The sequence below is a fragment of the Tamandua tetradactyla genome, chromosome 4 (genome assembly GCF_023851605.1).
Source record: "Tamandua tetradactyla isolate mTamTet1 chromosome 4, mTamTet1.pri, whole genome shotgun sequence".
NCBI lineage: Eukaryota > Metazoa > Chordata > Mammalia > Pilosa > Myrmecophagidae > Tamandua > Tamandua tetradactyla.
In genome coordinates this window covers 92,450,773-92,522,861 of record NC_135330.1, presented here as the reverse complement: position 1 = coordinate 92,522,861, position 72,089 = coordinate 92,450,773, and the positions used below count along the sequence as shown (strand labels likewise).

The 72,089-nt window shown below is 35.6% G+C and overlaps 2 protein-coding genes and 1 pseudogene across 2 annotated transcripts in view; all 3 read left to right on the top strand.

The window, feature by feature from the left end:
* Nucleotides 1-3,847, top strand: part of LOC143680394 (olfactory receptor 7A17-like) — a 6,959-nt gene extending 3,112 nt beyond the window's left edge. The window contains exon 2 of the mRNA XM_077156838.1: nt 3,766-3,847. Within this exon, the coding sequence (XP_077012953.1) occupies nt 3,766-3,847 (82 nt within the window). The remainder of the gene's footprint in view (nt 1-3,765) is intronic.
* A 31,170-nt stretch (nt 3,848-35,017) lies between these two features.
* LOC143680393 (olfactory receptor 9G1-like) lies at nt 35,018-35,991 on the top strand (annotated as a pseudogene).
* Nucleotides 35,992-58,799: 22,808 nt separating this feature from the next.
* Nucleotides 58,800-59,675, top strand: LOC143679175 (olfactory receptor 5M11-like). Its single transcript, XM_077155808.1, has one exon. The coding sequence runs from the start codon at nt 58,800-58,802 to the stop codon at nt 59,673-59,675; it is 876 nt and encodes a 291-aa protein (XP_077011923.1).
* The last annotated feature ends 12,414 nt before the right edge of the window (nt 59,676-72,089 follow it).

The window sequence follows — 72,089 nt, the reverse complement described above, 5'->3', positions numbered from 1 at the left end:
ATAACAATTATGATTCAATCTGAGTTGAAGGGATAGATTTATTCTCACAGAAAATTAAATTTTATTCTTGAAGAATCTATATATGAAAACAAAAAATTAAGCAAATTCTGTGCTATTGGTGAAAAAAGTACAGTGTTCAGTTTTTTTGAAGGAAAATGTTGAAGAGTCTATTAAAATTTAGATATCTGCAAAATAAATTTTCAGGAATCATGGTGAGAGATAAATACCATGTTACAGGGCGAACTATTATTTTCCAGTAGAAAGAGAGGATTTGATTCTTGTCCTCAAATTTTCAATGTTATGTTATATAGAAGGAGGAAGAGACTCATTTTGGGTCAATAAGCTCTGTTCAATAGAATTCAATTGGATACATCCAAAATTTTTTTTTGCTGAGACCTTTTCATGCAATATTTAAGGCATACAACAGAGATGCATGCTTTCTGTTGGAAGATTAATTGTCAACAGTAGTAGAAGTTATAATAAGCACTATCCGAAATGGGGAACATGATTTAAATTCATACACTGTAGAAACCTTTAGCAGAGTCCTCACCACTAAGAATGCACCATAAAAAACCTAGCCAGTGTCAAAGGGCATATATATAATATAAAGGAAGAATGAATCCTTCCACGCTTGTCAAGAGCTGAGTTTCAAAGAGAAGCAAATAACAGAGTTTCAATGTTGGATGAGAAGGTCTTGGACAACATGTCCTAGTGGTCTTCCACCAGTGTCAACATTCTCATTTTCCCTCTATTTCAGTCCACCCTCCTCAGAAGTATTCAACACAACCATGTAGCTCTGAGATAAATCATGCAAACTCAGATTATTGATCTGTTTCATTTCTTTAAGTTTTGATAAGTGGGTTTTGCTTTTCTCTGCTACCTTGGGTGGAAACAGAGTCAGTGGAACAAAAGAATCACTTGAATTAAGCAGAGAAGTTCTCTTGTGCTGTAGGAATGAAATATGATGGCAAGGAATGCTTTCTTTGCAATAACTGCAGGAATTAGGGAAAATCTACAAACATAAATTTGTTTTATTGTCTAATATCTTTTTCTGGATTCCTCCTTGGTTTCTATGGCAGCCAATTTTCTTTGAGTTCCACTTCAAGGAAATTTTAAAATTTCATAAATGTATATTTCAACCATTGATGTTCAATTTGATGTTTTTATTTTATTAGAAGTTGTGGTTTAAGGAAAACTCATGAGTAAAATACAGATTGATATACACCACCCCATAATCAACACATACATGGTGGTGCAGTGTTTGTTGGAATGGATGATAATACTTTTTTTATAACTCTACTTCTTTGCTAACAGTAGTTAACACTTTTAACAATTGATGAAAATTTAACAAAGTAATTCTTTAATGATTGTCCATAGTTTACATATGGGTATTTCCCATCATATTCCCAATCACCATTATTATTATTTCTCATGCATGTGTTTATTTTAATTTTCATCTGCTGATACCCTGGATAGAGGAGGTGTCAGTCTCAAGGATTTACAATCAAATGTCACATGATGAAAGCTCTACAGCTATGCAATCATTATCAAATATCAAGGCTATTGGATTACTACAGTTTCACATATTTCATTCTGGCTATTCAAACGTACTAGAAAATAAAAAGGTTGTGACATATCTACGAGTCAGTAGTCACAATCATTTGTAAAATTCTAATTCCCAGTTACAATTCTCCTTCACATTTGATCACTCTCTCAATCTTCAGGAAAATCTTGGCAATGACCATTTTATCTTCATGCAGGAAATAGATGTTGACCTTACCAGATGAGGAAAGAAACTGGTTGATGTCCTTTGAGAAACTGTAACCTCTGTGTTTCAGGGATTATCTGGGATAGCAAGAATTTGGAGCCCTATAGTTTCTGAAAAAAATAAACTTAATATGAAGGACTTTTATGAATTCTTACTTCAAGTCCAGGGTTTCCTTTAGGATTTTAAGGAATATTTTTGGTGGTGGCTTGGCATACTGTGGAGATATTTAATATCTGACTGATGTCTGCATAAGAGTAACAGCCAACAGAAAAACTCGACTCTATTTGATGCCTCTTGACCCCTGAAATTGAATTTTGCTTATTTCTTTTCCTCATTTTGGTCAACAAGGTATTTCCAATCCCATGATGACAGGGCCAGTCTCATCCCTGGAAGTCATATCCTATGTTTCCAGGGAGACACACCCATGGGAATCATACCCCAAATGGTGGAGAGGAAAATGAGTTTTTTACAGAGTTTGGCTTAAAGAGAGGCCACATCAGAGTAACAAAAGAGATTTTCTGAGAGTGACTCTTAGGCATAATTATAAGTAGGCCTAACATCACCATTGTGGAAATAGCTTTCATAAGGACATGCTTTAAGATTGAGATAATATTAGGAATTCCCAAGATGGGGAAGATAAATTCTTCAATGTTTTTCCCCATTCCCTCAAGGGGATTTGCAAAGTCTTTTTTATTTTGTGTCCAAAATACTGTGGAATTTATTAGGGTATTATGTTAATCTGTTCAGAAAAACAAGATCTCACTCTCTATTCAGGAATTAAAAGAAACAGCTGTCTCCATGAGTTGGATCAAGATTAAAACACGGCATTTCTAGGGTACATAATCCTTTCAAACCAGGACAAACACCAAAGAATATTTGTCCTTTCATTGTTGGCTTATTTCACTCAACATTATGTCCTCAAGTTTCACTCACCTTGCTGCATGCCTTACAGCTTCATTCCTTCTTGAAGCTCCTCAACATTCTATCATATATATGCACCACAGTTTTGCCTTGTATTCCTTATCAATGTACCCATAGGCCACATCCATCAATTGCAAATCAAAAATATTGTTGCCATGGATGCCAGTGTGAAAATAGTAGGGTCTATTCATGACCCTGCTTTCAGTTCTTCCACCTGTATACCTAATACTGGGATCACAGGATCATATAGGAACCCTATACTTAGCCTCCTATGGAACCAGTCTACTGCCCTCCAGAGGGGCTGCAGCATTCAACTTCCCTCCCAATAGTATCTCTCCACATTTTCTCTAGCATTTGTATCATTCAGTTTGTCTATTTTAAATGTAATTTTACTGTCATATATTCACATATCATATAATCATCCATGGCATAATTTCAGTGTTCATGATATCATCATATAGCTGTGCATTGATCATCACAACCTATTTTCACACATTTTTTTACTCCATAAACAGTAAAAATAAGAATAAAAATAAAAGTAAAATGAACATCCAAAACATCCTTCACCGTTTCCCCACTTATTATTTTTTTTGTCTTTATGATCTTACTCATCTGCCCGTACACTGGATAAAGGCAGTGTCAGTAATAAGGTTTTCAAAATCACTCCTCACATTCTAAAAACCGTATATTATACAATCATCTTCAAGACAAGACTACATTTTGTTTCAGGTATTTCCCTCTAGTTATTCCAATACTCCCTGAAAAATGACACAGATATCTATTTAATCCATAAGAATAACCTGTAGAATGACCTCTTGACTGTGCTTGAAATCACTCAGACACTAAATCTGTATTTTGCTTCATTTGTCTTCCCCCTTTGGGTCAGGAAATCTTTCTTAATCCTATGATGCTAGCATCAGCCTCATCTCCAGGAGTCAGATTCCATGTTACTAGGGAATTTTACAGCCCTGGGTTCATGTCCCATCTAGGGGAAGGCCGTCAGTTTGCCTGTGGAGAAAGCTTAAAGAGAGAAGCTTCATCTGAGCAACAACAGAAGCTCCCTCGTTGTGACTCTCAGGCATGGTTATAAGCAGGTTTAGCTTCTTCACAGGAATATGTTTCACAAGGGCAAACTCTAAGTTTAAGGTCTTGGCCTAATAAATTGGTACTACCCAATGCTTGTGACAATTTCAAATCTTCCTTATGTGGAGAAGTTTACAATCCAAATGAGTGCATTTCCATTTCTTTTGGCAAGAAAGAAAAGAAAAAATAAGTAAACTACAACAAGGATCCCATATCCCTCCCTTATATGCTCCTCTGTTGTCATTTAGCTTGGGTATATTGCTTTTTCTTAGAATTATTTAAAGAATACCAGAATGTTGTGAATACTTCCTAGTCTGCATTAATTGTATTTTCTCCATATGACACCTTTTTTCAACACCTTGCAATGGTGAAATTCATTTATGTACAAACTCTCTAGGTATTGCTACATTACACATTCCAGATTTCATCCTCTATTTTTACTTCTGGTGTCATTTAAGACCCTAGACTTCCACTTTCCACCATACTCACATTCAGCTTTGTTCATTATACTTACAATATTGTGCAACCATCACATAGTATTGTAGTATCCATTTCTGGATTTTGACTATCAATTCTGTTGAATATCATGCACTCCTTCAGCATCAAGTGTCCAAATTCGACCCTTTTTCTATCTCTTGATAACCTGCATTCCTCAACTTTAATCTCAGAGTTTGCTCATTGCAGTTAGTTCATGTTAATGAGGCAATACAGGATTTATCCTTTTGTTTCTGGCTTATTTTGCACAACAAAACATTCTCAAGATTCATCCACGTTGTTGCATGCTTCATGACATTATTCTGTCTTTCAGCTGCCTAGTATCCATCATATGAATATAGTACAGTTTGTTTAGCCTCTTGTCCATTGGTAGATATTTGGGTTCTTTCCATCTGTAAGTAATTGTGAGTATGCCACTATAAATATTGCTGTGCAAATGTTCATTCGTGTCCCTACTTGTAGTTCCTCTGAATATATTCCTAGTAATGGGATTTCTGAATCATATGATGATTTTATACTTAACTTCGTGAAGAACTAACAAACTGTTTTTTCAAAATTATTAATTCTTCCCTTTATTCATGCATCATCTTCTTGATTTCCTTGAGTTCTATGCCCATGCTTTCCCTTAGTTCACTGAACCTATATAGAAGAGTTCACTTGATTTCTTTGATTAGTTCTTCGAATGTCAACCCTTCTTTGAGGTTGTATATATTTTTTCCCTTCAATGGGTCGTGTCTTCTTGTTTCTTTATCTTTACTTCTCTATTGGATTTTGGCCATTTGAATATTTTGATAGGAACTCTAATAATCAGACTCTCCCTCAGATGAAAATAGTTTTGCATTTAAAATCTCATTTGTCCAACATTAGTATAGCATCTCAAGTATCTAGTGGGCCCCTGAGCCTATCTTGTGCTTATTGGCCCAGTTCCAAAATGCATAACTGGAATAGACATGTTCAGTGATCCTCATGCTGGTTTCCCTGAGGCTTCACAATGGCTGGGACCAAGTCTACTCTCTATTGTACCTGGTGGCACAGTGCCTGGCACATATTAGTTATGCAGTAAACATCTGCTGATTGAAACACAGGGATATATTCAGGAAACACCAGTAAAATTTGAAATGGGGAGTGGGCAGGGACAAGGGTAGGGAGGTAGATAGGAGTCACATAGCAGAGCATCTAGCCTTGCTGTGTCCCCAATGAGTCAGGAGTTTGCTCAGTAACCATGGATGGGACATAATCTGATTTGTGTTTTAGAAGGACACTGGTGCTGGAGACCTTGAAGCCACTGAGTAATGCATGCTGAGGGCATGGATCAGTCTCCACCTTCCTGCCACTGTGTGAGAACCCATGATGCAATGCCACCTTAAACTTATCTTTGTGGTGCTCCCCAACCTGACCTGCAGGGTCACCTGTGGCAACTTAGGGAAAGCTGGGAGTGGCACCCATAGACTCCTGAGCCACACGCTGTGGCAGGTCTGCTCCGGTGCTGGCACTCCTGTCCACTATCAAACTGCACTCACTCTAGGAGATACAGCTCAGGCTAGGACACAAAGTTTGGTGGCAGACTTGCCCTTGAGTTCCTGATGGGGAAGAAAATCCTTGCCAGATTACAGGTACAAAGAGTTGAGGTCAGGGCGGGCCGCGGTGGCTCAGCGGGCAAGAGTGCTTGCCTGCCGTGCCGGAGGACCCCGGTTCGATTCCCGGCCCCAGCCCATGTAACAAACAAACAAACAAACAAAATATAATAAAACAAGAAAATGTTTAAAAAAAAAAAAAAAAGAGTTGAGGTCAAAGGAAGTTTTAAGAAGGGTGGTGGCTGTTTCTGCAGAAATTCATGTCCATCCTGCAGGCAAATCAACAAAATGCACCCTTCTTGCTAAAGCTTTTTACAAACCATTAAATACCTCAAGGGAACTCCCAGGAAACATACTGGAGTGCTGATACTGCTTTTCTTTCAGCAAAGACTGAGTGGGCCAGCTGGAGATGGGCCATGCTGGATTCTCCTTCATCATCACTCTGAAAGGAGGTGTGGAGGTGTCTGGACTCCTGGAGTCTCTTCTCTCCTCTGGCTGATGCCATGTCCCACCAGGTCCCTCGGCCCCATACAGACACCATGGAGATAAGCAGATAGTGGTATGATATACTTAAGATTCTGAAAGAGATAAAATTTCAACTAAGAACTCCATATGCAGCAAAAGTATGTTTCAAAAATGAGGGCAACTGAGTGTGAGTACACAAATGGACATTTGTACATTAGTGTCTATGGCAGAAGTGTTCACAATACACAATGGATGGAGGTGGCCTCAGGTTACAACAGAGGAATGGAAGGGGGAACCATGGTGTATACATGCAATGGACTATTGGGCTGCAGCAAGAAGAAATGAAGTTGTGAGGCATGCAAATAGGTGAAAGAATCTTAAGGTTGTATGTTGAATGGAATATCAGAAACAAAGACATGTATGTATTTAGATGTATTCCTTTAGATGTGCAGTTCAGTTATTGACCTTTTCCCTTCTGTGTTTGTATTATAGGCCTCCATAACTATTAATTTTCCTTGGAGCATTGATTTCACCACAGCCTATAAGTTCTGGTATATTGTATTTTCCTTTTAATTTGTCTCAAAATAGTTCTTGATTTCTGCTCAAAAATTAATTTTTGACCCTTTGATTGTTTGAGACTGTGCTGTTTAATATCCATGTATTTGTGTATTTTTTAGTTTTGCTTGGTTATTGATGTCTACCCTCAGTCCATTGTGGTCAGAGAAGATGGCGTTCTAGTTTGATAGCTGCTGGAATGCAACATACGAGACACAGACTGGCTTTTAATCAAAGGGGATTTATTTCATTAGTTCTTCAGAGGAAAGGCAGTTAACTTTCATCTGAGGTTCTTTCTTATGAGGGAAGTCTCAGAGAATCTCTGCTGGCCTTCTCTCAAGGCCTCTGGGTTCCAACAACTTTCCCTGGGATTATTTCTTTCTGCATCTCCAAAGGCCTGGGCTGAGCTGCAAGTGCTGAGATGAGGTATGCTGAGCTGCTTGGACTGTGCTACATTGATCTTTCTCATTTAAGCACCAGCCAATTAAGTCAAACATCATTCATTGCAGCAGGCACACCTCCTAGCCAACTGAAGATGTAATCAGCAACAGATAAGGTTCACATCCCATTGGCTCATGACCACAGCAACAGAACTAGTATCTTCACCTGGCCAAGTTGACAACTGAATCTAACTACCAAAGATGGTTTACATAATTTCAATCTCTGTCTTATTCCAGGCACCCAGTTCCAAAAGCTCTGATCACCTCAGCTCTACTCCATCGTCTGGTTACACCATTTTGCTCTTGCTTTTTCCACAAGTCTTGCTCTGTGGCTCCACTCAACCTGCTTCACTGTCCCAGGTAAATTCCAGATTGAGGGACCCAGAAACAAACCCTTCTATGGACCCAGTTGCAGCCACTACACAAAGCTACCCAATACTTTTGTTTTGTGCCCCAATAATTAGATCCCACAAAAAGTTGCAAAACAGTGGTGACATTGGGCATGCTTTTGTTGTTTCCCATCTTAAAGAGAAAGCTTTAAAGAGAAAGCTTTTAGTCTTTCACCAGTTGGTATAAGGTAACCTGTATGTTTTTCATATATGCCTTTCCACATTGAGAAGATTTATTTCTATTCCTACTTTATGAAGTGTTTTTATCAAGAAAGGATCCTGTAGAAATACCTTTTCTAAAGTAGTGGAAATTATCATGTCATTTTTCCTTTCATTTGGTTAATGTAATGTTTTGCATTTATTGATTTTCTTATGCTGAGCCACACTTGCATACTTGGTATAAAATCCACTTGATCAGGTTGTATAATTCTTTCAATGTGCAGTTGGATTCAATTTGCAAGTATCTTGCTGAAGATTTTTATATCTATATTCAATTGGTCTGTAATTTCCTTTTCTGGTAGTATTTTTACCAGGCTTTGGTATTAGGGTGACATTGGTTTCAAAGAATGAGTTGGTAATGTTCCTTCCTCTTCAATTTTTTGGAAGAATTTCGTCAGGATTGATGTTATTTCTTCTTGGAATGATTGGCAGAATTCATCCATGAAGCCATCTGGTCCTGGGTTTTTTTTTGGGAAGAATTTGATGACTGATTCCATCTCTTCATTTGTGATTTTTTTCATTGAAGTCTTCTGTTTATTCAAGAGTCAGTGTAGGCACTTTATGTGGTTCTAGGAGATTTCTCACTTCATCTATGTTGTCTAATATCTTGGCATACAGTTGTTCACAGTATCATCTCATTATTCTTTTTATTTCTGCATGGCCAGAAGTAATGTCACCCCTCTAATTTCTTATTTTGCTTATTTACATTTTCTCTGTTTATTTTTCAGTCTAGCTAAGGTTTTGACAATTTTATTGATCTCATCAAAGAACAGAGTTTGGTTTCATTAATTCTATTGTTTGTATTCTCAATTTCATTTATTTCTACTCTAACCTTTGTTATTTCTTTCACTCTGCTTACTTTGGGGTTAGTTTGCTGTTCTAGATAGTATACACTTAGGTCTTTGATTTTACCTCCTTCCTTTTTAATATAGCCATTTAGAGCTATAAATTTCCCTGTTAGCACTGATTCATGGCATCCCATAGAGGTGTATGTTGTGTTCTTGTTTTCATTTGTTTTGAGTATTTGCTGATATCTCCTGCAATTTCTTCATTGACCAATGGGTTGTTTAAGAATGTGTTATTTAACCTCCATATACTTGTGAATTTTCCCAGTCTCCCCCTGTTGTTTATTTTCAACTTCATTCTATTATGGTCTGAGAAACTGTTTTGTATAACTTCAATCTCTTTAAATTTATTGAGAATAGTTTTGTGACCAAACTTGTGAATCATCCTGTAGAATGATCTATGAGCAATTAAGAAGAATGTACATCTTCCTTTGTTGGAGGGCAATGTTCTGTCTATGTGTATTATAACTTGCTCATTTATCATAATTTTCAAGTTCTCAGTTTCCTGGTTGATATTTTGTCAAGATATACCATGTATTGGAGAAAGCCCTTATTATATTCTCCATGTATTAGTGTAATGACATCTATTTATCTCTTCAGCTTTGTTAGTCTTTTCCTCATGTATTTTGGGGCATGCTGGTTAGATGCATACATATTGATTGCTATTTCTTCTTAGTGGATTGTACCTTTTGTTACTATAAAGTGTCCTTCCTTGTCTCTTATAATATTTGTGCCTTTAAATCTATTTTGTCCAATATGAGTATAGCTACCTCCTCACTTTTTGGTTACTGTATGTGTGGAATATATTTCTCCAATCTCCCATTTTAAACTTTTTTCTGTCCTTGAGTCTAAGGTGGCTCTTGTAGGTGGCATATTCATGGATCAGACTTTTTTATCCATTCTACCAGTCTGTGTCCTTTGATAGGGGATTTAATCCATTCACATTCAAGGTTATTACAGTAAAGGTGGTACTCATTTCAACTATTTTATCCTTTGGGTTTTACATCAAGTCTTATTTTTGTCTCTTTCTACTATTTTAATTACATGTGCTGATATTATGGATTTCTACACTTCCCTCCAAGTCTCTCTCTTCTCCATTTTTCTTTCAGCATGTAGACCTCCATTTAGTAGAATTTATTAGTAGCATTTCTTATAGGAAGGTCTCTTGTTGATGAACTGTCTCCACTGGAAATATATAAAAATTTTGAATATTTCAACTCACCTTCATGTTTGAAAAACAGCTGGCCAAATTTAGAATTCTTAGCTTGGAGTTTTTCTCTTTCAGTACCTTTAATATATCATACTATTGCCTTCCTGCCTGTATGGTTTCTGATGAAAAATTGGTACTTAACCTTGTTGCAGTTCCTTTGTTATCTTGTTGCTTTCAGGATCATCCCCTTATCTTAGACCCAAAGATAAGCAAAGGTTGAAAGTGAAAAGTTGGGAGAAGATATACCAGGCAAATAACAACCAGAAAAGAGCAGGAGTAGCTATACTAATATCCAACAAATTAGACTTCAAATATGAAACAGTTAAAAGAAACAAAGAAGGACAATGTGTCCTAATAAAAGGAACAATTCAGAATGAAGACATAACAATCATAAATATTTATTCACTGAGCCAGTATGCTCCAAAATACATGAGGCAATCATTGCAAACACTGAAAAGGGAAATAGACATATCTACCATAATAGTTGGAGACTTCAATTCCCCACTCTCATCAATGGACAGAACATCTAGACACAGGATCAATAAAGAAACAGAGAATTTGAATATTACAATAAATGAGCTAGATTTAACAGACATTTATAGGACATTACACCCCACAACAGCAGGATACACCTTTTTCTCAAGTGCTCATGGATCATTCTCAAAGATAGAACATATGCTGTGTCACAAAGGAAGTCTCAACAAATTTATAAACATTGAAATTATACAAAATACTTTCTCAGATCACAAAGGAATGAGGTTGGAAATCAATAATAGGCAGAGCACCAGAAAATTCACAAATATGTGGAGGTTCAACAACACAGCGTTACAAAACAGTGGGTCAAGGAAGAAAATGCAAGAGAAATCAGTAAATATCTCGAGGAAAAGGAAAATGAAAACACAACACATCAAAACTTAAGGGATGCAACAAAGGCAGTGCAAAGAGGGAATTTTATTGCCCTAAATAGGCAAGAAAGGGCAAAAATTGAGGTATTATCTGTCCACTTTGAAGAACTATAGCAAGAACAGTTAATTAACACCAAGTAAGAAAAAGGAAAGAAATAACAAAGATTAGAGCAGAAATAAATGAAATTAAGAACATGAAACAATTGATAAAATCAAGAAAACCATAAGCTGGTTATACAAGAAAATAAGATTGATGGGCTCTTAGCAAGAATGACAAAAAGAAGAGAGAGGATTCAAATAAATAAGATCAGAAATAGAAGAGGAGACATAACCACTGACCCTACAGAAATAAAGGAAGTAATGACAGGATACTATGAACAACTTTACACTAATAAATACAACAATGTAGATGAAATGGACAATTTCCTAGAAAGGCATGAAAACCAACTTTGACTCGAGAAGAAATAGATGAACTCAACAAACCAATCACAAGTAAAGAAATTGAATCAGTCATTAAAAAGCTTCCCAAAAAGAAAAGTCCAGGACCAGATGGTTTCACATGTGTATTCTACCAAACATTCCAGAAAGAATTAGTACCGATCTTGCTCAAACTCTTCAAAAAAATTGAAGAGGGGGGAAAGCTACCTAATTCATTCTATGAAGCCAAACTCACCCTCATACCAAAACCAGACAAAGATTTTACAAAAAAAGAAAACTACAGACCAATCTCTCTAATGAATATAGATGCAAAAATCCTCAACAAAATTCTAACAAATCGAATCCAGCAACACATTAAAAGAATTATACATCATGACCAAGTAGGAGTCATCATAGGTATGCAAGGATGGTTCAACATAAGAAAATCAATTAATGTAATACACCATATCAACAAAACAAAACAGAAAAATCACATGATCATCACAATTGATGCAGAGAAGGCATTTGACAAAACTCAACATCTTTTCCTGTTGGAAACACTTCAAAAGATAGGAATAGAAGGGAACTTCCTTAAAATTATAAAGGGAATATATGAAAAACCCACAGCTAATATCATACTCTATGGGGAAAAACTGAAAACTTCCCCCTTAAGATCAGGAACAAGGCAAGGATGTCCATTCTCACCAATGTTATTCAACATTGTGGGGGAAGTTCTAGCCAGGGCAATTAGACAAGAAAAAGAAATAGAAGGCATCCAAATTGGAAAGGAAGAAGTAAAACTATCACTGTTTGTAGATGATATGATACTATATGTCAAAAACCCTGAAAAATCCATAGTAAAACTACTAGAGCTGATAAACGAGTACAGCAAAGTGGCAGGTTACAAGATCAACATTCAAAAATCTATAGTGTTTCTATACACTAGTAATGAACAATCTGAGGGGGAATCAAGAAACAAATTCCATTTACAATTGCAACTAAAAGAATAAAGTATTTAGGAATAAATTTAACTAAAGATACAAAATATCTATGCAAAGAAAACTAAAAGAAGCTGTTAAAAGAAATCACAGAAAACCTAAATAGATGGAAGGGCATACCGTGTTCATGGATTGGAAGACTAAATATAGTTAAGATGTCAATTCTACCTAAATTGATTTACAGATTCAGCACAATACCTATCAAAATCACAACAACTTACTTTTCAGAAATAGAAAAACCAATAAGCAAATTTATCTGGAAGGGCAGGGTATCCCGAATTGCTAAAAGTATCTTGAGAATAAAACAACGAAGCTGGAGGTCTCATGCTGCCTGACTTTAATACATATTATGAAGACATAGTGGTCAAAACATCATGGTACTGGCATAAAGATAGATATATTGACCAATGGAATCGAATAGAATGTTCAGATATAGACCCTCTCTTCTATAGGCATTTGATCTTTGAGAAGGCAGTCAAGCCAACTCAACTGGGACAGAACAGTATCTTCAATAAATGGTGACTAGAGAACTGGATATCCATATGCAAAATAATGAAGAGCACCTGTATCTCACACCCTATACAAAAGTTAACTCAAAATGGATCAAAGTTCTAAACATTAGGTCTAAGACCATAAAACAGTTAGAGGAAAATGTAGAGAAATATGTTATAAATATTATAATTGAGACCTCCAGCTTCGTTTTTTTTCCTCAAGATACTTTTAGCAATTCGGGGCACCCTGCCCTTCCAAATAAATTTGCTTATTGGTTTTTCTATTTCTGAAAAGTAAGTTTTTGGGATTTTGATTGGTATTGCGTTGAATCTGTAAATCAATTTAGGTAGAATTGACATCTTAACTATATTTAGTCTTCCAATCCATGAACATGGTATGCCCTTCCATCTATTTAGATCTTCTGTGATTTCTTTTAACAGTTTCTTGTAGTTTTCTTTTATAAGTCTTTTGTCTCTTTAGTTAAATTTATTCCTAAGTATTTTATTCTTTTAGTTGCAATTGTAAATGGAATTCGTTTCTTGATTTCCCCCTCAACTTGTTCATTGCTAGTGTATAGAAACACTACAGATTTTTGAATTTTGATCTTGTAACCTGCTACTTTGCTGTACTCGTTTATTAGCTCTAGTAGTTTTGCTGTGAATTTTTCAGGATTTTTGACGTATAGTATCATATCATCTGCAAAAAGTGATAGTTTTGCTTCTTCCTTTCCAATTTTGATGCCTTGTATTTCTTTTTCTTGTCTAATTGCTCTTGCTAGAACTTCCAACACACGATGTTGAATAACAATGATGATAGTGGACATCCTTGTCTTGTTCAATCTAACTTCTAACTTCAGTTTTAGATAAGAGGTACTAATCATTTATAAATTATGTTTCCCTATTTCCCTCTTACAAATCTTGCAGTAGGACAAGCTAATCATAAGATGGAAGAGAGACTTAAGAAATACATGCTCCTGTGTGACCACAGCAATGGAAAACCCTTTCTCTCTTCTCTCTTAGGATCCTTTAACTTTATCTCTCAGCTGATCTATGCAAAGGTCTATTGGTTAGGCAACTAAATTTTCCCAAAACACAAAAGTGTCTTCACACTAACTATGCCTCATGTGTGACCACTGAGTGCTTGCAAAAATCAAGGAAACCTAGAGAACTGGTTCCATGCTCAAGCATCTTATAGCCAAAGCAGGAAAGAAAAGACAGGAACAAAAATAAATAATTAACCACCATAAAATCACATCTACATGGAACACAATAAAGTCCTAAGTATTATAATTTGATCATCTTGGATTGAAATCCTAACTGTACTGAAATTCTGAGTTTAGCTTGGGCAAGATATTTGACTGCACTTGAAAATCTTTAGTCTACATGGGAAGTCTAAAACACACTTCAAAGTTATTTGACAATTAAATAATGTTCTAGAAAGATATTTTCTAAGGAGCAGGTTCCCAATATGTAATAACCATCATCATATTTTTTTTAATTTACTTTTCTGTTGTTTGAGCCACATTCTCTTAAATGAGCCAAAACATGTTTAATCACCTTTGCAGACCTTTTCAATGCTATGAACCCCTGAGATGCTTAAAGAATCCAGTACACGGGGAAGAAGAATCAGTTATAATTTTCCAGGATCCACAGAGTACACCTTCATAGGTGGAGACAGTAAATTTGCAGGTAAATGTGCTCACACTGGGTGGAGTGAAATGGAATGTTTCTATGCTCATATCAGTGTTGGTTGCAAATGTAAGATCACAGGAATCATCCAACAGATGTTTTGGACATTTTTGGAAACACTTTTCTGACCTTATAGTTATGAGATACTCATTTGTAAATAAAATCTAAATCCTCTACATTTTGTTATATTGGTTATGAATTAAGAGCTATGTTCAAAAACAGAGGGAATCATGGAGTCCAGTAGCATCCTAATATCATATTACAAAGAGGTAGTTTAGTGGTTAAATAAGAAGGCTCTGGAAAAAAACATAAGTTACAGTGTAAAATTGATACTTATTAAACTTTAACTTGGCCATCTATAAATCACTTCTATTAAACTGTGAACCTACTTATAATGAGTATTGTAGGGAATAAATTAAATGATGTATGGGAAACACTAAGCCAGAACGTGACTCAAAGTGATGGAAACATTGCTTTGATATTTTTAAATGTTTTTATTGCATAAATATAATATATATACAAAGCAAAGAAAGAAAAAGCAATAATTTTCAGAGAACTCTTCACCAAGTAGTTTCAGGAAAGATCCCAGAGTTTTTCATGGACTGCCATAGTATCCTTTCAGAATTTTCATTCTAACTGCTCCAGAATATAGGAGGCTAGAAGGAATAAATTTTTTGTCATTACAACTGACCTTTTTTTCCTTTTTTGTGCTAAATAACATTTATACGAAAAATCAATAAATTTCAAAGCAAAGCCAAACAATTAGTTGTAGAACATATTTCAGAGTTTGGTATGGGTTACAATTCCACTCTTTTAGGTTTTTACTTCTAGCCTCTCTAAGATACTAGAAACTGAAAGAGCTATCAGTGTAATGATTCATCAATCACATTTGTTTGTTACACCATACCTTCTCATGTTTGGTCTTGATATCCCACTCTTTAAAGGTATTTGAACTATGGCTTTTTGAACTTATTCTTATCAGATTTTTATAATGATGAAATTTGGGGATCATTAAGAAAATCAAAGAATATTAGAATGAGGCAAGATCAAGACTGAGTTTGAATCCAGAATTTCACAGTCACACACAGTCACTTTTAAAATCTGTATGGTTATATAGTTCTCTTCAAGAATCAAAGCTACCGGAACACATTTCAGAAGTTTCAGATACTTTCATCTAGCCACTTCAATACCCCATAAACTAAAAATGAATATCTATATGATGCAAAAGAATAACTTCCAGAATATCCTGTTGCCTCCATTTGAAATCTTCCCACCATTGAGATTTTATTTTGTCTCATTTCTCTCAGAGAGTTCACTTGCACAGTTGGCTTAGAGAAAAAGACCACATCTGAGCAACAAAAGAGATTTTCTGAGGGTGACTCTTAGGCATAATTATAAGTAGGCTTAGCTTGTCCTTTGCAGGAAGAAGATTCATAACTTATTAAGATTGGGTGCTTAATCTGTTGAATTGGTTGTCTCTATTGCTTGTAAGAATATCAGGAATTCCCCAGATGGGGAAGTTTAATATTTCCATTTTTTTCTCCTCCGGCCCCCAAGAGGATTTTGCAAATGCATCTTAATTCTCGGTTGAAATTACTCTGGGATATATTAGGGCATCACACCTACCTTTTAAAACAGCAAGAACTCAAACCCTATGCAAGATACCATATAATTAATGTGTTCCTTTAATCCTCCAGAGGTCACAGTTTGAAAATGTGGGCCATATCATCCTTTACCAAGTTTTATGGTTCACATCATTCCTATCCAGATCAGCTTCATTCATATCTCTAGACAAGGTCTGATCACTTCTTCAGCTTTTAAATTGTTCCTGAAGGGGTAATGGTGACTTTTGGAGCTCAGTGCTCAAAATCTGAGTATCAGGTGTCACATAAATATCTGATTTTCAGAGAACAACCAGTTTGTATACCAAGAGGTCATTATCACAGAATTTAGAAATATCACTTACAACTCCTAAATATATGTGAGTGTTGTAAGTATTTATAATCTAGGAGCCTTTACAACAGTACCAAACCTATAATCCATTCTCTCAAATTCAATTCTCTGAAATTATATCTTATAGTTGGTCCATATCAGGCCTGATAGTATTTTCATTTTGTTTCTGACGTATTCAAACTACTGCCCTAAAAGTTCATGCACTAATTTGTATGCTTCACAACTTCATTCATTCTTGCAGTCACTCAGTATTTCATTGTATGTAAACACCACAGTTCCCCTTCCATTTCTCAGTCATTGTACTCTTAGGCCACCACCATCCATTGAGAATCATTAACACTGCTGCCATAAACAGCAGTGTGCAAATGTCCATTCCTGTCCCCACTCTCAGTTCAAACAGGAATATACCTCACAATGGTGTTCCCACACAATATGATAACCCTATGCCTAGCCTTTTGTGAAGACACTGCACTGCACTCTGGAGGGGCTGCACCTCTCAGCTTCACCACCAACAGTGAATAGGTACATCTCTTTCTCCACATCATTTTCTCTAGCACTTGCTTGTTCAGGTTCATTTTTTTTGCATGGGCAGGCACCAGGACTCAAACTCAGGACCCTCTCTCTGTTCATTTTCAAACAATTTTATTCACACATCATACAATTCAACCTAAGGAAATACAAGTGTCTTTGCCACCATAATGTCAAGGAAGACAGTTCCTTTTCTTCTGCATAGAACCAACACCCCACCCCCATGCCCCCTGCCTGTTGACATTTAATTTTGGCAGAATGCTTTTGTCACATTCAGTGGAAGCATATTACAATGTTACTGCTGACTATAGACCCTAGCTTGCATTGATTATACATATTCCTGTATACCATCCACTTTCAAACCCTTCCAATGTTGACATTGATTTGTTCTCTCTCAGAAAAACAGTTTTATATTTGTGCATTGTATTGCCATTATTGTTTCCTCTAGATGGTCCTAAGTTATACCATCTCAGTCTTTATCCTCCACCTTTCCTCCTGGTTTCATTTCTGCCCCCAGCCCTTTTCCCTCAGCCATACTCACATTCAACTTCATTCAATATACTTATATTACTGTGCTATGATCAAGTAGTATTTTGCTATCCATTTCTAAAATGTTGTAGTCAGTTCTGTTTCACCATCTCTAGTCTTTTAGCATCAAATGCCTAATCTCAACCCTCTTTCTATGTCCTCATAATCTGTATAAAACTCTCAAGGTTCAGTCATTAATATTAGTTCATTTTAATGAGACTATACAGTATTTGTCCTTTGTTTCTGGCTAATTTCACTCATATCATCAAGATTCATTCACATCATAAATGTTTCATGACTTTATTCTGTTTTATTGCTATTATAGTGTTCCATTGTATGTGTGTATCCACAGGTTCTTTACTCACTCTTCTTTTGATGGTCATTTGGGCTGTTTCAATCTCTTGGCAATCATAAATAATGCTGCTATAAACATCTGTCTGCAAATGTCCACTTGTTTTCTTACCTTCAGTTCCTCTGAATATATACCTAGTATTAGGATTATGGGATCATATGACAATTCTATACTTAGCTTCCTGAGAAACCATCAAACTGCCTTTCAGAGCAGTTGTAACATTCTACATTCCCACAACAGAGGATAAAGGCACTTCTCCACATTCTCTCCAGCACTTATTGTTTTCTATTTTTTTGTTAATAGCCATTCTCTTGGGTATGGGATGATGTCTCATTGTAGTTTTGATTTGCATTTCTCTAATAGCCAGTGAAGGTGAGTGTCTTTTCATGTGCTTCTTAGTAATCTGTTTCTCTTCTTCTGAAAAGTGTTTGTTCATGTCATTTGCCCATTTTTAAAATGTGTTGTTTGTATTTTTATTCTTGAATTGAAGAATCTCTTTACATATTCTGGATAGTAAACAATTATCTGATATGTGATTTCCAGATATAGTCTCCCATTGCATAGGCTTCCTTTTTACCTTCCTGACAAAGTTCCTTGAATGCATTTCAAGGAAGTTTAATTTTGAGAAGTTTTCATTGATCTATTTCTGTTTTCAGTACTCCTGCTTTGAGTGTAAAGTCTTAGAAATCATCTTCTATTACAACATTTATAAGATATTTCCCTATAGTTTATTTGAACAGTTTTAGCACTTTATCTCTAATGTTTAAATCTTTGATCCATTTTGAGTTCATTTTTCTATAAAGTATGAGTCATGGATCCTTATTCATTCCTTTACACATGAATATTCAGTTCTCTAAGCACTATTTATTGGAGAAGCTGTTCTGTCCCAGGTGGGATGGCTTGACCACTTTATCAATTTATGATCTGTGGATCAACTGATCTATGAATGAGGAGGTCTATTTCTGAAAACTCAGTTTGATTCTGTTGGGCAATATATCTATCATGATGCCTGCACCATGATGTTTTGACCACTGTAGTTTTTTCTTTCTTTCTTTCTTTTTTATTACCACTGTAGTTTTGAATATACTTTAAAGTCAGGTAAAGTGAGACCTCCCACTTCACTTTTCTTTCTCAATACATTTTTAGCTGTTCTGGGCATCCTGCCCTTCCAAATAAATTTGGTTATTAGTTTTTCTATTTCTGCAAAGTAAGTTATTGTGATTATAATTGGTATTGCACTGAATCTACAAATAATTCAGGTAGAATTGACATCTTAACTATATTTAGTCTTCCAGTCCATGAACATGGGTTGCCCTTCCATTCGTTTAGGTCTTTTGTGATTTCTTTTAGCATTTTCTTGCAGTTTTCTGTGTATAGGTCTTTTCTATTCTTGAAAGTTAAATTTATTCCTAAATATTTTATTCTTTTGATTGCTACTGTAAATGGATTTTTTTTCTTGTTTTCCTCCTCAGATTGTTCATCACTTGTGTATGGAAGCTTTACTGTTTTTGGAGTGCTGATCTTGTAAACTGCCACTTTACTGTACTCACTTATCAGCTGTAGCATGTTTGCTGTAGTTTTTTCAGGATTTTCAACATATAGTATCAGTCACTGCAAACAGTAAAGTTTTACTTCTTCCTTTCTGATTTTTTTTCCTTGTCTAATTGCTTTGGTTTGAACTTCCAGCACTATGTCAAATAACAATGGTGACAATGAACATTCTTGTCTTGTTCCTGATCTTAGAGGGAAAGTTTTCAGTCTTTCCCCATTGAGAATGATGTCAGCTGTGTGTTTCTCATATATTCCCTTTATCATGTTCACATTCTTTGAAGTATTTCCATCATGAAAGGATGCTGAATTTTGTCAAATGCCTTACCTGCCTCAATTCAGATGATCATGTGTTTTTTTCATATTTAACTGGCTGATATGGTGTATTATGTTATTTTTTGTGTGTTGAGCCAGACTTGCATAATAAGAATAAATAACACTTGGTCATGGGACGTAATTTTTTAAATATGTTGCTGGATTCAATTTGCAAGTATTTTTTGAGGATTTTTGCAGCTATATTCATTAAAGTGTTTGGTCTGTAATTTTATTTCTTGTAGTACTTTTCTCTGGATTTGGTATTATGGTGATGTTTTCTTCATATAATCTGTTAGGTAGCTTTCCTTCCTCTTCAATTTTATTTGGATAGCATATTGTCTAATTCAATTTCTATAACCTGTTTGCTTGAACATGATAATTATGTAATCTATAATAGGACATGAGATCTTGTTGGTTTATACAGGCTAGTGTGTTGCCTTGCTATAACCCAGAGTAATTTGGGCCAAGAATAGCAAAATATTTGTAAAGTCCCCTTGTAGGAATGGGTGAAAAAGAGGAAATATTAACTGTATCCCACTGAGGAATCCCTGATATTCTTGCAAGTATTCGAGACAACCAATTCAATAAGCTTAGCTCTCAACCTTGCTGTTTTCCCCTATGAAACTTACTTTTTAAAAGAAGAAGCTATGTCTACTTATAATTATGCTTAAGAGTCATCCCCAGAGAACCTCTTTTGTTGCTCAGATGTGGCCTCTCTCTTTCTCAGACAAGTTTGTAGGTGAACTCACTGCCTCTTCTTTATGTGGGCCATGACTTCCAAGTGTGTAAATCTTACTGGCAGCATGGCACCTGACTTCTAAGGATCAGTGAGGACCCAACATCATTGGAATGAGAAAACATTCTTGACCAAATGGCAGAAGAGAGATAAAATAAAGTCACAGTTGCTGAGAGATTTCAAACAGAGTTGAGAAGCTATACTGGCGATTATTTTTATACATTTATAGACATCTCTTTTCCATTTATGATGTATTGAAGGGGCAAGAGGGAAGCACCCAAAACTATTGATCTGTGTTCCAGTAACCTTCATTCTTAATGAATACTGTATAACTAGGTAACATTTATAAGTGACTGTGAGGTTGGTAGAACTTGAAACATATGTTTCTTTTTCCAACATATGAACATATGAGCTTATAAAATAAGGATAAAAATAAATAATGTGTGAGATAAAGGGTAAAAATTTGGTAGATTGATATACTGCATGTCAATGAGAGGGAGGAGTATGGGGTATGGTATGTATGATTGCTTTTTTTTTTCTTTCATTTCTTTTCCTGGAGTAAGGCAAATATTATAAGTAATGATCATGGTGAATGATACACAACCATGAGATGATATTATGTTCCACTGATTGCATAATATTGTTGGACTGTATGTGTATGGATCTTTCTCAAAATTTTTTTTTAATTTTTGAAGAGTTTGAGTATGATTGGTACTAAGTCTTTCTTTAATACTCAGTAAAATTTTACCTGTAAATTCATCTGGTTCTGAAATTTTCTTTTGTATTTTTTGGAACTTATTGATGACTGATTCAATCCTTTTACATCTGATTGGTTCCTGAGGGCATCTTTATCTTATCAAGTCAATATGACTATTCATTAGGAAAACAAAACAATCAAAATACTTATTCACCAAGCCATAGTGCCTGAAATTCATGAGGCAAACACTAACAACACTGATGGGAGAAGTAGATACATCCACCATAATATTTGGAAGGTTCAAGTTCATGCTCTTATCAATGGATAGAACATCTAAACAGAGGATCAACAAGGAAACAGAGGTTTTGAATAACATGATAAATAAACTAGATTTAACAGATATTTACAGAAAATTACACCCCACACAGAAAGGTACATATTTTTTCCAGTGCTCAAGGATCATTCTCAAGAATAGATCATATGCTGTGTCACAGAGCAAGACTCAATAAATTTAAAAATATTGAAATTATACAAAACTCTTTCTTAGATCATAATTGAATGAAGGTGGAAATCTATAAAAGGCAGAGGGCCAGAATATTCACAAATATATAACGTCCAAACAACGCACTCTTAAACAACCAGGAGGTCAAGGAAGAAATTGCAAGACAAATCAGGAAATATCTCAAGGTAATTGAAAATAAAAACACAACATATCAAAATTTTTGGGATGCAGCAAATGCAGTACTGAGAGGGAAATTTATGACATTAAGTGGTTGTATTAAAGAAAAAGAAAGAGCAAAAATCAATGAATAAGACAATTTCTGGGTAAAGAGAGACACCTCTTCATGAGTCCTACAACTAGAGTATAAGCTGTCCACCAAATGAAACAAGTATCCTATGAAAGGTACAATGTAAAATATCAGCGCTTGCCTAAAACCAGAAAATTCCTCTTGGTTTTAGGAATTAGAATTGCTCACATTTAGAAGTAATGAAGAAAAGGGGTTCAATTGATCCAGGAACTCTAGTATTGTATTGCCTTCAACACCAGATGGTTTCTTGTACAAAAATTACAGTCCTGCCTCATGTAAAATCTTATCTTCCTGAACCTGATATTTCAGGAAAAAATCGTGACGTGTAATGGCCACAGTGCAGATATTTTTAACTAGTAGTAATATTTTTGAGATATGCAACAGTGTTGATTTTGTTATACAGCCATGTTTGTCATTTAGTTTTAATTCTAGTAACCTATAGACAACCTACAATTTCCCCTTTTAACTAGATTTGCATATGTGATTCAGAGCTGTTAATGACATTCACAAAGTTGGACTATAATCACCACCAACCATTACCAAAACTTTACAATCAACCCCAGTAGAAATTCTGCATGCTCTGCCAGACCCTATTCACCTATATTCTAAATTATTACTCTGAATTTGCTCATTCTAATTATTTCACATTAGTGAGATCATGTGATATTTGTCCTTTTGTGCCTCTCTTACATTACTTAACATGATGTCTTCATGGTGAATCCATATTGTCCCACAAATCAGGGTGGGACACTTTCTAGACAAGTTAAAATCTATTCACAGAAAGCCATTAACCCCTAACTTATGTCTCTTTACTCTTGGTTTTTGCACAGTGTTGATATGTATGGCTCATTTCTTCCAGATCTTAACAGTTTAAAAGCAAAAATTGAGAAAGTTATGAAATAATGAGGAAACCGTGAGGCAGGCACAGATACCATAGAAAAATAGAAGCTTTCAATCATTCATTCTTTTCCTCATTCTCTTTTACTTTCTTTTTTGCTTCCTCATTTCAAAAATATATTTTTGATAATCTAGTTAATACCAGAGCTAGATATACATGGATAAATATAACAGACATTTTTTATGATCTCAGATAATTTGCATACCAGTAGAAAGTTGCACTAAAGTGAACACACTGGCTCCAGAAAGTTTGTAGATTCTTAGGAAGACAGTTTTGAAACAAGAAGATGAAGTTATTATTACACAAAATATCTTATTTCAAATAGTATTGAATATATTAAAATATAGTATAATAATAATTAAATAAATTTTAATATTGAATATTATTTAATATGTTTGATTCCTGTATTTTTAGTAAAATCACGTCTTTTCAAATCTAATAATTCTCTGAACTCATAGAATAAAATTTCCAAAATAGGAACGTCATGGATAAGGGAAGGATGGAAAAGAAATAAGGAGAAAGAAACAAAGACACAGACTTGTTTTCATCAAGAACAGCAGAAAAGTGTTTTACTGAGGTCCTTTCTAAATCCTCCAAAGAGCTGTTTAGAAGTTCTCAAGTAAATAAGAGCTATTTTAATGTTTTTTAGGAGTGATGAAAATCCAACAAATGATAATAACACTTAGTTTCTAGTTGACACACATCATAGTGCACTATCAGGGGTTATATACCTAGTGGTAACAGAAACAGTAATGGATGCCTAACTCCACCAACCACCAGTGGAGAGGTCTAATGCAACTCACTTCATCAATCTCTGCCTTACTTTCCTTGCCTATCCTCCTTCCTGGGGCAAGTGTAGCACTCAAAATCTGTTAACTAGTATTGTTATGCATTTTATTATAATTGGAGCCTTATTAAGTGTGCATAACAGGAAATCGTGCATCTCCTTGAATAAAACAGTGACTAAGGCTTCAAGGCATTGAAAATGAGGGGACTTGAGGAATTACTGAGTATATGTGCAAGCACCTGCAACAAATATGTATATAGTATATCCATAAATAATAAGGAAATCCATATGACTTCCATTCAATTTCACAAGAAAAAGTACTTTCCAAATGCATTCTTCCAATTTATCTGCTTTAGAACCTCTTGTTCAATTTTGAAAAGCCTCTTTGTGCATGATATCCCCTCTTTGTAAAATTAACCCTAATTTCTTTCTCCTGAAGATTTAATCAGTCTTCTAAAGTAAACCATTTCTGTCCTTTGAATATACTCCACTTTTATGCTTATATTTGCATTCGTAAGCATGAACATTTTTTCATTAGTTTAACTTTCCAATTTTTATTTGGTTTCTAGGGATCCCACTATGTTTTTTTTCCTTCAGTCCCTAGGACATAATAAGAACTGTGAAATTCTGACAAAATTCAAATTAACCACTGCTTTTCCTTATTGTTCTTGACTAAACCTTGTGCTCAAAATAACAAAAGAATTCACTCATAGTAGCCATGGCTGTAGTTAAAAGTGTATAGTTAAGACAATTAAGTTAAACCCTAATTCTATCTTTTTCAAAATTACACTAACTGATGCTAGGTGAGAATTGAAAGTAAATTATTTTCAAGGGAAGCATATGGCAAAAAGACTAAAACATGTTTAAAATAATGGATTTATATTGATGTCTAAATATTAACTATAAAAAGAAAAATCAACCATTTAACACACTATTTGGATTTTATTTACTTTAGGAGAAGAGCTATTGCATTCTACAAATGAGAAGAAAAAATTTGAGTGTCCACATTTATAATCTTAGGTGGTGTAGTAGAATATTCTTGTTTTTCTATTGAAAGGTTACCTTAATTTCAAGAAAGAGTCTAACCATAGGAACTTAGAACACAAGATAGAGATATAATGAACAAATTAACTAGGCCTACAGAATTATGATTTTAATTAGGCTTAATTGATCAGTTAGTAACATGTTCTGTCTTCAGTGAAATTACAATGCTTTGTCTTCGGTAAGTACTTGAACAGTTAAAAAAATCACCTGCATTAAATGTTTAATTAAATTTTAATATCCTAAGGAAATGTAATTCATCAATAGAAAATATGTATAGGACCCAAGAAGATTTCATTTCAGTTTAGGTTATAAGTTTAATACAGAGAGCATTAAACATATTCCAGTTAAATTTATGCTTTCTATGTAATGATACCCCCTGGACATGAAATAATATCAATAATATTTATATACATATATATATTATTGCTGGTGTGACCATCTATAACTTCATAACAAGGAGAGATTCCATACCAGAGAGACCTCTTGATGTCCCATGAATCATATTGTATAGGTTTCTGTCTTTACAGTAACTATTATGTCTGTTAACAGAAGATATATGAATTAAAGTATTTAGTAATTAGTTCAGACTTAGACAACAATCTACAACTACAGTAAATACTATTATAACTAAACTCTTAACTGTAGCTTAAGCACAAATTTGCAATCAGAAATTCATTTTCTGCAACCCAAAACCACTTTCTTTTTTTTTGTCTACCATCACCTGAAGTGGATGGAGTTACTTTTCTTTGGGTAATCTAAACTTTTATTCTTGTGAGATCTGAGCCCTTGTGTCTCGTGTTTTCTTTTTATTTCTTTATGAGTTGTCACACTTTTGCCTTTGACAAGGGCTATTAGGAAATAAAGTTTTTATAAAGGACGTCCCATTGAAATCCTAGGGTTCCAAATATGTTCATTCTTAAACACTTTCTGAGAAGCAACTAATTTTCTTCTTTGTAAGTGAAATCAATCATCAAGACTCGATCTGATGTTTCCACAGTACAAGGTCCCCAAAAGAGCCAAGGTGTAGTTATAGCTTCCAATTCCTCAACCATATGGCTGCATGCTCAATTAGAAACATCTACTCTTTTCATACTAGAAACTTTGATTCCATGAACCCAAGGTTGAGGGATCAAAAAGTAAAATTTCCTATATTGGACTTACTTGGTTAATAGTCAAAGGACCCACTCCCACATTCATGCCTTGTGTTCTACACCAAGCTGCTCTGGATATTGGGGAGATGGAATCAAATGTTAACCTTTAATTAACATATGTGACATATCTTGTATTATATTACACTACTACTTCAATCTCATAGGATGTTGTCTTCCCACTGTCAGCATAACATCTCTGAGATAGCAACTGAAGCATTCTATTAGGCCATCTGCTTCTGGGTGATGTTATAAAATCTGTAAAAATGTTGTGTTCTTCATTGCTCTCTCTTTTCTATAGTATGTTTCTCTTCTTCAGAAATTATGGTGTGTGTGATATCATGTTTAAAATTAATGCATTCTATAAATAAATGTTAGTTTTTATAAAAATGGCAAGCAAAGGGAAAGAAAATACATATCCAACATTTTTGTTTAACCCTATGGAAAAAAAACATTGCTCAGCATAATGGGTGAGATCAGTCCATCCAACTGACAAATGACTGGCTCTTCCTCAAAGGAATTGGGCATACTGAGGATTATATGATTAGTCTCTGATATTGGCAATTTGGGCACTCAGCTGTGTGGTGACTAGAACAGATTTGATGAACATAGATTTATGCTTTTTGAATATAAATGACCTTCAACCCTACTGTCATGATCAGTTTGCATCAATTATGCAAACACTAGTTTGGATGAGGGAATACTTGATTAACATTGATGGATGAATCTTATTGTCTGCATGATTTTTAAATTCTCCTTCTGTGAGTTCCTTTTTGTGGGCATTTACAAGGGAGTTGAATGAACTTCATAGTATGGGCTTATGTGCAATGAACTCTTGCCATACATATTACTCTGCCAGTCTTACCACTCATTTTTCAATATTTATTTTTTGAATATATGACCAATGCTTCAACTCATTATCCACTGCCCATGAACCAGGGCAAAGTGCAGAAAAAAAAACATGAAAAGAATTTTCTTTCCATGAAAATTAACCAACATAACATTCGGTAATCTGTGAAATGATCAATTTCCCTCTACACTGTATAATGACAGGGAACCAAAACTATGACTTTGATTAAGAAGTGAATGTGACTGCCACTATATTTGTAGGAAAAGTGGGAGTTTAACATATACTCAAAAAGAAAAAAACGTTCTTCTGTTCTCTGTGTCATTTGAAGTCAAAATCTCCTGGTTATCTTTGCTGCAGGAACTAAAGAGGAAATCTGGCAAACAAACTATTAAGGTACCCCCAAGTATTTGAGTAAATGCATTTAGTCCATGAATCCTGGACAGGTACAGGTGTGTTGATAAATTCAGCTTGATCAAGTACTATTGTTCATCCTATATGACATATCACCACACTAAATGAATCTTATGCATTTTCCAAACCTGTCAATATATATTATTGAGGTCCTATAAATTTTTAGTGTATATATCCTTTAAGTACAGGTTGAATTTCTTTATCTGTGATAGTTGATATTTGACTCTCATTCTATGAGAAAAATGGAGTTGTGGTGTTGGCTGCTGAAAGGTTTACATAAGCTTATCATGCAACTCATGAAATGCAGTCATTGAAAGCCTTTCCAGAGTAAAGTTACTTCCCTCAGGTAAGGGAAAGTTAGGGGACTACCTGCTCAGAACGTTTTGCTGTTGTTGTTGTTAGTATTATCCATGACTGCCCAATAACTCTAGTACATATTTCAAGGTCCTAACTCTTCCTTTGACCAATTCTCTCAGACTACCATAATACCTGTGGCAATTTTAGAACATAATTGGTATTAATATTTTGCACAATCAGGTCCTGGCTTGAACCAAAAACAAATCTTCCCTAAAGGACTACTATAAATTAGAAACTCCTCAAGTGTTGCAAGTGGAGCATTCTAACTTCCTTTTCAAATTCTCAATGGAATATTATTAGTTTTCAATTAGAAGCCCCCTAATTTATATAATCAATATTATCATGGTAGTAAGTCTGGAAAATAACCAAATGGTCTTTCAGACCTTGTTCTCTATATACACTTCATAAATTGACATTACTGAAAATAATTTAAATTATCTTAATGTCATCATATGCCATATGCCATGCATTCCCAGTGTCCTGTTTGCCCAACAAGAGATTTTCAGCATATTCCTTAAATCTGTTAGCAAATTAATCCAAGGAACACCACTTGAGGAATTGATTCCAAATACCAATTGTTACATCTGTCAAAGTTCTGTCAGGACACACAGGCCACTTAAATTGATTAAATTAAGGAGAATTAGTAAAGGTACCAGTTACAAAGGTATGAACAAAGTATGGGAAAACTGTACATATACAATAGTCCTTTGCTACAGAATGTTGCTACATCTAGGCCTGAAGGATCAATAGTGAAGAAGAGTTACAATAACTATAGAGATTTTGTACTGAGGACAGAAGGACCAAAACTGAGGCCTTGGGAAAGAGGTACATGTGGCTCTCAGTATCATTTTTGTTACTGGAATTAAGTACTCCGACCTTAGGCTTTCTTTCATTTTTATTGCCCCTTACATGGTCTAAATGTAGTAATGTACGTACAAGTTAATATTCTGAAGAGGAAAGTAGAAAGAAAAAATGTAGGAATAGATCCAAAAGGGAAAATGGAAAATATCAGCACATTAAAGGTACATGAATGTCTACGTGTTTATTAATCTTCAAATGTATATCTAAATATACATGTGTGCAGTATACATGGAAATATATTATATTTTCATTTGATGTCATCAAAGCTCAACAAATTATGTGAAAAGCAATTATAACTAAATACATCTCTGAATTTGGTATCATGGTATCCAAACAAAACTTTTTGAACCTTATCAAATAATGTGTCAGTTTGCTAATGTTGCTGGAAGGCAATATACCAGAAATGGATTAGCTTTTCTAAGGGGGATATATGGAGTTAAAGTTTACAGTTCTAAGACCAAGAAAATATCTGAATTAAGGCATTGAGAGAAAGATACTATGATTCTGAAAGAAGGCTGGTGGTGTCTGAGCCTTGTCTGTCAGCTGGAAGGGCATTTGGTTGACATCTGCTGGTCCTACTTTTTGGTGCATCACTGTTTTCATCTTCTGATCCAGCAATTCTTCATTATCAGAGTTTCCTCACTTAGCTTCTCTGGGGCAAACAAGTTTCATCTTCTCTACTTAGCATCTGCAAATGCCTATTTCTGAGGTTTCTCTCAAAAGTTCCCCTGTGTCAGCTCTTTTCAGGAGTCCTGTCTGATGGAGACCCACATTGAATGAGTGGATCACAGCACCATGGAAACAATATAATCAAGAAATTTCACCCTACGAAAGGCTTGCCCCCACGAGATTTGATAAGGGTTAAGAGAACATGGCTTTTGTGTAGTACATAATAGTTTTAATCCAGCACAAATAAGATTTTTCCAGCTTTATGAATGAACATTTTTGTTTAATTTCCTTGTTAGACCTTTCCCCATACTGTAAAAGCCATGAAAAATTCATTAAATCTTGTACACTTGGAATGCAAACTGTTTGAAAAGATTCTGCTGCTGTCAATCTAATTAATAGTTGACATTCTGGCAGATAGGAGATTCCTTGGACAGACCTGATCAAATGAATTCTAACTGTAAGGAGTGAGGCCCCAGAGCTGAAATTTCAGTCATCTGTTAGGTGGGGCTTGATGTTTCTGAATTAAACCACTGATTTATAAATGTTGCCCATGCTTCAAACCCTCTGCTAAGTAGTTTTAAAACATCATCACTTTTAATATTTACAAAATCTCCATATAGATAGTATAATTCTTCTTGTTCTTTTAAACACAGGCAACTGAGGTTTAAAAAGATTAAATCGCTACTAAAAAGTACCACAGCTGGTGAACAGTGAGACAAAACTTAAGCCCATGTCATCTGCCTGACCTGTGCTGTCCCCACTGCAACACTGCTGTCTCAGGTTTGACTCCACCCAAAGCATGCAGGCCAGTGATTTCTAACTCATGGTTCCAAACAGCTTTTGTACATTAAAAGATAATCTGATGCTTAATTGAAAACTGCCTCTGTCACAAGCCCATTCTATTAAGAAATGCAAATTGTCTGTATTTTTCAAGCATTAGCCTATGTACTAGGTGACTATTTATTCTCATTTTTATTGAACTTGGCTGTGACGTGCACAAGAGGATTAAAATTTTCTGACTCCAGAAAGTGTAGGGAACAATCAACAATTCTGAGTGTGGAATAAAATATTCTGTGATGTCATCTCATCTGTACTCTTTCCATACATAGACTATGTACTCCTAACAAATCTGCTAAACTTCCGTCAGTTCCTCAACCCTCTGTCCAATTATCAGCTTTGATCCTGGTCACTTTTGCCAGAAACAGCCTCCTACCACATGTTCAGTGTCCAATCAGTGTGTAAGGATGGATGCATGCTTCCTTTTCCCACATCAAGACCCTCATAGCACACATCTTCCCCTCTACCCCTAGCTGGGTCTCCTATTTGGCCTGTCACCCATGATCAAGTATGATAATTTGATCATGGCCTATTGCACTTACTTGTTCACAAGATTTGTTTTCGTTCTATAAAATATACCCTTCTTGAGAACAAGGCTTGAGAGCAAACTTTAGATCAACCCTTTGTCCTTACTGCCTGGTGGTGTGTCTGGAGCATAGGATGGGTGAAGCATGCTAGAAGAAATTGTTTTGAGCCTTGGCTTTGTCTGTCTTCACATTTGCAACATTGTCTAATGTTTGAACAACCCTTTCTGTGTCTCAGATAACTCATCTCTATATGGGAATTATAATTAATTTTATTTCACAAGACTTTTGAGAGCAGCAAAATGAGATGAAAAATCTACAGCAGTTAGAAGAGGGTCTGGCCCATACTAAGTGCTCAATAACTGTCATTTTGATATATAATGGATAAACTTGATAAGATAATAGGGCACTCATCAATATGAAGCTGCCCTTTCACTTCAAAATTGAGTAATGATTTGATGGGGAGTGAGAATGCATAAGATTGTGCAAAATCTACCTGTATAGAAAATGAGGATAAGTGACAACCACATATAGAGCAATATAGTCATACTTAGATAGTCAAAGATTATACATCTTAAAGTTTTGCATGGTAAACATGATGTATCCTGAGTATTATAATCTGAATATCTTGGATTGAATTCCTAAATGTACTGAAGTTCTGAATTTAGCTTGGACTAGGTAATTGACTGCACTCGAAAATCTTTTGTCTATATGGAACATGTAAGATATACTTCAAAGTTATATGACAATTAAATAATGTTCTAGAAAGATATTTCTTAAGAAATAGGTTCCCAATATGTCAGAATCATCATCAATTTTTTTAAATTTACCCTTTTATTGCTTTGAGCCACATTCTCCTAAATAAGCCAAAATTTGTTTAATTACTTTTTCAGAGCTTTTCAATGCTATGATCCCCTGAGGTTCTTAAAGGATCCAGTACACTGGGGAGAAGGAGCAGTTATAAGTTTCCTGGATCCACAGTGTACACCTTCATAGGTTGAGACAGTAAAAGTTGCAGGTAAGTGTTCTGATACTGGGTGCATGGGAAATGGATTGTTTCTATGCTCATATCAGCATTGATTGCAAATGTAAGATTGCAGGAATCACCCAGTAGATGATTTCATCATTGTTGGAAACAGTTTTCTGACCCTATAGTTATGAGGTACACATTTGTGAATAAAAACTGAATCCTCTACATTTCATTATATTGGTTATGAATTAACAGTTATGTTCAAAAAGAGAAGGAACCATGCAGTCCAGTAGCATCCTAATATCATATAACAAAGAGGTGGCTTAGTGGTTGAATAAGAGGTCTCTAGAAAAAACAACAGCAGTTACTTCATAATTCTTTATGCTTATTAAACCTTAACTTGGCCATCTAAAACTCACTGCTATTAATCTGTAAACCTACTTATGATGAGTATTGTAGGGAATAAATTAAATGATACATGGAAAACACTAAGCCAGAACTTGACTCAGAGTGATGAAAATCCTTTGCTTTGATTTTTGTAAATGTTTTTATTGTATAACATATATACAAAACACAGAAAGAAAAAAGTGATAATTTTCAGAGCACTCTTCAACAAGTAGTTTCAGGACAGATCCCAGAGTTTGTCATGGTCTAGCATAGTATCCTTTCAGAATTTTCCTTCTAGCTGCTCCAGAATATAGGAGGCTAGAAGGAATAAGTATTTTTTATCATTACAATTGACTTTTTTCCTTTTTGTGATAAATAACATTTATACAAAAAAGCAATAAATTTCAAATCAGAGCACAACAATTAGCTGTAGAACAGGTTTCAGAGTTCGGTATGGGGTACAATTCCACTATTTTAGGTTTTTACATCTAGCTGCTGTAAGATATTGGAAACTGAAAGAAATATCAATGCAATGACTCAACAGTCACATTTGTTTGTTAAACCATACCTTCTCACATTTGATCTTTCTATCACACTCTTTAAGGGTATTTGAGCTATGGCCATTCTAACTTATTCTGATCTGATTTTCATAAATGATAAAAGTTGGGGATGATTAAGAAAATCAATATTACAATGAGACAAGCTCAAGACTGAGATTGAATCCAGGTGCTTGCAACTTTCTTCCCGAGGTGACCCTTTTTAGTTACATTGGATTCCATAGTTTTCAAAGATATCACCTTCCATAAAATAGCTCTCATTTTGTACTAGGTGATTCATTTAAAATAGGCAGCCTAAGTGACCTCATAGAAAATCTACAAATGAACATGACATAAAGAATGAACTGATATGTTCCCCATTAAAATTACGTGGGGAAGAGCACATCTAGGGAAGATGATCGAAATAAAGTGAAATACAGAAGTGAGATGTTTGTAAAATAACAAAATGAGCTTGTACTGGAGAAAATAATAATGTAGTAAAGGAGCCTAAGAAATGAAAGAGAGGCCAATCACAGTGCAGTAGAAAGTGAAAACCCTAAAAGTGGTAAAAAGATACAAACTGTAATCTGATAATGTGAGGGAGCTAGTTATGAAGATACCTCAGTAAGCATTCCCCAAATACAGAAGAACAATGGCAAAAGTCATCAATCTGCTCTTGGCATTCTAGGAAGATAATGGGGGGAAGCATGGCTGTGATATAGCAAGCACTAAAGGGGAGAATAGCGGGGTTCAGGAGCAGAGAGATGAAGTTCATGACTTACATAGCTTGGACATCTTTGTGATAATTTAGGCTTTGACTAACTTGAGAATTCACTGCATGGTTCATAGCAGTGGAATAACAGGATTTAAATGGCATTTTACTGGGATGACTCTGGTACCCTGTTGAAAAGTGACTCAACTGGGTAGTGGAAGAGCATTCAGTAACTGCTGTAATGACACAGGTGGAGAGGACAGGAGCTTAGTGTAAGGTGGAAACTCTGAGTTGGGAAAATCTGGTCAGCTTCCAATATACTTTATATATAGAGCCAAGACAATTTTGCTAATTAATCAGGTATGATGTGAAAGATAGGATAAACATTGGATGTTATTTCATGATTTGCTGTAGGCTGGATTACAGCCATTTACTTGAAAGGGGCATGAGAATCAGACTGGGAATGTTTGTCATGAATTTCACTTTGCTGGAGATTCCCAGTAAACATCCAGTAAAAGGTGTGGAATAGGTGTATGGATGTATGGGTCTGGAGTTTGGGGGAGGGAAAGGGTCATCAGATACAAAATTAAGAGTTATTCAGAAATAGAGAACATTTAAATCCATCAGACCAGACAGATTACCACGGAGTGAATGTGGATGGGTAAGGAAAGAGTTCAAATTATTGATTTAGAAGCACTTCAAATTTCAAGGATTGTGGCAATAATGCTGAGAACAAGCAGCAAGAGAAGTAGAAGGAGAACACAGAAGTATGATGACCTGAGAACTAAGTGTAATGAGTATTTAGAAGGAGAACACAGAAGTATGATGACCTGAGAACTAAGTGTAATGAGTATTTCTTGCATGACAGAATGATAAACTGTGTCAAAAGTTGCAGGTAGATCAAATCAAATGAGGACTAAAATTTGATCATTTATTTCATCTATGCAGTGCTCATTGGGCCTTGATAAGATTATCTTTAGGGAGTTGTAGGAGTAAAACTTTAAATTGAAACTATCTTCCCTTGTTCTATATTTTGCTCAGAAAGAAGTCCACTTAATAATACCAGTAATGAGATCCTAGGATGAGCAGAGCACTTTCTTAAGTCCCAAGAGAATGAATCTGCAGTGGTTAATAATCATATTCACTGAGATTTATGTTTATTTAGCTACAAAATGGCTGAAGTTGGTGGGCAGTTAGTGTGACTGAAATTGCCCCTTAATTTGCTTTTAATTGTGTAGTTTTAGGTGTACCACTATGTACACATTTCATTATGAAATTTCAATAGTGTGCAAATATTGCTAAAGAGACTGGAGAGATTTCTGTTCCAGATGGAATACTGAGTCACATAATCATATTTTAATACTTAAATTTTCCTTACTGTTCATATGAAAAAAATCCTTAATAAAACATAAAAATAGTAAAAAGACAAACAATATGCAATATTCAAGAACTGGATGCAAAATATACTTACATTTAACAATGGCTTTATTAATTATTTTAATATTCTATGTCTATTGTTCAATATGTATAAGGTACATTTTATTGGATAAAAACATATAAATGTATAATTGTATATCATCCTTCTGTATATGTATATTTTAAAACTTTGTGTCCATTTATTTTTCCTTATAATATCCTGAGTATTTTCTATGTATATGTAGATATCATTTGGACATATGATTCTTAAATAGCTATATGTATATATGTATGTATGGTTGTTCCAGTAAGTATGTGAAACATAAGAAAAGCATCTGATTCACTAAGAAAGATGTTAACAAATGATACGAGGTCCAGTATTTATGGGAAGACAAGTCACATTTTATTTTAAAAGACAAGCAGTTCATAAAAACTAAATTAACATTAAGAAGAGAATGCAAACACAAGAAAATACAAATTACAAGCCTTCATTTAGTTTAATATTCACATCTAGAAAAAAATGAGCTAACTTACAAATTCATAATTTCAAATGTAATTTTGAAATCCTAGTGATAGTTGCAAATTTAGAAGTATTAAATGGTATTTTCACTGACAAAGTCATTCTAAACTTCTAGACGAACCAGTGGTGTGATGTCATCTATTTAACATATGTTCAGTATATGCAGCACACTGATTCAATACGAGCACTCATTTACCCCCTCTTAGGTGAAAATCCTTGTAGCCATGGAGGGGGCAATCACACCATGACTCAATTCATCCTGGTGGGCTTCACCACAGATCCCGTGATGCAGTTGGTTCTGTTTGGGGTGTTCCTTGGAGTTGACTGTGGTGGGAAACACCACTCTCATTGTGTTGATCTGCAATGACTCCTGGCTCCACACACCCATGTATTTTTTCATTGGAAATCTGGCTATTCTGGATCTCTGGTATTCTTCTGTCTACACCCCAAAAATTCTAGTGATCTCCGTCTATGAAGATAAGAGTATCTCCTTTGCTGGGTATGTAGCACATTTCCTCTTCTCTGCTGGGCTGGCCTACAGTGAGTGTTTCCTGTTGGCTGCCATGGCTTAATGACCAGTATGTGGCCATCTCAAAGCCATTGCTTTATTCTCAGGCAATGTCCATAAAGCTATGTGCATTTTTGGTGGCTGCCTTATGTTTTGGTGGCTTTACAAAGTCTTTCATCATCACAAAAAGAAGTTTTTCTTTGAAATTCTGTGGGGACAACATCATTGATGACTTTTTCTGTGATTTACTTCCCTTGATGAAAATCGCTTGTGGCAGGAAGGATGTTTTCCAGGCTGCAGTGTTCTTCCTCCTGACTTGAATTGTAATTGCCCCCACTCTGCTCATCCTGACCACCTACCTCTTCATCATCATCATCATCTCAAGGATCCGCTCTACCCAGGGCTGCCTCAAAGCCTTGTCCACCTGCTCCTCCCACCTGACCTCTGTCACCCTATACTATGACTCTATTCTCTACACATATGCTCAGCCCCAGTCTAGCTATTCACTGGGTAGGGACAAAATAACTTCTATATTTTACACTGTGGGATTCCCCATGTTGAACCTCACGATCTACAGTCTGAGGAATAAGGATGTGAAAGATGCTCTGCACAAAATCCTCAAATAAATCCTGTTTCTTTTCCATTAAAAAGATGTAAGCAGGGAGCACTTGTAGAATGCTCATCTTCCACGTGGGGGACCCAGGTTCAATTCCTGGACTATGCACTAAAATGGATAAAAAGTTTTCAGGCAACATTGTTCTGATTTTTGCATCTCAAGACTAAGTAGTTTTGGCCAGTAATGATCAAGAATTGTCATAGATTTGAAGAATTTCCCACCCTGACAAGTGTCATTTCAGTAGACATAAGAAAAGAAAATAAGGGCAACCTCAGAGATAAAAGTCTAATATAAAATATAATAATTTGGAATGAATTTCATGTTAATTACAAACAAACTAAAACAAAAAAGAACCCTCTTCTTAAAATAATAGAGTAGTGTATTCTCTTTAACATAAGTAGATTTTAATAGAGTAATAAATATATCTGTACAGTAATTTCATAAAATTAGGGCAAAATATGTTAAATTAATTTGTATGATTTAATTTATAATATTATAAATATTAATTTCTAATATTTTCCTATGATTGAAAACTAATAAACAGTCTCACTTTTCAGTCCTATTGCAGAATTTAAAAAATTGTTTTAAATTTTTACTATTTACCCCAGAGCATTAGCTCAGAGATCTAGTAGTGCCTAGTAGTACATTAGGATAAACTTAGCTTAAAATCACTTATGAAATCATGATCTAACCTGTCTTTTTGTTTGGGGGGTGGTGCATGGTCCAGGAATCAAATCGGGTCTCCCACATGGCAGACAAGGACTCTGCCTGCTGAGCCACAATGGCCTGCCCACAATACTGCTTTACTCTTTTAGGGGAGTGGGAGGGGTGCATAGTCCAGAAATTGAGCCTGGTTCTCTGGCTTGAAAAGCAGGCATTCTAATCACTGAACCAGACATCTGGGTTTTTTTCTCTTAAATGTTTTTTTCCATTAAGGAAAAAATAATAAAGAGTCTATAGGTTTTCTTTTATGAATCATTCTATGGGCTTATGGTTTATTTTCTAGAGGAAATTGAATAGATTACTGCCATCAAAATTGTGATTTTCTGAGCACAAAAAGCAATTATTTTTATAAAACAGATAATAAGTATGGTGGAATAATCAAGGAAAGAAATGAAAGTCTATGTACATATGTTAGTTAAAAGAAAAATGTTGACATAGAAAATACAAACAGTGGTCTTTTAAATGGAGCAGATATACAGAGTTCCATGTAATTATGATTTATTTTTAAAAGTAAATCAGTGCTAATATAATTGATGTTTATAAGGGATATGTATGTTTATGTTTCTATCATGTAAGCACTGTTATGTTTATTCTGCTAGTTAACCGTGTAATTCCAGAAAAAGTAGGAGTGTCACACAGAACCAGGGAGGATCACTCAGAACTGATGGCTATACATATACCTTGGGAAAGTGATACCAAGGGATGCACAAATTATCAGCCTTTCATACATTAAACAACTGGAAACACACTAGGAGCAGTGGAATCCTAAAATGCTTGATTTAGCCAAATGTTTTAAAAAAGAACACTGCTTATGCTGACTCAGGCATTTTCTAAAACATGAGAGTTCAGTAATTCTCACTACTGATATTGAAGTTCATAGAATAACACACACTTTCTAAGTGTTAAACTACATCAGTATGTTATGATGACAGAAAATAAATTATTGAATATCAGCCAAAGTAAAATAGAACATATATTAAGTTGAGAGAAATGCTGGTTATAAAAATTAAACTGATACGGGGAAGGACATGGTGGCTCAGGAGGCAGAGTTTCACCTGTCATACCGGAGACCTGAGTTTGATTCCTGATGCCTGTGTATGCAAAAAAAAGATAAATAAGTAAATAAACTGATATGACAGATTTCTATGTAAGATGCGGTATTATCATAACCCTGAAATTTAACTACAAAACAGAAAATCAAACTGATGGAGGTGGCTTCTATTTAATATTCTTAGGAGAAGCAACCACGTTCCAGTGTTCAAGCCAGAATCAGGATAACTGCAGAGACTATAACCTAAGTAAGCTAAATGTATAGTCTTATTATTTTGTAACTGGAAAAATATCTCAACTCTAGAATCATGTCTAAACAATAACACCAATACCTTAATAGGAAGATAAAGAAAAGCTACTGATAATCATAGGAAAGCATAAAAATAAATATTAACATAATCAATGTGTAGTTACAAATATGACATCAATGTGCTAGAATATATATAAGTTTAGCAATAGGTTTTCAATCTCTGTTCTGGAAGTAGGTCATCTATACTTTATGGCTTTAAAGCATTCGAAAACACTTGGCCTATTAAGTTGAAGCTATAGTATAACTTATGAGGAAATTTAATTTTTCTAATTATAAATAATAAATTTAAAATATCAAAAGAAGATGATTTACAGAATATGACTTTTAGATATGAGTTTTATGAATTAAACATTGCATGAAGTAAAATTTTGTTTGGGTGTTCATACAAGAATCTCCTGAAATTAAATCTTCTAAAAGAAAATATACAACCCTTGATAGCCTTTTATAGCAGGACCAGAGCAAGGGGAATTTCTAGATTTCAGGTTCCTTATAAGCCCCTACATTATAAGTTAATGAAGTAACATAGATCCATGCAGCTGAGACATTCAAAATCACAATTATCTATTAAGTAATTACAAGTAAATATCATTGTCTATACGCCTTCTTGGTTCCATTATATTCTTTCATTCCTAGTCTCTCAGTTGAATTAAAATACTTACTTGGTAAAATATCTTAAACCTTCCTTCTTATGAGATACAGATGTTTGGCCATCTTGTTTCTATTGGGTGGTAGAATGTGGCCTTTCAAAGGGTATATGTTTCCTCTGACAGGGTGTTCTAAGAGAGCATGAAGAGATGCACCACTAAATATATGGATTACATATAAAGCTTTCCTTGACCCATTTTGTAGCATTTACTCATTGGCTTCTGGTGATTTGGATCAATGTACTTCTCAGTAAAGTGATCCCTGTAGGTTCAGGGCCAGTTGAGTCCTAGATGGCCAGGGGCATTTCAGATTCCAATTGATGAGGATACTGTTGATGTTTCTTTGGGCAAGCACTCTTCTTGATTGCATAGACTGCCTAATCACTGAGACTAGGGTTCTAGAGGCATGAAATAAAAGTTCTTGTAAGATATTTCATATAATAATAAAGAGACAGTGTAATCCAGAGTCTTCTGAGAAACAACATGGAAATGTAATTAAATGTACAGGGATTTTATTAGGGAAACAACTATGACTGTGCAAGGAAAAGTGAGGAGGGAAACATGATGCTGTAGGTGCAGAAACACAAGATGCAAGTCTGACTCCCAAAGGAAGGAGAAAAGGAAGGCTAGTTGAAAGCAAACTGTACCATTGTTCAATCTAAGGAAAGCTCAGAAAGATCAGCTAGAAGCCCAGAAGGTAAAATTATCTCTAAGGACAGTTGAGAGTCTAACAAAACAGGCTTTCCTTTAACTCTCTGTCATGCTTATTCACTGACTGTCAGTAGCATTTGGGAGGGATGATTTTGGTGTGAAAGTGGAAATGGATGGCAGAGCTCAACTAATAGGTCCTTTGTTCAAATACACTCTCCAAAATTGGAGGTTTGCAAGAATTGCCTTCTGGTAACTATAGATCACGCTTATTTCATACCCTTAGTTACTGGAGATATACATTCTTGATAAAGAAAGATGACATCATATATAGGCTAACATTTTAAAACATAGCACATCTTGGAGAACACCTCAACAATCATGATTGAGCTGTTTTCTAACTATTTCACCATTCCATGAAACCTATTATTTCTGGATATGGTCTAATAATAAAGCCCATATTTTCTGTGAACAGGAGGTCTTGTTGCTATTCCTTTTATATAATGCACCCCTCCATGCCATTTAACGGTTGGTGGGATACCATGTTGATGAATAAGCTATTATAAAGTCTACATCTAGAAATTATGACAGGAAAAATGAAGAAGAAAATGGATGCATAAAGGAAACATACCGAAAAAATGTTTATGTCCCCTAAAAGAAAAACATTGTCCCTGTAATTTTTGAATCTTAGAAGTAGTATAATCTAATTAGTCTACTACTCAAGGGTCAGCAATACTCCCAGAAAATGATTGTATATCAGAGGCATAGTGGTGGCTTCCCTTGTAGAAATTTTGCAGTGGATTTAGCCAAATCAAAAGCCTTGATGAGTAGATTCCATGTGGTCGAACCCATGCTAAGTGTTATGGCCATTTTGTATAGGGCTGATCGAGCATGAACTGGTGTGTGTGGGGAAACAGGTTGAATGTTATACACAGAATATGTCATCCCATCCACCTGATTAGTGAGAGCCTCCGTACATATGCATGTGTGGATCAAGGTGTGTTCATATGTTTGAATAAAAAGTGTTTAGGGCATCTTCTAAATTCTGTCAAAGATCTTGATGATTGGGTAACATGTGCCAGTCCTTCAGGTTCCTCAGTTAAGTGAGTTACCTCAGAGTGCATCACTTATCCCTCTAAGACTACAATGCTGACACTACTTTGAGCCTGGTTTAATTGTACAGTTCTCGAGGATCCAAATTTATTTTTATTCCTTTCAGATGATACAGAACTATAGCTTCTACATAACAAGACCAATGAGGACATTCTCTATGTCAGCTGTCCCTTGTACTTGAATACCATTATCACTAAGAAAACAGCTCACCAAATTAAAGGGGATTGCATGAACACATGTAAAGTTACTGTTGACTCTGTGCATATGGGTCCTTCTGTGCATATGGATCATTCAATTGAGTGTTTGCAGAATCCACTAATCTCTGCCCTTTCCTAAGGATTCAGTGTTTCATTTTGTTCAGTACATTGGCAAAGGGTTTCTAGAGGGAACAATTTTCTGTAGTTCCATGCAAACCTTCAGACAATAATTATCCTCATTCTAGGGTATTTTGATCTAATAGAAAGTAGAAAAGTGTGTTATATATCTGGGTTTCCAAACAATTAAATTTTATTTGACTATCTCTTCCAAGATTGATCAAGAATTTTTCCCACCATGGAATGGGTTACAAGTAACTGTGAAAAAAATTTTAATAGATTGTTGAGATCTAGTGAATATTCCTAAATCCTTCTTGACAAGCACTCTCAGGGTTTCTGCAGTGATAGAAGAACAAGGAATGATAAGAACTTTTTTATGAAAAAAAAGGGACAAGGCTGGCGGCCCAACAGACAGAGTTCTCACCTGCAGTGCTGGAGATCAAGTTCAATTCTTGGTGCCTGGCTATAAAATATATATATGTATGTATGTATATATATAAATATGTATATATGTACACACATATGTAAATATATATATGCACACACACATATATAAAGAGGGAAAAACAGTGCGGTCTTAGAAAATATATTTAAATATATGTGGAAGGAAAAATCAGAAATGTTAGTGCTAATGTGAATGGTGAAATTACTATGAATATTTGTACTAAGATATTATTTTTGATATTTTTGTGAATGTCCTTATTACAGAAAAAGGTGTTAAGCTTGTACTAATAGAAGCTTATTTAGAAGCTTAACTGAATTCCTAAATCTGAGCTTCCAGCTTCTCATTTGTAAAATATAATAATCTTTAACTTGCAGTGTTATAGGGAGTATTAGATAAAATATGTACCAAAAATTCTATATAGGCCCAGAATGAACTATAACTTTCTTCATGAATTCTTCTGGTAAAATAAAGTGATCACTGGGTTTAGAATAAGTGAGTTTTATTTGTCGTATGTTCAAAATTATTTCATTTGTTCTTCTTTTCACTTAGTGGGGCTATATGCAATGTTGTTCCTTGAAGGAGAGTACCATGGAGTGTTCATTATTTGAGAAAGAGGTCATGCTTTACATTGGTACACAATCCTAAATGAGCGAGGATATTTTTATAGTGTAAGCAACTCTTTAACAGTTTGCCAAATATTATGCTAAAATAAAAAGCACAGAGGTTAGAGAGCTATTTTCTTTGTACACAATTTGATCTTTATAAAGGAACTTTGAGGGGACACTGACAGATTGGGTTAGAAACCACAGAAAAAATATATAAATATGTCCTTAATCTTAGTTCATTTCTGTTAGTACCATTCTGTTGGTATGTAAATTGGTTATTTTTTGTTAAATTGTGACTCAGTTGAATGAGATTGGGCATAAACACTAACATGGGAGGCTTTATGAAGAGAAGGTCTGCTGGTTTGAAGGGAAGTATGTTCCCTAGAAAAACCATATTTTTATCTAAATCCCATTTCCTAAAGGCAGAATAATCCCTATTCAACACTGCATGCTTGAAGCTGTAATGAGGTCATCTCCCTGGATGATGTCATATAGTCAAGAGTGGTTGTTAAACTGGACTACGTGATGACATGTCTCCACCCATATGGATGGTTCTTGATTGGTTTATTGGAGTCTTATAAAAGAGGAAACATTTTATAAAATGGGAGATTCAGAGTGAGCAAAGCAGAATGACATAACCACGAGAAGCAGAGTTTACCAGCCAGTGATATTTGGAGATGAAGAATGAAAATGCCTCCCAGGGAGCTTCATGAAATCAGAAGTCAAGAGAGAAATCTAGCAGATGATGCTGTGTTCACCATGTGTCCTTCCCGCTAAGAGAGAAGCCCTGATTTTGTTCACCATGTGCCTTCTCACTTGAGAGAGAAACCCTGAACTTCATTGGCATTGAACCAATGTGTCTTTCTCTGGATGGACACCTTTGATTGGACATTTCAATAGACTTTTTTAAATTGGGACATTTTCTCAGCCTTAGAAATGTAAACAAGCAACTTATTAAATTCCCCCTTTTAAAAGCCATTCTGTTTCTGGTATATTGCATTCTGGCAGCTAGCAAACTAGAACAGAGGCCACTTGGAGGAGTAGAACCTGGAAATCAACAGAATAGTGAGGACATTGCCATGTGACATAAAGGTCAAGGAACCTCAATGATTGTCATCCCTGCAGAATGCCACTGACCCAGGGTGGAGCAAGGATCCTAGCCCATAAAATGCCAGAGAAAATTTCCTGTGCTTTAAGGCAAAACATTGTTTTGACATTTAGTCTAGCAGCCAGGAAACTAAGATGCACACCTTACTTAAAACAAATATTTTAAAATCCTAATCACATTTCTAGTAGTCCAGATATTCTATACCTCTTCCAAAGCAATACAATTTGTTCATCAAACTTCAAAACAAAGACAAATACAAAATAAATCAAATTTCACTTATTTCTCCCTAAGTACTCCCAAGAGTAGTAAGAGGATGAATTTTGAGGAAACTCTTTTTTATTGTCCCAAGAGGCACAATACCATTGGGAAGAATGTCAACAATACAACATTTTAGGTTTAATTTTTTATATTATAACAACATTATAATAATAAAGAGTAGTTTGCAAATATTTCATTGTTTTCAGTATAATGTACTTAATTTAATTATTGCAAGGTTTAAAAAGTATCACCAAGGCAATAATTTGGAAAATTCAAAAAGAACATTCATCAAAAAGGAAAAATGATGATATTTCATCTCTGTATTGCTTTTATGAAAGCCTCTTTGACATCCTTGCTCCTCAGGCTATAGATGAGAGGGTTGAGTAATGGATTCGCCATCATATAGGGCAGGGCAGCCACTCTATCTCACTCTAGGAAATAGTGGAGATGGGCCTTGAATACATGAACACAAGGACCCATAGAAATGCCTGACTTAGATCAGGTGAGAAGCACAGGTGGAGAAGGCTTTGTGCCTCCCAGAGGCAGAGAAGATCCTCAGGATAGCCAGGAGGATACTGAAGTAGGTGATGAGGATGACAGGTGTGCTGGGCAGTACTGTAAGCTCACCATGCCCAGAAGGACTTTTTCATAGACTTGGATGTCTGAACAGGACATTTTTACCAGTAGTGGAGCATCACAGAAGAAGTGGTCAATGATATTTTCACCACAGAATTTCACATGGAAAATGTTGGCAGCATGGTCTATGGCATTCAAGAGACTTCCTGTACAGGACCCAGCAACAAGACCAGCACAGAAAAAACTAGTCTTGGTACCTGAATAGACTAGTGGGTTATAAATTGCCACATGGCAGCCATAAGCCATGACTGCTAGGAAATAACACTCAGTGTAGGCTACAACTCAGGAAAAGAAAAGCTGGACTTCACACATTTCAAAGGACATACATTTATCCTCAGAGCACAAAAGGCCAGGATTCTGCGGGTATACACAGATGTGTACCAGACATCCAGGAACGATAGGCTTCCATGAATACATGGGTGTGTGCAGGTGAGAATCAGTCCAGATTAAGATAACAAGGGCCATGTTCCCTGACAAGGTTAACAAATAGAGTTTCAGAAATATTGCAAATAGAATCAGCTGCAATTGGGGACCTGATGTGAACCCCAGTAAGATGAATTTAGTGAGGAATGCATGATTTCCTATTTCCATATCTACAGAGGAAAATAGCTAATTAAGATTATAACCAAAAAGGATGTTTTTTCCCATGCAACAATTTAACAAGGACATCAATTAATTCAACAATTACCAAGAGGCTTATTTTTTATTGGTTATACAAATTTAGTCTTGAAGCTCATAGAAGTTACTAACAAGTTATTAACAGGCTACATGATTAAGTAAAAGAGATTTACATGAAAACACCAGCTCCAGATACTACATGTAGTGAGAACCCAAAAAATCTCAGCATTCCTACACATATAATTGACAGGTTCTTATGTCCCTGGCAATTTGTTGATATTTATATGAATACCAATATTGTGTTAACACTCCTGCTATTATTCATAATGTGGCAAAATTATATATTACACAGTAGGTGCAAGTTACTATTATTTCTTATTCTTAACCAGTTTTATCATCACTGCAACCATATAAAGCAGGAATTATTATGATTTTCTCTTTATAGTTAGTGAAACAGAAGAAAAGAGAGCCTTAATAACATTCACGTTCACAGGTCTGCAAAGAAAATGATAAAGCTATAGCCTTCTAGGGTGAACACCTGAATCTCTTTAGTTTTAAAAAACAGCTTTAAAAGTATTTATTTTAAGATAAAATGAGTGGTATGTTTTTCTTTCCAGTAATTATATGAGATTTAAATGCAGGGTTAGTGCATTTTTTTTGCAACCATGCATACTGAATATTGGGAAGTGCACATTTTCAATATCAAACATTGAGAAACCACGAATCCTTCAAAGATTATGTCCTTATATCCAAAGCTCCCCAAAGAAGGTATGAGGGAGACATACATTTGTAAATATTACCATTAACAAATTAGAGCTGATGGTCTCAGTAACCAAGTGACATCTTCCTTGGATATAGCAGCAGTGAGAGGTAGTTGAAGCCAAGAAAGGGTTGTGATTTGTTTAATGTTTAAAACATTTATCTTTGACTTGTATTTAAACTGCAAACAGAAGTCCTCTACTTGAGATACAGCATAGTGGCTTGTTTGGAAGAAATACATGGATGTTCTAATTTTTCAAGTAAACCTGCTAATGTTCAGAGACATTGACATTTGGTTGATGGCACTGGGTAAAAGCAGCCCCAAACCTGGAAGGCCAATTTATTTCTCCAACTCTCAGTGTAAGTGGTAACAACTCATTAGCACACAAAATACAGCTGTCTTTGCTAGATACCAAAGATTCTTTACAAGCTGGTTTCAGTTTACTTTTGCAAACTTCTGCTTTACTGTTTTTGTCTTCATCCACTCAGGACCTCAAAACAACTATATTATACACATTATCAATTACTCCTTGATAATATCACATATTTTAGGAAATTCATAGTTAGAGATACAGTATTGTGCTACCATTCATTTGGATGTTAAAATATTTTTTCTGAAATTTTCAGCCCAAAATCATGTTACCTTGGCAGGAATTGTTATTTTAAATATGTGCAAAATGTTGTCCTATAAAGTCACTGCCTCATTGTTTATTCAGAACATTCTCTATCACTTATATTTTGGTGTTGTACTCAGTGTTTGAACTTAAACACTGGTGATATGTCACTTTTCCTACATGGAAAGTCATAGCTGGGACTTCTTTAAATGCAACATGATTTGGACAAAAAATTAAACTATCTGGATGAATGAATTATTATTCTTCCCTTCTTGCCTTTAAAAAGGATAACAATGAATGAAATATATTTTCTGGTCTACTGCTTAAAAGTTTTCCCAGAATAAGAGATATGAAAATAAGATCTGAAACATGAGAAACATTGATCTCTCACTGTAGGAGAGAGGGAAGAGAAGACCTATGAGAAGAGAGTATTTATCACTGTCTTCACCTGGGAAAAAGCCTGGTGAGGTCATGGACATAAGAGAGATTAGCTAAAGTTGAGGAGATTAAAGGTACCAGTGTGAGTCAGAAGAGACCCCAAATCAAGAAGCTGATAGGAAGTCATATTGAGGATTTTGATCTTTAAACCAACACAAATGGAAGACGTTACCATGATGAGGATGTGTCATGACCAGATATCCTCAACATTCATTCTGGCTGCTGGCTAAGGAATGAATTGAAGAGGAACAAGGATTTCTTCTTAATTGGATACTCTGATACACTCCTTCCTCTGTCACCTGTTAAGAGGCTAACAAAGACTCATTAAGAAGTCCTAGAAAGAATGAATAACGGTTTTATTAACTGGAACCTCACCCTGTTAGGCAGAACAGTTTCAAACTCTCTTCCAAACAGAAATTTACATGTACACAATCATTCAACTTCAAGGCACTAGTGAAGTCTTACAAACAAGATTCTTTCAAAGCATGAATTTGTAATGAAAACTTCCTATCTCTATTTACACAAGAAACTACAAAGTCTCAGAACAGATACAGAAATAAATGTACTTCTTATTTCATCAGAAGTACAATATTATAGTCACCATTTTGACTTCTGTGTGCAACACAATTATACCACATATTCATCAAATTATATTTTAGTACCAAATTTTTGTCAAAAATATGAAGAGGTAAACTAAATCACAAACCAATGATCTGTGGATATATGTATATATTTTAAAAGCTACACTTTAGAGGCCCCAATTTCAAGAATCTGGGCTGTTTTCTCCTCTTTATCAAGGTTGGTATTGTGGTTTATTTGACTCGTAGGTTGTAGCAGAGGATGTAATGCATGAATTCCAAGCTTAGTTTCAAGAAACATTAAAAGCTTCTCTTCTCACTTTTGGAATCCTGCCACTACCAGATAGACAAAGTTGGGTTAGCTTTCTAGAAATCTAATCAGGTACATTCTGCTCCCAAAGCTGACAGAAAGCTGGTCCCCAGACTTGTGAGTGGGCCTATTGTAGATAATCTAGGACCATTTGTGTTCAAGTAATACATGCACATGAGCATCCCAGTTGAGAGCAGATGGGACTGGTATAGACAGAGAAGCATACTTAAAATGAATCTGATTTCAAATTCAAATTCTATCTCTTGAAAGCTCTGTATCTTGGAAAAATGTTTTAACAACTCCCAGTCTAAGTTTCCTCACCTCTGAAAAGGAAGAAACACCTTATAAGATAAGCTGAAATAAGTGAAATGGATATTTCAGTGTCTGACATATGATTATACTGCACAAAGTTATTTTTATTCTGAGTCAGAAGAATATGACCTGACTTATTTATAAAAGTTGATCATGTGGACGAAGCTAAGGTCATTTCCAGCAGGAAGCAATGTACACACCATGGGGCTGTCATTCAGATTCTTGCTAAATTCCCAAAATTGAATATTTTTGTCACATACTCATGTAATTTGACTAAGAAGTTCATTGGCCTTAGACTTAGAGGTCCTGTGATTAGGACCTAGCTCCAAAAGTAATCACCTGCATAATTTTAAGAATTTCACCTCTCTGCTCTGGATACAATTCACCCATAAGAAAAATTTGTTTCATCATTTTTCCAACATCAACCTCTTGTGATTCCAATATACTAAACAATCCTGTAAAATACATCATAAATATAAGAATAAATAAACTTAAATGTGAAAATATCATGTTGGAAACCAATTAATAATACTTTCATACATATGTATCCTTGCACACATAGAAAATTACCGCTATCTGCTCTGAAGCAAACAACTGAATGTATTGAAAACAACAGCATTGTTTTTCCTTGAAAATCTGCATACTTATAGTTTACCTAAACGTCAATCACATGAACTTGTGTATATCCTCCAACCTTTGTATTTATTGAGTTTTTATGTTCACATATCAGTGAATGACTCTTAATGCTTTGGAAATATGGTGCTTTTTAAGATCTAGATAAAAGCAAAATGTCCCGCCAAAATGCACATCTGTATAAACATTAACACTTTAGAGTATTTGCAAATTACCAGAATTATGTCCAGGAAATTTCTGGTAATGATACATTAAAAATCCCACAACAAGAAGATGCATAGATTTCTTTCCAGTATTAACCTTCTTTAATTTTAGGGGATGTGTAACAAATTTATCAAAATTAACATGTTTAAAACTTAATTTCTACATTTCACTGCCAAAAATTGATCTATTTCCCTACTCAATACTCCTCAAATTTCCAGGAAATCCTGGGGTCCTTATCTTTGTAATATATCCTAAATCTAATCAATCCTGAGTACCTCCACTGTTATGACCAATCCAAACACTATTAATTTTGATAAGCATATTGCAATAATCTCCTAACTGTAATACACCCTTATCCCTTGCTACCACCAGTCTGCAGTCTTTCTTTAAAAAATCAGGTCATGTTTCCTGTACTTATGAAAACAGAAGGAGCTCCCATTTTACTGGAAAGTGATGCCAAATTCCATAAAAATGACCTTTCATTTCCTGCTTTAGTGACCTCGGTTAACTGAACAGCCTCATCATCTAACACAGTTGCCTCTCATTCATTCTGCTTCAGACTTGCATGCTTCCTTGCTGTTTCTCAAAAATTCCAACTTTGTCCCAATATTAGAGATGTCAAACTTCTTGTTCCAGCTGACTGGCACATTATTCCCCCATATAATCCATGGCTCGCTCCCATTTCCTTTAAGATCCTTTCAGTGACAATTTTCTCAATTAGGCCCATCTTAATCATCTATTTACATTGTTACATGCCCCATCCTTACTACTTTGTTCGGACCCTGTTGCATTTTCCACCCCACCCCCATAACTATTATCTCCTTCTTACACTTGTTTATAATGTTAATTCATAATTTTTTCAGACAGGAATGCAAACCCTACAAGGACAGAGCAAACTATTTTGTTTACTGCTTAATCTCCAGAATCATGAACAGTTCCTAGCATATAACTGGTAGTTCATAAAACGTATTAGATGAACAAATGGGTAGTTATTTTCATATTTTCAAGCTGTTTATCACAAAGCACTTTCAACTTCTAACCTAGGTGAAAATATTCAGAGAATGCTGCATCCAGGTGGACTTTCTTTATGCCATAAGACTTATATGAAGGGAGAGTTAAAAAAATTGAGATAGAGAAATTGTTTCCCAAAACCTCAAATCCATCTTGAATTCAAAACAAATTGCAATTCACTTGAAAATGTGAAATGAAAGGTGCAATAAATATCAGAACCAAACTTGCTAAAGCATACTATGTTGAATGGCATCTCAAGATATGACTTCCCTTGCTCAAAACCTTTTCCTTTACTGGGAGTAATCTAAATTCTCCTATAATTCTCCTACTTCATGAAAAGCAATTGATCCCACTGGTACATGAAAATAAAGAACAGGGAATGAAAATATTATCTACTGCTAGCCTGGACAACCTGGACAATACAAAATAATCACTGTTAGAGTCATAAACAAGATCCTTGTTTTTTATTTTTCCTGTGGGAGTGAATATGTGAGGGACCCCATTGGTAACTCCCAGACTGAATTTCCAATTCTAGAGGAGGACAAGATCTACCATTGGCTGGAAACTTCTTTTTACACAGGAGCACATGAGCATCTAAGTGAAGGTGTGTGCACATATGTGGCTGTGTATGTATGTGTGTCTATATATGTGTTTGGCATAGGAGTGATCCTTTGAGATCAACCCCATTCCTAAATTCAGCTGAGGGTACAGAAAGCCCAAAATGTTTAATTACCCCTGATCTCAGGTATCTACCCTCAGTCAGAAAGACAGTGTCCTGGAAATGACACTCTTTTCCCTCTCCTTTGTTGCTTTGCTTACCTTTCCTGCACATATGTGTATTTCCCCAAAAGTCCTTTGAGATTGCTTCTGAACAGCCCCTAGAAATATTTAGCTCCATCTCCAAAGGCTGATTTAGAATTCTTCATTCTCCATGGACTTAAATGGAATTAAATTGCATTTTGGGTATGTTATATTAACTATGATATAATGAAACAAGGGATAGTTTATTAATTTTATGCATCAAAATATAGATTGGTAATGTAGCTAATAATAGGAATTTTCCAAATTTGTACCATCAGCACCCTTAGTAAGAAAGCTGCTCACTAAATTAAAGGGGATTGCACAAACACATGTCAAGTTACTATTGTTGATTCTGTACAGCTCTCTCATTCAATCAAGTGTTTGAAGAAATCATTAACCTCTGCACTTTCCCAAGGGATGCAGTGTCCATTTTGTTCATTATCTGGCCTGAGCATTTTTGAAAGGAGCATTTTTTAAGAATTCCACTTGAATCATCAGAAAATAATTATCCTCATTCTAGGGATCAAATAATGATATCTAATATAAACATTCTGTTTTATTCTGTCCATATTCACCCAAAACACTCTCTGAGGCTAGGTAAATAACTGAAGTCTGTTTACCTTGACCCTATGGGCCCACAGATTGATTCAATCAATCCGTATCAGGAGTGTGGACCTCAGTGGTGTTTTTCAAACTGTGGAGATTAATGACACATCAGAAGTAAACAATAATTTCAAAAAGTACAGTGTATACTCTTAAAATGTACTTCAAAATTTATTGATTTTTGTGTATATGTTATATTATGAAATAAAAAATTCTTGGAGATGAGTGGCACAAGTCTCTCCAAGAACATCAACTAGTTGCATCCTTCTACCCCATAATGTCAACAATGATTTTCTAGATGAAGAAGTTAGGCAAGTCATTGTCCAAATATTACTGAAGATTGGGAGAAGGATCAAATGAGAGAGAGGAGTTATAACAGAGAAGATAGGATTTAACAAATATTGTGAATACTGAATCATTATATTGATATTTCTTTTTTAGTCTCTAGTATATTGGTAGAGCTAGAAGGAAATACTTGAAATTGTGGAACTGTAACCCATGCCATGCTTTGAAACTCGCTCAACTTCTTGTTAAGCAGTACTTTGAAATTTATCACTTTTCTGAATATATGTCATATTTCACAAGAAAAAATGTTTTAAAATGATGGATTGTGTGTTTCCTCAGAAAATGGCTACAAGATATCCAGTGAATTCTTGGAGGAAGTTATACAATATGCATCTTGGCTTAGGGTCTTTCGTTACAGGTTGTTGACTTTTCTTTTGGCCAAGGAATTTGCACTTCCCTATCAGTTAAGGGCTCTGGGCATGTAAAGGGTCTTAGGTTATAGTATTATACAGTGGCTATAATTCCCTCATAGGATATAATCTAGTTTTCATATAAAACATAACATAAAAATGTATTTTTCTTCATCACAAGGAAATTGACACATCGGTTGGTTTTCTGTCTATAAAACTCCTTAGATACCACTTGATTGATGAGTCATTGCTAAAGATATCAGCACAAGAAAACACATTGATTACCAACTTGATTTTATGGTTTATCTTTGTAATTGTCCCTATCTGTCTTTGAGAGTTACACATTGCCACCTGGCTTCTGCCATTGTGGGAATCCAATTTTACTGAAGCTTCCAGTCATTCCTAGAGTACTTATGTTAACCACTACAAAGCTGTACCAGGATTCTGATGACCCACTCAGCAGTGTATTTCTTAATGCCTTGGTAAAATCAGCATCCTTGGACCCTGGCAGAACACATTGAGAAGTGCTGGGTGATGGTTATGCAGGCGCAGAACACATTACAATAATGGATCATTTGAGTATCTATTTCCCTCCACCGTAAACTTCTTCTTAAATGTATGTCAGGTTGATCTATCATTTTGATATCACTATGGTAGATACTTTGAATGTAAGACTCAGTGAACAATCAAAGCACGTTATTAATATTCTTTCATGGATTCATACTTTCACTTTAATTAAAGAATTAAACAAAATAGAATTTTATGGTTCAGAGGGGCAAATGCAGTTCAGAGTTCATTCTGTAGGTTACTCATTGAAATTTCAGGCAGATATCAGAAATTTGCAGTGTGTAAAGCCCTGGGCAGCAATATTCCTCAAAGTCCTGTGGACAACTGGACACCAGAAATAGAACAGAAGAGATAATTCAGTAAACTTTCTAACCTCAAAGAATTTGGATCACCACGAATATCCACCAGTCACAAACAATTAGTGACTTTTTCATTTTCTTTCAAAAACCCTTCCCTGGAAGAACCAAGACAGGACACAATTTGTGTTGCTACCTTAATCTATCTATCCCTGAGTTGCAATTCTAAGATGCCAAAAAATGCTTTTCTTGTCTTGCAGCCTAGATTGCTATTTCTTGATTGGTATTGCTTGGTGTTAGAAGTGGGATCTGAGGAGCCCACGAAGTGGACTCTAGCACCACTGATGGATTTATGGAAATCTACTTTTAATTGCTCCTAGTGCCTCTGTCTGATACCTGAGGGCCCAGGTTCCTGTTAGTGATTCCTCTTGGTAATGAACTTCTGTCTCTTTGTTTGCGGATCTGGCTGTTCTTTGGATGTCTTCTGTCAAAGACTATTGAAGCTTTGGTTCTATTATTTAGGCTGGTAGCTGCAGTTCTTTTCTGGATTAGAATCTTTGTTCTTTTGGTTTTAGCTGCTGACAGCAGCCCTTTTATCCATTTAAACATTTGTTCTTCTGGTTTGGTCTTGTGGCAGGAGTCCTTTTTTGTTTGCCCTTTTGGTATACATGGAAAATTTCCTTGCCTGATGAGTATGTGAATGGAGCTTTTAAAAATATGCATTTTGTTTATGAACTTTTTTCAGTTTAAGGAGGTCATCCTAACAATCAATTGACCTGTGTGGTAGTTAGATTCAGTTGTTAATTTAGCGAGGTGAAGGCACCTAGTTCTGTTCCTGTGGACATGAGCCAATGGTACTTGAACCTCATTTGTTGCTGATGACATCTGAAGTTGGCTAGGAGGCGTGCCTGCTGCAATGAGTGATGTTTGGCTTAGTTGGCTGGTGCTTGAATGAGAGAGCACAATGAAGCACAGCCCAAGCAGCTCAGCATACCTCATCTTAGCACTTGCAGCTCAGCCCAGGCCTTTGGAGATGAAGAAAGGAATCACCCCAGGGGAGTTGTTGAAACCCAGAGGTCTGGAGAGAAGCACAACAGAGATTACCCTGAGCCTTCCCACATAAGAATGGACCTCAGATAAAAGTTAGCTGCCTTTCCTCTGAAGAACTAATGAAATAAATCCCTTTTTATTAAAAGCCAATACATTTCTGGTTTGTTGCATTCCAGCAGGTAGAAAACTAGAACAACCTTTGTTCTGACTGTGCTTAATCAAGCAATTATTTGGGTGGGCATGAATGGAAATAAAAAGGCTAATAGAGTGCCTGCCACATTAATTTTTTGTTGTTGAGAAATATCCACATACATGCAGTTTGTCTATATTATATAATCAATGGCTCACAATATCATCACATGAATGTGTATTCTTCACCATATTTAGAACATTTCCATCACTCCAGAAAGCCAAGTAAAAAGAATAGAAAGGACTTATATATCCCATCCCTTACCCTTTTATTGACCTTCAGTATTTCAATTTACTCAATTTTTAATCTTTGTGATCCCTATAATTTATTTATTTTGTACCTTTTAAAATTATTATTGTGGAATAATGCAAAGAACTAAGAATATTTTTAATCTGGTTATGTATCATTTTTATATTATATTATATTGTGTTGAATTATAAAATAAATTATTATTATTCATGAATGGACTGTTAATATTATTAATTTTTATATCATATATGAATACACTGATCATTATGTCAAATACTTATTTAAGATCATTGTTCCTCTAAATTTACCCATCTTTGTCAAGGATTCATCGACTCTCTCACTGTTCTTTTTGTGTCTCACTTTTCCTCTGGTTTAGATTTCTTCCACGTGATATTCACCCTTAATTAGGTTTTTCAGTAAGAATTTTTGTAATATAAATTGCCTGTATTTTCCTGAAAATGTTTTTTTTATTTCATTCCTTAAGAAGAATTCATTTGCATGTAGAAATCTAGACTGGAAAATTTTTACTTTCAATGGAAAGCATTATTTCCTTTTCTGGCTTCTATTAATTTCCTATACATTATAACTGTAATGCCAGGCTATTTCTTATTACTCTGTAGGAAGATATCTTTTTTCCTGGTTGCTTTTAAATACTATTTTTTAATGTAATCTTCTGTTTCAGTTTCCATCTAGGTTAATATTGCTTATATTTATCCCTTTCTATTTTAATGCCTTCTTGGCTGATTTCTCTGAATAAGTCATAGCTTGTTTTTACTTGTTCCCCAATATCAAGTACTTCTAATTTGTATGAGTTTTTTATATTATGATTCGAATATGATTGTATGACTGCATCATCTTCCCAACTTTCTGCCCCAAAAGATCATAATCCACATCTGTATTGAGTCATCAGCATTTATCCTGAAATTTAGAAAACTTAGAATATAGATGGTCCCTAATATTTATTCATTGCATTAGTAAGCTATCATTATACCCTTTGCATTTTAGTTCAATGCATGCTCTATTTGCCAATAATTTCCAATATGATCATCTTAAACTCACCATCTAAAACTTGATTGTGAGACTTAAAATATGCATGGCTCATCCTTCCCTCAATGAGGCAGCAATTCTTTGAGGACTCTAATCACCATTTGGCTTTCTCTTATGCTTTGAATAATGGTGGCACAGTGACATAAGACTGGCATTCCCTGAATATTTGTAAAATACACAAATCAATGAATGGAAGATGAATGGATGGATGGATGGTTGGATAGTTGCAAGCCTTTTTACTCAGAGAGTGTTAAGTATTTTGTGATCTTGACAAATTTTTATGCCAAACTATCAAAATCTTAATTTCAAGGACTATTTCTTGGCCTGTTAGATCCCACCCTCACCACTTTGCAGTTATATATATCAGGAAACACTATTTAAACTTTATTTCTGTTCCTCTTTGGTAAAATGGAAATAACAGTACTAACCACCTCATGTTCTCAAGTGACTACTAAGTGAGCTGAGGCTTATAAAATACTAACCCAAAGTCTAGTACAAATATAATATTAAATGACTATTATTTTAATTAATTACCACAGTTCTGTTTTATTTTCTGTGGTTTCTTAAACACAGTAGTATCTCATTCCATATTTGCTCCCTACAGAATTTTTCTGAGGGTAAGTGATTGTGCTCAAAAAAAAGATACCTGAGAGGACAAAATTGTTTGTTATATATTTGTTGCATTGAATGACCATTGCACACTCTTCATGTGCAAATGTTTGTTGATCAATTATTTTCTAACAGGAAGTGTGCTAGAACCAGAGACCACAGTTCTTTACATAAGAGGTTTATGGTCTAGTGGAGGAAATAAACACATACACTTATAATTGAAAGAGAGTGTGCTACCTGCTTTGACAGAGATAAGAGCAGAGTTCTGTAGATGGTTGGGGGCACTGGTGGATATCAAGCTCAAATATGTGCAGACAGAGAAGGCTTCCTTTTAGAAGACTTCAATCTGAAACTTTGTTAATAAAGAAAGCAACTTGGATCTTGTGAGAATAAGAAGGGCTGACTGAGGGAAGCTGAGGAAGCAAACTTTTCTAAATGTTGAAGGAAGAAAGGAAGAACTAGAATTATAATAAGGCTGAAGAATTGTAACTGCATACAAATCAGAAATCAATCTTCTCCATATATGACAACAGGGATTATAATCAAACCCTCTGTTTTGCTAGTAACGTGGCTATAGGTAAATCGAACATTTGTTTCCGTAGTGGAAAGTTGAAAGATGGGTATATACCTAATAGTATTATTTCAAGAAATAATCCAAACTAGATATGTGAAAGTACTTGGCTGATAGGATGTGCTCCTCAAAGCTTTAACTGAATTACACTTTTTCACAGTCTTACTTATGGTTTAAGTTTACCAAAACTTCTAGATCATCGAGGAAACTCCTAAAAAGAGCTCTGAATTACAGGAGAACAGATAATTTTAAGATAAAAGAAAACCCCAAAAAGTAGACCATCATCAAAATGTCAAGGTGAGGGCAGGTCACAGTGGCTCAGCAGGTAAGAGTGCTTGCCTGCCATGCCCGAGGACCCGGGTTTGATTCCCGGTGCCTGCCCATGTTAAAAAAAATGTCAAGGCGAAACTTCTTTGTGCCCCTTTCATTGGATGTTAGAATCAATTCTGGTAAGTTTGATATTACAGTAATGCACTGAGGCATATGATTAACTACCAGATCCCAGAGTACTCCAATTAAACCCAAGAGGGATGATGCATGAGGCAACCTTTATAGCTGCTACTCCTCAGCTCTTCTGAGATTTGCTTTAAAGGGTGAGTCTCCACCTCCCATTTCCTGGTATAAATTCAATTGCATTTTACATTGGCATCAGGAAAATTCCTTAATCAGAGTTTCAGGAAACAGGTGCAAATCATATTCTGAAGTAAGTTTTATGAGTTTTTACTATGTCCACTTTTAGTCAAGAGGAATTGTATTAGTGTCATGCACTGAAGTTTACAGATGATATGACTTTACCCTCTTTAGAAATCAGGTTTTCTCTGACTTTGAAAATCACTGGGGTATAAGAATGTTGGATTTTCTCTTTGAAATGACACCTGCCCTTCTCTCAGTTCCTGGGGGCAAAGAAGAAGAGAGAGGGCTCAGCTATGAAAAATTTTAACTGTTTCTAAAAGCATTCATTCTAGGCTGATTTTACACCAGGCATTTTTCTAAACACTCAAACTGAATTAATTATTTTATTCCCTCTGATGATCTAATTTCCCACTTCACAACTGAGAAAATGAAAAACAAACAGATAACATAGTTTGCCACTATCACAAGTTTGTCACTGCTGGAGCCAGAACCAGTATCACTAGCTGGCATTGGTTTCCTGAAATTCTGCCTTTCTAAATACTAAATTATTGTCTCCTTAGACTTCCAAGATTATAGAATAGGATATTCATAACATAATCTGCTTCAATTATTTTTCCAAGTTTGCGAGTGAGCTAAAAGTTACCCTGTTTTATTCAGAGAGTTAGTTCATGGCAGATGTGTATATAGGTTCTCAGTTCCATTCAGAACGTCTGCTCACTTGAGGGAATTCTGTGAGCATAGGAAGGTCAGAGTTTTGCTATAGAGAGCCACTGGCTATTTGCATCTGATTAGAATGACTACCCCAGTGATGAGCTGAGCATTACACAGTGCCCACCTCTAATGAAGGTTGATGCAGCTCAGGGCTACATGGGTCAAAATTCACACAACACATTCTTCTGACTCTCAGACTCATATCTCAGCTGGGAACACCATCTGTGCACTGTTTCCAACATTCACTGGCTCTAAGGAATTGACATTATCTTCTATTTGACTCTAAGCACCTTTGCTCTTCAGTTCTATCATTTCTTTTCCTTTATCATCTTTTAGAACATTTCTAAATTACCACTGCAAGAAGAAAGAAGAGAGTACCATGAGAAGATGGACATAGCCCCATGTATTCTCCTTTCCCTAAGAGAAAGTCATTTCAAAAATCAATTAAAAGTCAGCTTGTGTTTATTTGCCATTCCCTATGGCATAGAGTGCATACATCTCTGAAGAAAACATTATTTGCCTATTTAATTTTTACTGCATATCCCCATTTCTACTGCATTAAAGAGCTATGTTTACAAGGAGTTTAAGTCACTTTAAGGTTGCTCTGTAAACTGTAACTGATTATTATGTCTTCACTGTTCATTTCAAACATGTTGTTCATCCACCTTTGCAAGTGTAAATTGACGAAGTGATATTTTCACACTGCAATCCTCTTGGCCAAATTTACTTTTGGAGTAACCTATTTCCTCAGAATATGTACATGCAATCCTCTGCTTTTTTTTTTTTTTTGTAACAGAGTTGAAACCTCCATTACTTTCCCTGAAATCAGGCTTATAAGATTTTTCTTTCATCCCTTTGAACAATATTATCCAGGACCATCTCTAGATGCAAAGGAACCAGGGAAAGTAAAAACTCTGCTCAGCACACACATATGTATGTGAATTTCCTAGGAATGGGCTTGGATAAGTAATCTTATAATTGGTGCAGGCAATCTGGAGCCCTTATGTTCTTTGTAGAATTTATGAATGTCCATTATCCTCTCAGGAATCCATGGTTTCACTGAATTTTTTTCAAAAAGTTCATGTTAAAATTAAAACAAAAGCAGCATAAGAACCATTCTTCTGATGACTATTTCTCTAAGAATTTCTCAACTCTGTCTTTTTTCCAAAAATATTATTTTCAAATTAGCATTTAATTGAAGGACCTATAAAATTCATCTGAAGTTTTAGTCCTTTCAGATGACATCCACATTATTTTGAAACAATTCACTAGAGGCTTCTTTCTCCTATTGTTTGTGTGGGTTTATGTCCTGGGGGAGATTTTCCCCTGCTGCTGCAATATTCCCATTGGCAGCATCTAGGACCTGGCTTCTTAATGAGGGTGAGACTAGTTCAGTTTCACAGAGCCCTGTGCACAGAAAGTTGGTTTAATGGTCTTTATTTTCATTTGCTTCAAGATGCAGGAAATGCTAATTAAAAATGGCAGTGAAATAACAGAATTCATTCTTCTGGGGCTTTCAGATCACCCAGAACTCCAGCCTCTCCACGTTGTGTTGTTTCTGGTTGTTTACCTCATCACCATCTTTGGCAATCTGGGCATTGTAGCATTAATCAGAATGGACTCTCACCTTCACACACCCATGTATTTCTTCCTCACCAACATAGCCTTCGTGGACTTGTGCTACACCTCCAATGCAACTCCACAGATGCTGAGAGCTTTCTTATATGAGAAGACCATTTCCTATGCTGGCTGCTTAACCCAGTGTTATGTTTTCATTGCACTCCTCCTTACTGAGTTCTATATGTTGGCAGCCATGGCATATGACAGCTATGTGGCCATATGCAACCCATTGCACTTCAGTGTGAAAATGTCCAGGAGAGTCTGCCTCTGCCTGGTCACATTTTCTTATGTCTATGGCTTCTCAGGTGGTCTCTCCCAGGCCATCTTGACCTTCCACTTGAGATTCTGCAAATCCAACATCATCAACCACTTCTACTGTGCTGACCCACCCCTCATTAAGCTTTCTTGTTCTGAAACTTATGTCAAGGAACATGCCTTGCTCATGTCAGCTGGCTTCAACCTCTCCACTTCCCTCACCATCATCCTGGTGTCTTATGACTTTATTATTGCTGCTATACTCAGTATCAACCCAGCTGAAGGAAGGCACAAGGCTTTTGCTGCCTGTGGTTCTCACATGATGGCTGTCACCCTATTTTATGGGACACTCTTCTGCATGTCTGTAAGACCACCAACAGATAAGACTGTTGAGGAATCCAAAGTAATAGCTGTCTTCTACACCTTTGTAAGGCCAGTGCTTAATCCATTGATATACAGTTTGTGAAATAAAGATGTAAAGCAGGCTTTGAAAAGTATCCTCAGATGATATGTGGTCACTAAGATGGCAATGCCTGCAGTTCACAATAAACCATAATTATAAACCTTTCACTCAAATGTATTTGCATTTTGATGATGAAATGTGTTGTTTGCTATGGATATGTCTCTTGTGTTTCAGCTAACATTCTAAGACCCAATGAATAAGGAGCTACATTTAAATCTAAGCTCTTACTCTCCAACTTGTGGTCCACAAACCTGCACCATCATCATTGCCTCAGATCTTGATATAAATGCAGAATCCCATTGTATACAAATCTGAATTTTAAACAAATCCCTGGATTTTTACACTTCTTAAAAATTGATGTCCCAAGTTCCCTACTTGTATACCTTGGTACATTGGTGTGTTCTGATGGCTTACAAAGTAAACATTATGACCACTCTCTTAGTTCAATTCCTTGCATTTCATTTATTCTCATTCTGTTCTATTTTGAGGACTTTTTAAGGAACATCTCCCTCCACTCTTTTTGAGAAAAAGCAGAAATGATGGTTCCTGATGGTGGTTTCCTGTTTCTGAAGAAAATGCTTTTATAGTGGGGAGATTAGCAATGGGAAAAGAAATGGGGGTCAGATTCAACTTTGTGGATCTGGGTCAGTAGCTACAGGGTTCCACCTCCTCCTCTGGCTCTCCAGTCTAGGGAGAATGCTTTTGCTATCACCCTCATTTGAAAACCTTGGAATAATTTGTGGTGAGAAGAAGGTCTAAATTGAACATAGAGAGTGATATTTCTTCATTAAATTATTGTTGAAATTTACCAGTGAAATTGTAAGGTCTACTGTTTCCATTGTGTTTTTTTCTGTGAATTCATTTTTTAATAGATAAAGCTCCACTAATATATGCTTTCTTATGTGTGTTTACATAATTATTGTGGTCTTTTAAGAAACCTGTTCATTTAATCTATGCTTATATATGCATTAGCATAATTTTTAAAATAATTTCTCCAATATCCTTTCTTTAATTCAGCAGAGAAAAAATTTATTGGACACACATTTGAGAAGACATACAGGCACTCACAAAGACAGAGGTGAGGAAGATGAGAGGGTATAGGCAATGTGAACCTTTTGCTTTTATACATTAGCTTTACTTTCTTCCCTGCCCTTTTCCTTGTTCATAGCTTTGTTCCTACCCTCCTTCCTCTCTAGGGCAATGTCTGGTGGTAGATAGTGCATTTTGGTGGGTTGGTTGGTTCCAATCTTCTCTGTAGATGGATAACCTATGTGGCTTTTTCTGGCTCCATATTGCCCTGTGGATGACTCAGGTAGGGGTCATTTAGCTCCAGTTGGAGCTAATGTTTGCTGCTGGGTGTTTCCCATTAGTGTGTACCCCCTGGACAGAGTATCTATGGGGACATAGGCCTTCTTGACCTTGATTAATCATTTTTGCTGAAGTCCCTCTCTCCCTTTTCAGGTCCTTGTTCCAGCCTGACTCAGCTTCCGACTTAGAGAGTTTCCATCTCTTCATTTTAAGGGGTGCTGATGAATGAGGGTCTGTCTTCTGATTGCTCCTGGCTTATCAGGGTGCAAAGGTTCTGTTTGACTTGGTATAGAACTTTCTGTCTATCTTATTTAAACTGATAAGGAAGGAGTCCAGATGGTTGCTTGGAATTGCTGAAAATATTTGCATCAGCATTGGTTTGGTGTGAAAGATTTCTAGTCAAGAAGAAATAAATTTGATGAGAAACTTAAACATGCAAAGGCTGATTGTGGTAGTTAGATTAAGTTGTCAACTTGGCCAGGTGAAGGCACCTAGTTTTGTTGCTGCAGACATGAGCCAGTGGTACGTGAGCCTCATCTGTTGCTCGTTACATCTGTAATTGGCTAGGAGGTATGCTTGCTGCAGTGAATGATATTTGAGTTAACTGGCTGGTGCTTAAATGAGAGAATCCAATGCAGCACAGCCCAAGCAGCTCAGCATTCCTCATCTCAGCACTTGTGGCTCAGCCCAGGCCTTTGGAAATTCAGGCAGAAATCACCCTGGGGAAGGTTGCTGTAACCCAGAGGTCTGGAGAGAAGGCCAGCAGAGAACATCCTGTGTCTTCCCACATAAGAAAGAACCTCAGATGAAAGTTAGCTGCCTTTCCTGTGAACAGCTAACAAAATAAATCCCCTTTTATTAAAAGCCAATCCATCTCTGGTGTGTTGCATTCCAGCAGCTAGCAAACTAGAACACTGAACATTAGCAAGAGGAAAGAAGTGAGTGGGCCTAGGAGAGGCATTAGTCAATTGAGACTACTGAAGAGGGGAGGAGATGGCTATTGCTCAGTTTCAAGAGTGAATCCCAGCTGGGATTTGTCCCTGCTTAACATGGGAATAAGATGGCATATGTGATAAGTTAAGGGGTGCAGGATAAAGCTTAGAAGGGACTTGGTTGATTGGGTTGTGACTTTGGCTGTTGTGTTGGCCCAGTTATTTTCTAGAGCAGTGTTAGTAATATTTCTTTGATGGAAGGCAATGAATTGCCACTATTTTTGTTGGTAAGAGCATGGCACTTAAGAAATTGGCAGTAAATGAGTGGGTATTTCTTGGCAGTTTTTAATTGAGGTTTTGATTTTATAAAAAAAGGGTTGTTCTTATCATGATGCTGTATTAACATACAAGTCTAGGAAAGCATATATTTTATCAGTGTAGAGATTTAGTTTTTTCCTTTTTCCTAGTTTTAGAGTTCAGGAAAGGCAATTAGTTTTGCTTTCTGAGCTAAATTCCCTGCAGGTAAGGCTTTGGCTTCACTTTTTGCTTGGCGGACTATCACATATCTTTGCTCTTTTTTTTGGTGAACATAGCTACTTTTAGAAATAAAATATTTGGCAAACTACATAAGAAGTTCCATTGTGTTTTACCTTTACAAACTTACTAGGGTTAAGTTAATTAACAGTATGATTTATATACTTGCCTTGTTTCTCTTTTAAAGTTCTTTTATTCAAGATTAAGTTTTGACTTACTGCTGACCACTTGCACTTTTAGCGACTCCTAAGATTAAAATAGTGTAACAGACAAGTAAATTTGGTTGTTCCCATGATCTATAACTTTTAACATTATTCAGATCAGTATTAGGATAGACTATTGTGAAGTTTTTAGGAATTTTAAAGAATTTCTAAATATATGAATAACATTTCACCAATGGAAATTAAGCTAATATAGAGCAGAAAATCTTTTTTACTACTTCTGAAACACATTTTAGGTAATATGTTGAACTATTTTAGCAGCTCAGTTTTACAAGGTGGGAGAAGAAATCCTTCATAAGAAAAATAAGACTTGTCTTTTGAAATAAAGGATGTTATACTATATCTTAGCATAACAAAGATATAATTTTGATATGATTTAGAATATTAATCTTTTAGACAGAGTATTTGGACAGTTTCTTCTCCCCAGTTGTCATGGCAGGGCCTGTTGGAAACACTAACTGTGGAAAAAGAAGCAGTTTCTACTAGGAACAAGTGAAGGTAACTCAACCCATCTCCAATTGCTGTTTTAATGAATAAGTTTAGATTACTGCTGAATATAAACTCCTAGCACAGATCAAACCAGATAAAGCAGAAAAGTAATGCAATTGTGTCTCCTGGAGTAAAGGAAACAGGACTGATGAAGAAAGGAGAGGAGGCTTTAGGGGTTGACTGTGCTCAGAATACTGGAAAGGGGTCATGTACCGAGAAAAGGGGCACATAGAACTGTGTACCTGCTGGCTCTTGACTGGCAAAACCTGGGGTCTGGGGCAACTGGCTCTGAAAAGGTATATATATATATATATATGCTTTTAAAAAGTATTCTAAGTAGATAATTAGAGGAAGTCTCAAGCATTTTCAGCAGTCAATGCTGAGATAGGCAAGGGCTGAGTTAAGACAGTTCTGAAAAACAAAGTAGGAAACCAAGTGAAGGAGATAATTTCCTAAAGGACATTTCTTCCCCAAGAAAAAGAGGTGGGGCCCAGCTCAAATAGTAGCCTTCTATCAGAGATTTCAGACCCCCAGAGATGGAAATCAGAAACAGCTTAAGCTTGCTTTTCACCTCAGACTTTGTTTCAACCACGCTCCTGGCAGGCTGAGCGTTAAAGGCTCCAAGCCAATTTTTACTTGGAGCTAGTGGGGAGCTGTGGGCTGAAAAGTGCCACTTGCTGGGTAGATTTGGAAAAGCCCACAGTCTAGTGGCTAGATAAGTATGTCAGACAACCTGCCATGTCTCATCCTTAAAGTAACAGACCTGGGCATGCCTTCTCTGGGAAAATCTGATGGTGTCAATCATATCTGGGGAGACTAACCTCAAAAAAAGTTCCACAAAACAAGGCAAAAACAGAAAAAAGGAACTGAAAAATTGTGATCAGGTAAACAGAAGTCAGAATTACTGGAATACTTGAACTGAATGCCAAATAACAGATAGAAAACAAAACCCAACCAACAAAGAAAATAAAGGAAAAATAGAGTGTAAAGAACCTCCAGAAAAAAACTGATCAAGGAAATCTGATGCCTTGACACCAGCAAAAATTATAATTCATACTAGGAAAAGTGAAGATATGGCCCAGTCAAATGGACAAGCTAACACTTTAAATGAGATATAGGATTTGAATCAACTAATTAAAGATGTGCAAACAAGACTGCTAAATCAATTTTAAAAAATCAAAGTAATGAATTGAGGGAAGGTATGGCAAAAGGGATGAAGGACACAAATAAGAAATTAGGCAACTATATAGAAGATGTTAAAAACTTGGGGAAAATGGCCAAGCATATGGAATGTAATGTATAACAGAAGAGATGGAAAACACAATGATGACTTACAACAACAGATTTGAAGAAGCAGGATTAAGGAATAGTGAACTTCAGTGCAGGGCATCTAAAATTCTACACACAAAAGACTAGATAGGGGAAAGAATGGGAAAATATGAGCAGGGTCTCAGGGGACTGAATGACAGCATGAAACACATGAGTATATGTGTAATAGATTCTCAGAAAGACAGGAGAAGGGAAAATGGGCAGAAAGAATACTGGAAGAAAGTAAACACTGACAACTTCCCATCTCTTATGAATGACATAAAATTAAAGACCCAAGAAGTGCAGCGTTCCCCAAACAGAAGAGATCAAAATAGACCTAATCCAAAACACTTACTAATCAGATTGTCAAATGTCATAAACTGAGAGAGAATTCTGAAACCAAGAAGAGAAAAGCAATCCATCACATGCAAGGGAAGTTCAGTAAGACTATGTGAGGATTTCTCAGAAGATCTCATGGAGACAAGATGGTACTGGTATGATATATTTAAGATACTGAAAGATAAAAACTGCCAAGCAAGAATTCTATACCTGGCAAAACTTTACTTCAAAAATAAGGAAGAGTTTCAAATATTTTTAGAGAGATACTGTGAGAGTTTCTGAACAAGAGACCTACTCTACAAGAAATACCAAAGGGGGCACTACAGGTAGCTAGGAAAAGACAGGAGAGAGAGGTATGGAGAATAGTGTAGAAATGAGGATAATCAGTGAGGGTAAAAAGCAAGAAAAAATGAGATATTATACATCTGCATAAACTCATGACACTTGCAAAAATGTGAATGAAACTTGAAGATATTATGTTGAGTGAAGTTAGCCAGAAACAAAAGGACAAATACTGTATGGTCTCACAAATATGAACTAACATTAATGAGTGAATTCCGAGGGTTTAAGTTGAGAATTATCAAGAGATAGAAGGTTAGAAAAAGAGATATCAAGAAAAAGTTTACCAAGAGATAGAAAAAGTGTAACGATTAGGCATTTAATACTGAAGGAATACAAAATGTTCAATAAGATTCATAGTAAAAATCCAGAAATAAACAGCACAGTACTATCTGATGGTATAGTACAATATTGTAATTGAATGTGAGTATGGTTGAAAGAGGAAAGTTAGGGGGATGTATGACACCAGAAGTAAAGATAAAAGATAAAGACTGGAGCTGTGTAACTTCACAAAATCTTTAGTGGACAGTGATGGTGATTAGATGTACAAATATAAGTTATGTTTTTACATTAGTGAGAACAAATCAATGTCAACATTGCAAGGTGTTGAAAATGGGATGGAATACAGAAAAAATAAAATCAATGTGCACTAGGGTCTATAGTTTACAGTAGCATTGTAATATGTTTTCTTTAAGCATACCACAGGCTGAGCACCAATGTTAAATGTCAATAAGAGACAGATTTTTCTTTGCTAATTCTATCAAAAATGCAATATATCAGAAAGTGAACAGCTTTTACAAAGGGAATTTAAGTTACAAGTCTACAATCCTAAAGTCATAAAAATATCCTAACTAATTCATCCAGAGAAAGATACTTTGACTCAAGGAAGGAAAATTTCTGTCACATGGAGAAGCACATGGCTGGAATCTACTGGTCCATGTTCTTGGTTCAATTGCTTTGACCTTCTGATGCTAGTATTTTTCTTTGCTAATACTATTAAAATGCAATATATCAGAAAGTGAACAGTTTTTAAAAAGAGAATTTATTAAGTTACAAGATTACAATTCTAAGGCCACAAAAATGTCCAAACTAAGGATTCCAGCAATTCTAAGGCCATAAAATGTCCAAAGTAAGGATTACAGAGAAAGATACCTTGACTCAAGAAAGGCTGATATCTGTCACAAGGAAGGCACATGACTTGTTCCTGCTGATTCTTGTTCCCAATTCCATTGCTTTCAACTTCTGATACTAGTGGTTTCCTCTCTAAGTGTCTGTAGGCCTTCACTTAACTCCTCCAGAACAAAACTTTGAGTTCTGGTTTGCTTTGCATCTCATGCATAGGCACACCCTGGACTCTGTTATCCAAATGTCCATGTCTATGTGTCTGCTCACTATGTTGGTACACCAAGCATCTCCAAATATATGCATTGATGTCATATCTGAGCTCCAGGCATCTCCTGGGGCTTCTATATTTCCAGAAGTCTGCATCTGCATATGAAGCTTCTCCAAAATGTTTCCACTTTTATATGACACTAGTAAACCAAGACCCACCTTGAATGGATGGGGTCATATCTCCATTTAATCAAAAGGCTGTCACCCACAATTGGGTACGTAACATCTCCAAGGAAGTAATCTAACCAAAAAGTCACACCAACAAATGAGTAAGTCAATCTCCATGGAAATGATTGAATCAAAGTTTTCTACCCTAAACAATAGGTCTGGTCCCACAAGATCAGCTCAAGATTAAAACATGGCATTTATGAAGGGACATAATAGTTTCAAACCATCATATTTCACCCTTTGGACCCCCAAAAGACATGTGTTTTCCATATGAAAAATACGTGCATTCCATTATGATATCATAAAGCCTTAAACAATTTGTAACTATACAAATACAACACAAAGTCAAAACCAGTACAAAATCTCATGAAGATCAGTTACAGGCATCATCTGTCATAAAGCAAAAAATTCCCCTCTGGTTGTTGACCTGTGAAGCTCAGAACAAATGATATGCTGCCACTATATAAAGCAGAAACAGTGTTAGGATATATATTCCCATTGTCATAATGAGAAATCAATAGGAAAACAGGGGCCACTAAATCAAAACAGTTCCAAGAAAACCTGCAGGGCTATGCCATTTTGAATCTTATTTACCCTGGAAAAGCCAAGTTATTTAATCAGCTTTCAAAATTTCTGGTAAGAGCTTTTTTTTCACATGGGCAGGCACTGGGAATTGAACACTGGTCTCTGGCATGGCAGGGGGAACTCTTTGCCTTCTTTTCCTCCTGGGACTTGTTTTTTTAAATATTTTTATGGAGAAATATTCACACACATACAGTCCATACATGGTGTACAATCAATGGCTCACAATATTATCACATAGTTTTGTATTGATCATCATGATCACTTTAGAATATTTTCATCACTCCAGAAAAAGAAACAAAAAGAAAAAAGAAAAACTCAAACATCCCATACCCAATATCCCTCCCTCTCATTGACCACCAGTATTTTAATCTATAAGATGTTTAACCCTTTATCCCTCCTTATTATTTATTTATTTGTATCCTTATTTTTTGCTCATCTGTCTATACCCTAGATCAAAGGAGCATCAGACACAAGGTTTTCACAATCACAGTCACATTTATAAGCTATATCATTATACAATCATCTTCAAGAATCAAGGCTACTGGAAAACAGCTCAACAGTTTCACGTACTTCCCTCCAGCCACTCCAATACACCATAAGCTAAAAAGGGATATCTATATAATGTATAAAAATGACTTTCAGGATAAACTCTCAACTGTGTTTGAAATCTCTCAGACACTGGGACTTTATTGTGCCTCATTTCTCTCTTCCATATTCTGATCAAGAAATCTTTCTCATTCCCATGATGTCAAGCTCTGGCCCATGCTGGGAGTTCTGTCCCATGTTTCCAAGAAAAATATAGATACCTGGGAGACATGTCCTATGTAGGGGGTGAGGACAGTGAATTCACCTGTCAAATTGGCTTAGAAAGAGTGGCCATGTCTGAGAAACAAAAGAGGTCCTCTGGGGGTGACTCAGGCCTAATTTTAAGTAGTCTTAGCTTCTCCTTTGCAGGAATAAGTTTCATATGGTCTGACCCAAAGATCAAGGGCTCAACCTATTCAATTGGTTATCCCAACTGCTTGTGAGAATAACAGGAATTCCCCAAATGAGTAAGTTGAATATTCTTCCTTTTATAAAGTGGGAAGTTACATTTTTTTATTTACTGCCCAACTTACTCTGATGTATATCAGGGCATCACATTAACCTGTACAAACACTCACACCCTTTTCAAGAATTAATGTACTTATGGTGCTCAGAAAAGGTGACCATACTAGCTAAATTAGGTAATGCACTAACCAAAATAGAAATTTTGCACCAAATGAACATCTCTCGCTTTGGTCTCACACAGATGTTGAGGTTTTAAAATGTGGATCATGTCATCCTTTACCATAAATTTTGATTTGGTATTATACTAGCCAATTGTAGTACAATAATATAACAACATTAAATGACGCTGAATGTGATTCAATGCATGATTGAGAGAGAAGACCTGGGTGCATATATGAAAAAATAAAGAAAGATAGAGGATAAAGACTGATACAGTATAACTTAGGAATTCCTAGAGTCAACATTGATGGTGGTAACGTGTACAAATAATAAAAAAATTTTGCATGAGGGAGAACAAATGAATGTCAACACTGCAAGGTCTTGAAAATGGATGGTATACAGGAAAAAGTACAGGCAATACAAGCTAAGGTCTATAGTCAACAATGCCATTGTCATATGTTTCTATTGAATGTAACAAAGGCACTATGCTAAAACTAAATGTCTGCAAGAAGGGGGCTATGGGAAAGTGGTTTGATTCCTTGTGGAAGAAAAAGCATCTCTTCATACAGATTATGGTGGTGAAGGCATGTCTATTTAGTTAGGTTGGATTGAATGATGTGTGAATCAGTCTGTCTAAAAATGAACAGAGACAAACAAGTACTAGAGAAAATGCAGAGAAAAAGATGCCCCTATTACTTGTTGGTAGGGAAGATGAGAGGTACAGCCTCTTGAAGAGCAGTGTGGTAGTTTCACAGGAGGCTTGTAGTGGGGTTGCTCTGTGATCCTGCGACCCCATTGCTCAGTATACACTTGAAAGAACTGAGTGCAGAGATTTGAATGGACATTGGCACACTTGTGTTTCTGGTAGCAGCATTCATAATTCATTATTTCTATTTTAAAACTTCAACTTCTGTGTGAGACCAAAGGAAGAGATGTTTATTTCTGCAAAATTTATGTTTGGGTAGCATATTATCTAATTTAACTTGTATGTTCAGTTTAGTTGAACATCATAAGTACATGGAATCTTGAATAGGGTGTGAGATCTTATTGCTTTAGTGTGATGTCCTAAATTATTCCAGAGTAATTTGGATTTTAAATAAAGAAGTATTTGCAAAGCCCCCTTGCATGGCTGGGAAGAAAGAAGAAAATATTCAAATTCCCCATTTGGAGAATTCCTGGAATTGTCACAGGCAGTGTGAGCAATCAACAAAATAGGCTGGACCCCCAAACTTGGGAAACTTATTTCTGCAAAGAGAGACTAAGCCTTTTTAAGATTATGCCTAAGAATCACCCCCAGAGAATCTCTTCTGTTAGTCAGATTTGAACTCTCCCTCTAAATAAACTTGACAATTGAACTCACTGCCTTTCCCCCTATGAGGGACATGACAAAGTCAATGTGGGTCAGAACTCCTGGGATAAGCCAGGACCTGACATCATGGAATTGAGAAAGCCTTTTTGACCAAAAGGGGGAGGAGAGAAATGAGAAAGTTTCAGTAGCGAAGAGATTTCAAACAGTCAAGAGATTTCAAACAGAGTTGAGAGATTATATTAAAGATTATTCTTATGCATTATGTAGATGTCCCTTTTTGATTTATGGTGTACTGGAGTTGCTGGAGGGGAGTTCCTAAAATTGTTGATCTGTTCCAGTAGCCTTAATTCTTGAAGATAATTGTAGAACTATATAGCTTTACCAATGTGACCATGTGATTATGAAAACCTGTGTCTGGTACTTCTTTTATTTAGGGTATGACAGATAAATTTAAAAATATGGACAAAAATAAATAATAGGGAGGACAAGAGGTAAAATAAATTGAGTAGGATGAAATACTAATAGTGAATTATTAGGAGGGAAAATGTTACTGGATGTATGAGTTGTTGCTTTTTTCATTTTTCTTTTTGTTTCTTTTTCTGAAATGATGCAAATTTTCTATAAATGATCATGATGAATACACAGAGATGTGACTGATAATGTAAGCCATTGATTGTCTAACATGTATGCACTGTACGTGCTTGAAAACTTGTCAATATATCTATTTTAAATATATATATGGACCAAATCATCCTTTATCCTGAATTATGATTTACCTTACTCCTATCCAGATCAGCTTCATTCATAACTCTAGTCAAAATCTGATCACTTCTTCAATATTTTATCAATTGCTATATGGGGTAATGATGAGTTTCTTACTTCAGAGCTCTAACTCTTTAGTCTGAGCTGTCATAAATACATGAAGATTCTAGGATCAAGCAAATCATGAACAAACAGCTCAGTATCTCAGAATTTAGAAATAACAGTTACAACTCCTGAATATATGTGACTGCTCTAAGAACCTGTAATCTAGGACCCCTTGCAATAGTCCCAGCCTGATAAACCATGCTCTCAACTTCAATTCACTGAGTTTGTGTCTTATAGATAGTTCATATGAGTGAGGCATGATAACGTTTGTTTTTCTTTCTCTCAACTCTATTTGAACTCTCTCTGCCACTGATACTGTATTAATTGCACTTCTTTTCTCCTTTCAGTCAGGAGGGAAATGTTGATCCCACAGTGCCAGGTCTGGATTCATCCCTGGAAGTCATCTCCCACACCACAAGGGAGACTTTCACCCATGGATGTCATGTCCCACGTAGTGGAGAGGGCAATGATTTCACTGGCAGAGTTGGGCTTAGAAAGACTGAGGCCACATCTGAGCTGCAACAGAGGTTCTCCAGAAGTAACTCTTATGCATGTCTACAGGTAGTCTAAGCTTCTCTGCTACCTACATAAGCTTCACAAAAGTAAGCCTCATGATTAAGGGCATGACCTATTGATCTGAGTTTCCCTAACATTTGACACAGTATCAGGAGATTCCCTGATGAGAAGGTTAATAGTTCCATATTTTTCTCCATTTCTCAGGGGACTTTGCCAATACTTTTTGTTTATCTGTTTAATATACTCTAGTATGTATCCAGACATTGCAATAATTTATACAGGATTAAAGGACCTCTTCATTATTCTGCGTTCCCTGTGTTTCAATTGTTCAAATGAGTTCTACAGATTGGTTGAATTAGATTACGCATTGTAGAAAATTTCAGTTCCAAACAAAATAAACCTTTCTTTCATTGGTCTTATAGAGTATGTGTGGTTCTAAAATATTGACACTGTCTTCCATACCCCTATGTTCTGAATTAATTTAACCGCAACCTGTTCAGCTTCATTCTTTTCTCTAAATATCTATAAAACAACCCCTCAAAATCCAGAATTAGCAGTCACCACTCCAGCTTTAATGTGTCTGCTCTAAAAATCTTACAATCTAGGCCCCTGTTTTCTTTCTTTTTTTTATTAAGTAAAAAAAAGAACTAACACAACATTTAGAAATCATGCCATTCTACATATGCAATCAGTAATTCTTAATATCATCACATAGATGTATGATCATCATTTCTTAGTACATTTGCATCGATTTAGAAATACCAAGACAACAGAAAAAGAAATAAAATAACATAGAGAAAAATAAAATATAAAAAATAAAAAAAGTATATATAAAAACAAGCAAACAAACAAACAACACTATAGCTCAGATGCAGCTTCATTCAGTGTTTTAACATAATTA

What these genes read in the sequence shown, in the direction of transcription:
- LOC143679175 (XM_077155808.1), top strand. Translation starts at nt 58,800, where the DNA reads ATGCTAATTAAAAATGGCAGTGAAATAACAGAATTCATTCTTCTGGGG.